Source organism: Rattus rattus, chromosome X (assembly GCF_011064425.1).
Source record: "Rattus rattus isolate New Zealand chromosome X, Rrattus_CSIRO_v1, whole genome shotgun sequence".
NCBI classification, from domain to species: domain Eukaryota; kingdom Metazoa; phylum Chordata; class Mammalia; order Rodentia; family Muridae; genus Rattus; species Rattus rattus.
In genome coordinates, this window is record NC_046172.1 from 388895 (window position 1) to 460983 (window position 72089).

The following is a 72089-nucleotide window of genomic DNA, read 5'->3' on the forward strand; positions in this document are numbered from 1 at the left end:
AAACATCACAGGCCACACCCAAGAGCAAAGAAACATCTTAGGCCACACCCAACATCAAACCACATCCACAAGGAACCACATCAAGTGGGGCTAAGATATTCAGAAGCCACGCCCACCAGAAAGCCACACATACAAGCCCAACAAAGAGAAAGGAGCACCAAAAGCCTCGCCCACCAAAAAGTCACATGCATGATGGGCCACATCCCCTGTATAGTCTGGAACTTTTGAAGCCACGCCCAGAGCAAAGATCACAACAGGCCCTCACCAAAGGACCACATACAGCGGGCCATGCCCACATGGCAACAACATCCATAGAAAAGGCTTGGCCAACAGGAAGCCCAGCAATCAAAGAAGCCACGTCAATTGGAAAACCACACCCACCACAAGCCATGCTCACAGTGATGCCTCTCCCAATTCATAGCCGAGCACAAGATAAACCACACCCACCATGAGCTCCACCCATCTCATGAAAGACAAGGCCAAACCCACAGAAACCACACCCACAATGCACCATACACAGCAGGAGCCAGGGTCCTTGAGAGCTCTGTCTACCTGAAAGCTAAGCCCTTGTTACACAATGACAATGAATTTATGCCCCCTGCAGGCCACAACAAAGAACCACATACACCTAAGCCCCACCCACAGGTGACTGGCAAGTAGAGGCCCGCCTCCATGAAGACCACGCCCCTGCTTGCAGGCCACTCCCACCCGCCACACACAAAATACCTACCCAACAGTAGGAAGCTCCACCCAGGACAGGAAGCCCCATTACCAGCAGAAAATCAACATCAGACCCACCTCAGACCCCGCCCACCTGCAGGAAGCGGCTTCACCTTATCTCCTGGCAAGAGATCCACCGGGACCAAGACCGGTTCACATCACCTGTGGACAGGGCCAGTGTCACAGCAGGGGCGGAGCCAAAGGTCATGGGTGGGGTTAGCGGGAGGGACGGCGTCACAGAGAACTTCAACCAGGGTCCAGCAGGGTTAACAGGGCATGAGTGGTCAGAATTGGGGAAGGCATGCCCACGGTGAATAGAAGGCACAGGTCGACAGGGCTGTGGCCCCACCCTGGTGATCCCAGCAGAGCAGCTCTGCCTCCTGCAGGAAGCTCAGGCCAGGGTGTAGGTCTGCAACATCCTGGAGGCAGGTGGGGATGGATGGTGCTGAGACAACCATGGGAGGGGCCTGAACCATGGCGGAACCTGGGTGTCAGGGCGTGGCCATAAACCTAAGACACTTCAGGGTTTGAATTAGGGGCGTGAGCCTCTCGTGAGTTACAGGGAATGGCTTAGGGACAAGAAGAGGCCTGGCCCAGTGGGTGTGGCCAACACAAAACCACACCAGTGGGAGAATGGGACAAAAACAGGAAACAGGAAATGCCTGTCCGACCACCCAATGGGCGTGTCTGATCCCCAGAAGTTGTTGTGTCCATCCCGGGCTCCTGCCTACCTGCAGGAGGGTCCTCTGCCTGAGGCGGTCCCTCCCCCACCCCACCCCAGTCAGCCCTGGAGGCACTGGAAGAGGGCGGCTTTGTCATGGCAGGTGAGCAGGATACTAGGGGCGGGGCTGGGATACCACCACCCTCTTTATGTCCCCTCCAGTCCCGACCACGCCCCTCAACCATTTGGCCCCTCCCCATGTAAACCATTTGGTTTTCAGTTGGTGGCATGTCTATGACATCACTGCCGCCCAGACCGTGCCCACTAAAAAGCCACGCCCCTATAGGTGACATCATCACTCATCCACATAACCTTTCAGCGATGTAATCAGGTCATTCTTAAACCCGCACTGGGGTTTGGCTATGACATCACCACTACACAGGTCTCACCCCACAGCCAGGGCCCCGCCCCCTCCTGTCTCAACCAGGCCACACACAATTGTGCCATCCTTCTCTGATGTAACCTAATTCTGTTAAGGGGCCTGGCTGTGACATTATCATCACCCTGGTCCCACCAACTGACCCACACTCCACAGGCCGAAGACATCACGTGTGCTCACAAAACCACTCTGCTGCCTACAGCTGCAGCAAGGAACAGTGGGGCCTTCGAGTAGAGCAGGCAGCGGCAGGCCTGGGATTGTGGCCACCGGAAGTATAAGCGGTCTAGGGAGAGTGTTGGCAGGTTAGAGAGTCCAATATAGGAGTGAACAATGTCAGTAATTAGGATCTGTGGGCGTGGCCAGGCCCACATGCCAAATCACACCCACATAAGAAAGCTTGACTCACTACAGTCTCCATCTCTGTCATTCTCAGTTCCACAGCCCCGCCCACCACAGTCCCAGCCACGCCCACATACCTTATGCCCCACCTCCATGCCCTAACCCCACCCACTTGGTCTATAACCACTTTACAAACCAACAAACATCACTGACCATAGTTCTCAGCGCTGGCCCCACCCATCACCCTCTCCAGCCCTGAGCACACAGCAAAGCCCCGCCCCATGCCCAAAATCCACGCCTAGGCCTCCATCTTCTCCCAACCCGGACTACAGGGCATTTCCTGACCACTCCGCCAGTCACGCCCACTCCCTTACCCCGCCTACCTTAAAATCCCCTCTTACAACTACAGCCCCTCCCACACCCACAAGCCCCGCCCACTGCCATCACAGTGCTAATGTTCACAACTTTGGCCCAACACCCAGAGCCCCTCCCGTACAGCCAACTCTGCCCTCCAGGGCCCTGCCCACCTTGATGACCACACCCATATCCTGAAGCCTAGCCCTCCTGCTCTGCCACCCTGCGAATGTGCGCTCCAGTCAGCCTTGGTCCCGCCCACATCACGCCTCTCACTATAACAAAGGCTCTGCCCACAGCATCGGTCATCGGCTCTCATACACTTCCTTCCAGCCTCAGTTGACCACACCCACCTTCAGGCCCCTAACTTAGCCACACCTCCAGGGTGGCCTGGAGCTCGCCCATTACTGAGGCCCCGCCCATCAGGCTCAGGTCCAGGGGGGCTTTCTGTCACTCATGCTAAGCCCCGCCTACCATTCAGACTCCACCCCTGTCCAGGTCATCCTAGCCCGGATCACCGCCCAATTCAATAACCTCAAGCCTTGCCTAAGGGTGGCGCGGGGCCGGGGTGAACGGGTCAAGACAGCGGTGGGGATGGGTACAAGAGCAGGTAGAATGGGTGGGGTTAGAGAATCTAAGATGGTATCAGGGGTGTGGCCTTGCAGAAACCAACATAACTAGGGGAAAAAATGGCGAGGTGAGCTGGGCTGAGGAGGCTGGTAAGATGGCGGCGGGGGCGGGCTCAGAACGTGAAAGGAGTCCACAAAGGTGGAAATCCAAGATGGCGACATGGTTAGGGCTTGGCAGGGCCCGGGTTAGATTGGTGTGGGTGGGGTTAGAAAGTCCAAGGGGCGGGACTGCAAGAGAGCAGGGGGGTAGAGCAAGAAATATGGTGATCAGAACAGACACACAGGACTACAAGATGTTGGCAGGGACGCGGCTTGGGGGTGGTAAGAGCAGGAAATACCGTGATGAGAATGGAGCAACAAGAATACAAGATGGTGACATCTGGGATCCAGAAGCAGGCAAGATGACAGGGGACAAAATGTTTTCTGGGTCGCCAGGGCCCTCAACAGTGCACCCCTCTGCTGTGTAACATTTGCATAGCCCCGCCTCTCAGCACATATTCTGGAAGACTGGAAGTTTTCACTCCAAACTATGCAAATTATCATCACTCCTGCTATGAATATGCAAATGAACGTTGACTCAGCAAGCTACTGGTATGTAAATGAGCCTGGTGGCATACTGCATATGTAAACCAGTTCTGGCTCCTGGGTCAACCCCATGCAAATGAGTGCTGGACCTCTCATGTTTATGTGAATGAGCTCTATTTCCAACCTTATGGATCTGCAAATGATCCTGGTCCACCTCATGAATATGCAAATTCTTTCTATGCATCATAGCTGTGCAAATGAGCGCTTCAACTGATATCACGCACATGCAAATAAACTTCCTCCCTAATTAATATGCAAATGAATAAGGATTTCAGTCGTCTGGCATGCAAATGAGCTTCTTACCCTTCATGAAATATGTTTTTTGGTCAGAAAGGGGGCATAGTTCAGTTATTTGAAGGTAGGTCAAGTTTGGCAGAATCTATGGTGTAGTGGTGGGTCCTAACCAAGTAGTGGGTGTTTCTGAATGAAGTAGGCGTGGATTTTGCAAATTGAACAATGTGGGCCGCTCTTGTGGCTGGTCAGGTGTGAATATGGATGGAGCTTAACCCGGAAGTGAGCATGTCAGGAAGTAGTCATGTCTTGACCTTTTAGAGGATGGGAGGGCCTTGCGGAACATGGGTGGAGCCTTAATGGGAAGTGATTATATTATATCAGGAAGTGAGGTCATGTGACAGGAAGTGGTTGTGTCCTCACCATTTGCACAGTGTGCATGGGTTGGGGCTTGGGCCTCAACCCTAGTCCTGGCCCCAGGAGTGACCCTGTGAACCAGAATCGACCTGGAAGTGGCTCTGTCTTTCCCTCACCCTCTGTTCTCACCCTGCCCTTCCTCAGTGAGGCCCTGTCTGCTCTGGAACTTAACCTTAAGCTGGGTCTGGAACACTGTTGCTGTCTCCTGCCCCGCCCACTGCTACCCTGGACTGGAATATAAGGAGCAGCACAGAGATGACTTCAACCCTGAGTGACAGGTGAACAGTGGGGACCAGGGCGTGAGGTCTGTGTTGAGGGCGGGGTCTGTGTCCAGGGCGTGGTCCTCCAATGACCTGCCATCTTGTTCTGCTTCCTGGTCACCCATGAAACTGACTGGGACCTTTTACCCGCCTGTATCCCCACAGACGGCCACTGCACGGTTCTGTAACCTGAAGGTGGGCAGGTTCGACCCCGGGCGCTGCTACGACTTCTGGGTGCAGGTGACGCCCCAGGATTTCTACTATGGCCCTGAAGCACCGAGTGGACAGATGTGGCCAGCCTGCCATGGGTGGGGCCCGTGGGTTCAGACTGGGTGATGTGGGGTCCCAGGGTTTGGTAGTTATGTCATGGTTTATACACTGATGGACAGCCTGGTGGGCAGGGCTCAGGCGTGAGTTCGTGGTGTTGATTGATGCTTCAGTCAACAGGGAGCAAGCAGGGCCTGGCAATGACATCATCGGTCTTGGGACTCCAGGGACAGACAGGAGTGACCAGGGCATGAAGGTGATGTCATTATCACAAAAGATTGACAGCCAGTGGGGAGGGCTTATGGATGATGTCACCAAGGTGCGGTTTCAGAGGTTATTGGTTGACAGGAGAACCAAGACCTACAAGCAAGGGGCGAAGCCTGGCGATTATATCACAGGCTCATAAATGAGGGACATACGGGTGGGGTTTAGCAATGACATCACTGTAGTCGCATAGAGATTACTGAAGGGCAGGTGTGGTGAGGGTCGGCATCTTCTCATGTGGCCCTGCCCCCTCCCCATCAGGCTCCTGCACTAGCCCCACCCTCCTGACCCTTCCCCCCAACCCTCCCCCACCCCAACCTACCCCCGACCCGGCCCCACCCTCACCCTGGCCTGTGGCCCTGCTTACACTGGTGCTGTTCCTGGCCATGCTGCGGATACACAAGTGAGAGGTCAGTGATCAGGGGTCGCAGGGATAGGACAGGGATCATGGGGTCACGGACCATGTCCAAGGGATCTGTGCAGCCTTCTGACTCACCTGTGACCCTTGACCCCGCCCTGACACCAGGGTGAAGGAGGCCCTGCTGCCTGGTGTCCCCGACCCCCACGGCTCCTTCCTTGAACTCTCTGAGAAGCATCATGGTAACTTCCAGGTACCAGGTTTGGGGATCAGGGGTCGCAAGGTCGATGGATGCCTCCAGGGATCAGGAGAGTCCTTACCCACCTCCACTCACAGCCAGTGGTTTTGGCCCCCCCACTTCCTGTTTAGGTCCTGCCCTATTTGCTACCCAGTGTTAGGCTTGGAGGCCCCAACCTTCCTCACCTAAGGCCCCTCCTAGACCTGACCACGCCCCTCCCTTCCCACTTCCTGTCTATGCTCCACGCATTTCCTGTATATGTACTGTTCACCTCAGGTTTAGGCCCCACCCCCTTCTATGGAGTCCAAGTTTCCTCCACCTATTTCCTGTAGAAACCCCGCCCATCGTGCACACTCCCTCTGCTAGCCCCACCCACTTTCTGTCCCAGACCAACAGGTCTGGATCTCGGATTCCCAGGCTGCTGTCCCAATGGCCCAAGAGCCGGACAAGGATGATGACACCAACCGGCCTCAGACCAAGGGTGTGGAACCTCAGGAGGACGATGATGTCACTGCCCCAAGGTCCCCAAGTCTAGGGGGCGGGGCCCTGATGTCAGTGGGAGAAGCCTCATTCCTGACGGGCAACAGCGCTGTACCACCTGTGACAATCCCGTGCTGACCCCAGGCCCCGCCCCTCGCTGCTGTAACTCATGCCCCTCTTCATTTGCATAAATGTGAATTTGTTAATCAGGCCTCGTTCTTCATTTGCATAATCTGTCTTGAGTGTTGTGGCCTGTGGAGGAGGGGTTGGGGGCGTGGCCCTATATGATTGGTTGGGTCCCGGGGATTCCACTAGGAATCAGGAAACCTGTCACAGCCACCATGTAGCAAACCCAGGATGCATGAGCCCCGGTATCAAAGTCCCCACAGTCAAATTGGTCATAGAAAAGGCAGATGTCCTAAGTTCACAGGCTTCTGCTTCTGAGATTCATGAAACTATAACCCCTGTGTTTTCAAAACAAAAGGTCACATCCTGTTCCCCAAACTCACAGGATGATCTGCCCCGCCCCAAGCGCCATTGTGAAGGAAAACTGCACCAAAACCAGACCCAACCCAGCAATCTCCAGACTCCGCACCTCCGCGTCCGCCCTCATCCCGTTTCCAGCCCCTCTCTGCTTTGGTCACCACAGTACAATTCTCTTTCTTTGGCGGGTTTTATTCCCAGAATTAGGTTTTCCCGAGAACGTGTGCCATGGCTCTGGCATCTCACAGTCTCAGGATCTTCAAGGCAACCTCAGTGTCATTCAACATTGCAGCTTCCTGTTAGTGTCTCAGCTCCGCACATGATCTTCTCCCGCTATTCAAAGGGCTGAGCCAGGTCGCTTCTCCCGGACTCCCTCTATAGCCCGCGGGTTTCCTGCTGAACCGGTTCTTTCTGCTCACCCCATGTGGTAAACTCGGATCTCCTGCTGCACCAAGGCTTCATTGCCTTCCTCTCATGCACTCACTTCATGGTACAAAGTCAGATGCCCTGCCTGACACCTTCAGGCCTTCAAAAACAACAGCACACCCGGATGATTCTCACACATAACCACATCCAGCTGCACAGCAAGGTCTAACCTTGGCTATCTCTGGGACACAGCTTTGTGACCTCTCAGAAATCACTTACCAGAAGATTTGATCTCAGTGATGCTGGTTTCTTCTTCATCACTAATTTTTAACTATAGCTAAACAGCATCAGTTGCCTCAGTCATCCCTTCTATGTTTGCTCCTGAAGCCAGATCCATGTGGACAAAGCTGGTGAGTTCTGCTGCTTGATAAGGGCTGGAACATGGCCCCTTCTTGACATTCTCACCAGATTTCTATTGTCTAAGCTTGGCTGTTGTGGAACTTGCTCTGTAGATTACATTGAACTCGAGATCTGCATGGCTCTGTCTCTTGAATGCTGGGATAAAAGTTGTGTAACACTTTGACAAAACCTAAGATTCACTTTACATAAAACTTGTTCTGTACTAGGATGAGGTGAATCAGAAATCTGCTTGGACTCATCTCCTTGGACTGAAGGAGATGTACCACATGCCTGGACCTAAGTATTTCCTTTTAGATCTAAAGTTGAAAATCAGAATAGTAATCACAATCCATCACTTGCAATTTGACATATAATTGTATCTCCTTATGTCTACATGAAAACAATAACCAGGTAATAATAGTGCCTAACACGATACACTTCTCCTGTATAACTGCAAATCCATTAGTTTAGCTGGACGGAATCATGCCCTAACATCACCATTCCTTTAATACCATTGAGTTCCATATTCCTACTAGGATGGCCCTTAATGCATGTGCAAATCTATATGTGTTCCCCTCCCCATCCATCCCCCATTACTGACTCCCCCCCAACAAACCCCTTCACTGTGGGTCCAGCCTTGGCAGAACCAAGGGCTGCCCCTTCCACTGGTGCCCCTACTATGCTACTCATTGCTACTTATGAATTTGGAGCCCAAGGTCAGTCCATGTATAGTCTTTAGGTAGTGGCTTAGTCCCTGGAAGCTCTGGTTGGTTGGCATTGTTGTTCATATGGGGTCTCAAGCACCTTCAACTCTTTCAGTCCTTTCTCTGATTCCTTCAAGAGGGGCCCCGTCCTCGGTTTGGTGGTTTGCTGCTGGCATTTGCCTATGTATTTGACATGTTCTGCCTGTGTCTCTCAGGAGAGGTCTACATCCAGTTCCTGTCAGCATGCACTTCTTGCTTCACCCATCTTACCTAGTTTGGTGGCTGTATATATATGGGCCACATATGGGGTAGGCTCTGAATGGCCACACCTTCAGTCTCTGCTTTAAAATTTGCCTCCCTATTCCCTCCTATGGATATTTTTGTTCTTTTTAAAGAAGGAGTGAAGCATCTCATTTTAGTCATCCTTCTTGAATTGCATGTGGTCGTTGCATCTTGGGTAATTTGAGAATTTGGGCTAATATCCACTTATCAATGAGTGCATACCATGTGTGTTTTTCTGTGATTGGGTTACCTCACTCAGAATGATATTTTCTAGTTCCATCCATTTGCCTATGAATTTCATGAAGTCATGGTTTTTGATAGCTGAGTAGTATTCCATTGTGTAAATGTACCATATTTTCTGTATCCATTCCTCTGTTGAAGGGCATCTGGGATAATTCCAGCTTCTGTCTGTTATAAATAAAACTGCTATGAACATAGTGGAGCATGTGTCTTTGTTGTATTTTGGAGCATCTTTTGGTTATATGCCCAAGAGAGGTATAGCTGGTCCTCAGGTAGTGGAATGTCCAATTTTTGAGGAACTGCAAGACTGATTTCCAGAGTGGTTGTCCAAGTTTGCAATCCCACCAACAATGGAGTAGTATTCCTCTTTCTCTACATCCTCACCAGCATCTGCTGTCACCTGAGTTTTTTATCTTAGCCATTCTGACTGGTGTGAGGTGAAATCTCAGGGTTAATTTGATTTGCATTTCCCTAATGACTAAGGATGTTGAACATTTCTTTAGGTGCTTTTTGGCCATTCGATAATCCTCAGATGAAAATGTTTTGTTTAGCTCTGTACCACATTTTCTAATAGGATGATTTGACTCTCTGGAGTCTAACTTCTTGAGGTTTTTTTATATTTTGGATATTACCCATGTGTCAGATGTAGGATTGGTAGAGATCTTTTCCCAATTTGTTGGTTGCTGTTTTGTCCTAATGAGAGTGTCTTTTGTTTACAAAAGCTTTGCAGTTTTATGAGGTCCCATTTGTCGATTCTTGATCTTAGAGCATAAGCCATTGGTGTTTTGTTCAGTAAATTTTCCCGAGTGCCCATGTGTTCAAGATGCTTCCCTACTTTTTTCTTCTATTAGCGTGCGTGTATCTGGTTTGATGTAGAGATCCTTGATCCACTTGGATTTAAGCTTTGTACATGGTGTTAAGAATGGATCAATTTGCATTCTTCTACATGGTGAACTCCAGTTGAACCAGCACCATTTGCTGAAAATGCTATCTTTCTTCCATTGGACGGTTTTAGACCCTTTGTCAAAGATCAATTGGCTATAGGTGTGTGGGTTCATTTCTGGGTCTTCAATTCTGTTCCACTGATCTACCTGCCTGTCTCTGTACCAATACCATACAGTTTTTATGATTATTGCTTTGTAATACTGCTTGAGGTCAGGAATGGTGATTTCCCCCAGAAGTTCTTTTATTGTTAAGTATAGTTTTCCCTATCCTGAACTTTTTGTTATTCCAGATGAATTTGCAAATTGCTCTTTCTATCTCTATAAAGAATTGAGTAGGAATTTTGATGGGGATTGAGTTCAATCTGTAGATTGCTTTTGACAAAATGGCCATCTTTAGTATATTAATCCTACAAATCCATGAAAATGGAAGAACTTTCCATCTTCTGAGATCTTCCTCAATTTATTTCTTCACAGATTTGAAGTTGTGTCATACATATCTTTCACTTGCTTGGTTAAAGTCACACCAAGATATATTATGTTATTTGGGACTATTGTGAAGGGTGGCATTTCTTAATTTCTTTCTCAGTCTGTTTATCCTTTGAGTAGAGGAAGGCTTCTGATTTGTTTGGGTTAATTTTATACCCTGACACATTGCTGAAGTTGTTTGTCAGGTTAAATAGTTCTCTGGTGGAACTGTTGGGGTCAGTTAAGTACACTATCATATCATCTGCAAATAGTGATATTTTGATTTCTTCCCTTCCAATTTATATCCCTTTCACCTCCTTTCTCTGTCTGATTGCTCTGCCTAGGACTTTGAGTTCTATGTTGAATAAGTAGGGAAAGAATGATCAGTGTTATCTAGTCTCTGCTTTTAGTGTGATTGCTTCAAGTTTCTCTCCATTTAGTATGATGTTAGCTACTGGTTGTCTATTGCTTTTACTAAGTTTAGATATGGACCTTGGATTCCTATTCTTTCCAGGACTTTTATCATGAAGGGGTGTTGAATTTTGTCAAGTGCTTTCTCAACATCTAATGAAATGACCATGTGGTTCTTATCTTTGACTTTGTTTATGTAGTGGATTACATTTATGGATTTCCATATATTGAACCATCCCTGAACCACTGGGATGAAGCCTACTTGATCATGATCAATGATCATTTTGATGCGTTCTTGAATTCAGTTTCAACTATTTTATTGAGTATTTTTGCGTCATTATTCATAAGGGAATATGGTCTGAAGTTCTCTTTCTTTGTTGGGTCTTTGTGTGGTTTAGGTATAAGAGTAATTGTGGCTTCATAGAAGGAATTCGGTAGTGCTCTGTCTGTTTCAATTTTGTGGAATAGTTTAGATAATATTAGTATGAGGTCTTCTATGAAGGTCTGATAGAATTCTGCACTGAACTCATCTGGACCTGGGTTCTTTTTTGGTTTTAATAACTGCTTCAATTTCTTTAGAAGTTATCGGGTTGTTTAGATGGTTTATTTGTTCCTGATTTAACTTTGGTACCTGGTTAGAAAATTGTCCGTTTCCTCCAGATTTTCCAGTTTTGTTGAATATAGGCTTTTGTAGTAGGATCTGATGATTTTTTAAATTTCTTCATATTCTGTTGTTATGTCTCCCTTTTCATTTCTGATTTTCTTAATTTGGATACATTCTCTGTGACCTCTGGTTAGTGTGGCTAAGGGTTTATATATCTTGTTGATTTTCTCAAAGAACCAGCTCCTGGTTTTGATGATTCTTTGTATAGTCCTTTTTGTTTCAACTTGGTTGATTTCAGCCCTGAGTTTGATTATTTCCTGCCTTCTACTCCTCTTGGGTTTATTTATTTCTTTTTGTTCTAGAGCTTTTAGGTGTGCTGTCAAGCTGCTGATGTATGCTCTCTCCTGTTTCTTTTTGCAGGCACTCAGAGTTATGAGTTTTCCTCTTAGTACCACTTTCATTGTGTCCCATAAGTTTGGGAATGTTGTATGTTCATTTTCATTAAATTGTATGAAGTCTTTAACTTCTTTTGTTATTTCTTCCTTGACCAAGTTTTCATTGAGTAGAGAGCATTGTTAAACTTCCATGTATATGTGGGCTTTCTGTCATTATTGTTGTTATTGAAGACCAGTCTTACTGCATGGTGATCTGATTGGATGCATCGGATTACTTCTATCTTCTTGTATCTGTTGAGGCCTGTTTTGTAAGTGATTATAAGGTCAATTTTGGAGAAGGTTCCATGAGGTGCTGAGAAGAAGGTATATCCTTTTGTTTTAGAATGGAATGTTCTATAAAGATCTGTTAAATCCGTTTGGTTCAAAACTTCTTTTAGTTTCTCTATGTGTATGTTTAATTTCTGTTTCCATGATCTGTCCAGTGATGAGAGTGGGGTGTTGAAATCTTCTACTATTATTGTGTGAGGTGCAATGTGTGCTTTGAGCTTTGGTATGGTTTCTTTTATGAATGTTGGTGCCCTTGCATTTGGAGCATAGATATTTAGGATTGAGATTTCATCTTGGTGGATTTTTCCTTTGATGAATATGAAGTGTCCTTCCTTATCTTTTTTGATGACTTTTGGTTGAAAGTCAATTTTATTTGATATTAGAATGGCAACTCCAGCTTGTTTCTTCGGGCCATTTCCTTGGAAAGTTGTTTTCTAGCCATTTACTCTAAGGTAGTGTCTGTCTTTGTCTCTGAGGTTTGTTTCCTGGATGCAGCAAAATGCTGGGTCCTCTTTAAGTATCCATTCTATTAGACTATGTCTTATTGAGGAATTGAGTCTGGTGATGTTGAGAGATTTAATAGTGATTGTGGCTTCCTGTTATTATCGTTGTTAGAGGTGGAATTATGTTTTTTGTCTCTCTTTTGATTTCATTACAAGAAAAATATATTCTTGCTTTCTGTACAGTGTAGTTTCTCTCCTCGTGTTGGAGTTTTCCATCTATCATCCTTTATAGACCTGGATTTGTAAAAAGATATTGTGTTAATTTGGTTTTGTCATGGAATATCTTGGTTTCTCCATCTATGTTAATTGAAAGTTTTGCTGGATACAGTTACTTGGGCTGGCATTTGTGTTCTCTTAGGGTCTGTATGACATCTGTCCAGGATCTTCTGACTTTCATAGTCTGATGAGAAGTCTGCCTTTGTATGTCACATGATCTTTTCCCCTTACTTCTTTCTTTATTCTTTCTTTGTTTTGTGCATTTGGTGTTTTGACTATTAAGTGAAGGAGGAATTTCTCTTCTGGTCCAATGTCAAATCTACTTGGCATTCTGTAGGCTTCTTGTATGTTTATGGGCATCTCTTTCTTTAGATTGGGGAAATTTTCTTCTATAATTTTGTCAAATATATTTACTGGCCCTTTAAACTGGGAGTCTTCACTATCTTCTATACCTATTATCCTTAGGTTTGATCTTCTCATGTCCTGGATTCCCTGTATGTTTTGTACTAGGAGCTTTTTGCATTTTACATTATCTTTGACAGTTGTGTAGATGTTTTATATGCTTTCTTCTGCCCCTGAGATTCTCTCTTCTATCTCTTATATTCTGTTGGTGATGCTAGTATCTATGGCTCCTTGTCTCTTCTTTTGGTTTTCTATATCCAGTGTTGCTTCCCTTTGTGCTTTCTTTATTTTTTTCTATTTCCACTTTCAATTCCTTCACCTTTTTCATTGTATTTTCCTATAATTCTTTCAGTGATTTTTCTGTTTCCTCTCTAAGGGCTTCTACTTGTTTACTGGTGTTATTCTGCATTTCTCTAAGGGAGTTCTTTATGTCTTTCTTAACGTCCTCCATCATTATCAAAAAAAAAGTGATTTTACGTCTAAATTTTGCTTTTCTGGTGTGTTTGGATATCCAGTATTTTCTTTGGTGGGAGTACTGGACTTTGATGATGCCAAGTAGTCTTTGTTTCTGTTACTTAGGTTCCTGCCCTTGTATTGGGTTGTCTCTGGTGTTTTTTTGTCCTGCTGTTTCTGAGAGTGACTTGACCCTGATGTAGGCCTCTGTGTCAGCACTCCTGTAGAACTGTTTTCCTCTTTTCTTTCAGCCTTTGCTGAGAACAGGTGCTCTGATTTCAGTTGTGTTGGCGCTCTTGGAGACTGTCTTCCAGCTCTAGGTAGGGACAGGAAAAAAATGTTCCTGCCCCTGAATGATCGTGTAGGTCCTTGCACCCAGCAGGTACAGTTGTCATTATGTGATTCTCTCTTGGGTCTGGACTGTGGGCAGAGTGTAGTCTTCTCTGACTTCTCAGGGGTATCAACACTTCTGTGGGTCCAGCTCTCTCACCCACGGGATTTGGGTGCAGGGAGCTGTCTGACCAGTTCAGTTCGGTCCTGGTAGCAGACCAGAACTGTGGGTACTGACAGCTGTCTCCCCCTATATCCCTGTGTCCAGAGGCACTCTGCAGTTTCCCCTTGTACCAGCGATGTGGGCCGACGTGTGCAGAGGTGGCAGTCTGCCCTGCAGCCTCAGGATGTCTGCGCTCATGGGTGGTCCGCGCTCTGATAGCTCTCTTTTTATAAAACACGATAAGATTTTTGTTCTGATCCCCAATAATGTTCTTCCATGATTTCTAGGCTCCTTCAGTGAGGGTTTTTCTTGTTTTATTTTCTCCTTTAAACTGTGGAAGATTTTCTTGTTTCATGTGTCTCTTTGGTTTTCATAATGAGGCTTTAACAAACAGGTGAGGATTAAACTCCTGAATGCATAGTCAGGAACTGTGTAATTGGTGGAGATTCCTTCAGTATGACTTGGTTGAACACCATGTGTTAGGGTTTACAAGTCTCTCTTGAATCTATACAATATGGATTTTCATGACAAATTTTAGAAATAGTTTAAAAGTTTCATTTTTAATTCACACAAGTATAATGAGAAATATGTAGGAAGTTTAGAAGGAAAATACTGGAAACATTAGTGATAATACATGTGATGACAATAGTCTTGATTATAAGAAAACAGGAGAGAAAAACTCAATTTCCCATGATGAAAAAAATGTTTAAAACTTAAGCAAACAACTTTTTCTAGCTAATAGAAACCCCTATGATAAAGGGTCAAGATTATGACTTATGACAACTATGGTATTTCAGAGCTTACACTACCTGGAAACTGTCTGCCATTAGAAGGCAAATATTTAAGAGGAGGTATAATTCTGCTTTAAGCAGTCAGAGCATGGTTAAACTCAGAAGTGCACCAGGAGACAGAAAGAGGACTTTGTCCTTTTGTTTCAGAATCATATTCACTGGAGTCTTGATACCTTGAGATATCAGAGTCCTCTACTTAGCCATCACTCACTTATGTGAGAAAAATATCACTACCCTAAATCTAAAATATTTATTCTAATTAAGCTTTAATTTCCAGTCAAATACACCTTTGTCTTGTAAAATATCAAACCTTTGATATTTTAACCACATATAAATTACATTATTTTTCTGTCTAAAATATTTTCACATACAAGTTATCTTTTGAAAAATTCACAGTCTTCCTCTTTATGTGGTAAGTAAAGAAAGGGATGGGGTGCTAGACATGACAACTTTCGATGCCAACTTTCTTGAGTGAAAAATAGGCAGGAGACTAGGGAGGAGCCACTGTTCAGAGTGCAGTCTTCACTTTACACTCTGCTTTCCAGAAAGTAACTCAATCCCATTTGTTTTGTTTTGTTTTGTTTTATATGTTGTGTTTGTTTTTCGTTGTTTTTTTTTACATTTTTTCTTTTATCAGATTATTTTTATGTTTTAAATGTTATTCCCTTTCTTGGTTTCCCCTCCAGAAGTGTGCAATCCCACCTCTCACCCCCTCTTCTTGCTTCTATGAAAGGGCTCCCTCACCTACCCACACACTCCCATCTACCTCCCTGCCCTGGCATTCTTCTACACTCGTGCATTGAGCCTCTAAAGGAACCCTGGGCCTCTTCTCCCATTGATGCCCAACAAGGCCATTCTCTCCTACTTATGTGGCTGTAGCCATAGATACATCCCTGTTTACTCTTGCAATGGTGGTTTTGTGCCTGTGAGCTTTAGGGTGTGGGGGTCTTTTTGGTTGATATTGTTGTTCTTATGAGGTTGAAAACCCCTTCAGTTCCTTCAGTATTTCCTCTAACTTCTCCATTGTGGACTCCATTCTCTGTTCACTGGTTGGCTGCAAGCATCCACATTTGTATTTACTGAGCTCTGGCAGAGCCTCTCATGAGACAGTTCTATCAGGCTCCTGTCAGCATGCTCTTCTTGGCATCTGCAATATTGTCTTGGTTTGGTGTCAGTATATGGGATGGATCCATGAAGTCAGGAAGTCTCAGGATGACCTTTTCATCAGTCTCTGCTCCGCATTTTATCTCTGTATTTCCTCCTGTGAGTATTTTTACTTCCCTTCTAAGGAGTTCTGTAGCATCCACACTTTGGTCTTTCTTCTTCTTGAGCTGAATTTAGTTTGGGAATTGCATCTTGGGTATTCCAAGCTTTTGGGACCTGTATACAAGAACTCCAAGTATCTGAAGCAAGAAATTGAAGAAGATCTCAGAAGATGAAAAGATCTCCCAGGCTCATGGATTGGCAGGATTAATATTGTAAAAATGACCATCTTGCTAATAGTAATCTACAGATTCAATGCAATCCCCATCAACATTCCAACTCAATTCTTCACAGAGTTAGAAAGAGCAATCTGCAAATTAATTTGGAATAACAAAAAACAAAACAAAACAAAACAAAAAAACCCAGGATAGTGTAAACTCTCATGAACAATAAAAGAACTTCTGGGGAAATCATCACAAGCTGCCTGACCACAGGCTCACAACACAAGAGTAAGCCATTTATCCACTGAAATTCCTAAAACTGTTGGTCAAACATCTGTCTTTCCTCCCTTTAAGTACGTTTCTTCAGATTCTTGTCCCAGTATGAAAATCTTGCACACCATTTACCTGAAAGACAAAAACTCCAAGTTCAACATGAGGATGGTTAAGAGGGTTAAGGTACTGTATTCAGGGTGGCAAATCCTGGTTTCTGTTGCAGCTACAAGAGGCCATTTGATTTCCATCAATGAAAATGCACAAACATGTTATATGCAACTTCTGGATGGTCTCCTTAGAATGAGAGCAGCTTGGTTTCTTTTTTCCCTCTGTCCTCCTTTTCTTACCATCAAGTGAAATTTTGGTTGACTAGCAGTCATCTTGGAGACAAAGGCCATAATTCCTGAGATTGCTATATCTGACAGCATTAAGGCTAAGTCACGGCACCTTCCTTAAAACATATATCATTGTGTTCCCTAACATATTTGGAGTCCCAGTTAAATAAAATTGTCCTATTTTCTCTCTTCTAAACTTCCAGGACAGGATTTGCATACCAGTGAACAAGGATGCCTCTTACTGAAATTGCCTTCTCAGTCCTAGGTTAGAGCTGGTTTCTTTTTACCCAGAATGGGTACAGATTCTGTCTCTTCTTAGGACCCGGTGCAACAGGCTGGGTTCTTAGCAGAGCTGCTTTCAGCTCTGCCTCACAGGACACTCACAGGGGCGGAGAGTCCTGCCCTTCTCAACGGTGTGACTAGGGAGCAGAGATGGGAGGGTTGACTGTGAACAACACCCAACCACCCGCGGAGTTTTCTCTGCTATACAACCTCTGTGCCCTAACTGCACCCTGAGCAACCTGGGGCTCCTTCAGAGCTGTCATGGCCACAGCCTTCCCTCCAGGCAGATGGGATAATTGGAGTGCTCTTTAGTCAGGGCCACCTGGGTGGGGGCAACCTCCTGGGTGGTGATGCAGGGTGCTGGGCAACCTCCTGGGCTGGTGCTGCTGGCGCGCCAGGGTCCTGCCGGCCAGGGCCACTGCCCCCACCTCCCTAGGTATTTTATGTACTAGTGTGTGGCTTGACGGCCACCAACTTGCTGGGCAAGTGTCTGATCAGCCCGATGGTCCTAGCTGCCCACACATAAAACCAGAACCTAAAGGAATTGCTGCATGCCCCAGGCAATCAGTTATGTGAAGACTTTGCCTTCCTGACATCCTTCTTTGGGTTAGCCTTGTCCTTACTTACGGCTACTGATGGAGTGCTGGCTGTCTCTGGGACACCCTTCTTCTACCAAAGGCACATCCTGCGCCGGGGAGTGCTGGTGGCGCCAGTCGCAGGCGCCTTCTGTTTGGCTTTCTGTGCGCCCCTTTGCTGGCTTTGGGAAGTTAGTGCAGTACTGTCCTGGTACTTGGTGCTTCATCAAAATGATCCACAAGAAGCGCTCATTTTCTCGGTAATAGGCTTCTCTGTGCTCTACTCCAGCCTCATGGCGCTGCTGGTCCTCGCAACTGTGGTGTGCAACCTGGGTGCCATGTCCAACCTCTATGCCATGCACAGGCACCAGAGGCACCCTCCCAGCTGTTCCTCCAGGGACCATGTTCATTCAGATTCAGACTACAGGCTCTGGTCCCTGCATCCTTTGGAGGAGCTGGACCACTTTGTTCTGCTGGCTCTCACAACATTGCTCTTCACCATGTGTTCCCTACTTTTAATTGTGAGTTGCTGGGCAATAAAGTTTGAGAAACTGGGGCACCTCAGGCAAGAGCCCTGTGAGAACATGTGGGAGAAAGGGGAGGGCTAGGAGTTGCATCCAGGGCCTGAAGGGTTTGAAGTTGAGCTTAACTTCCCAGGAGTGTGAATTCTATTCACAGTCATAAGGTATGACTCCATGTATAGAAGGAGAAGATGGAATGTCAGAAAAAGATTAGACATAGGTGGTGTCTCCTGACCTCAGCAAAACATTTCCAGTTAGCAGACACCCCTCCCCCTTTCTGCTCTGATTCTAGGAGGTCTCAAGTCGTCTGTGTGCCCAAGACTTTAGTCCTCTGTTTCCACCCCCATACTCCACTGTATATTCTATGTACTATTTTATCTCATTGGATCTGCCCTTTAATTTAGTGGCTTTGGAAAAAGACTAATCAGGGATTTCCTTTCAATGGTTTAGCTTAGAGAGAAAAGAAGGAAAGGAAAAGGTTTAGTTTATCCCAAGAGGATTATAGAGGTGAGTGATAAACACAGATTTAGTTCTGAAAACCTCTTATTTTTTGGAAGCTACCAACTGAATGGGGGTAGGTCGTTGGCAGCAGCAAAACAAAAGCAGCAGAGGAGGAGAGGTTTAAGGTGGCCAGTTGTTTCCTTATGTATCCTGACAGTTTCTTTCTTTCTTTTTTTTTTTTATGTCCTGGCCAATGAGATGGCAATGAATCCTACTCATATGGGTTCCAACTTACAAGGAGATGACGGTAGAGAGGGTTGGTGCAGAAACTGCTGCTTTAGGGATTACATTTGAACAACCCCACTAAATCAACAGCTCCCAAATCATATCCCACAGGCCAACTCTGCCCTCCTTGCTGTTCTTGATACAGTCTGAAATTCAGAATAGTTTTTTTTTACAAATGAATATCTATAATTATTTTGATGAAAGACACCAAAGACTTTGAGCCCAATTAAGCTAAGCTCTATTCAAATTATTCAAATTATTTAATTGTTTTAGCTATATTCTTTAAGAGGTATACCCGTTATTGTTATTGCATCTTTTCTGTCAAAATTAGAAACTGTAGGAGGAGCTGGAGACATGGCTCAGAAGCTGTCATTAGCTGCTTTTCCAGAGGGCAAGGTCCAATCCCCAGCACACACATGACAGCTCACCACTATCTGTAAACTCCAGTTCTGGGAGTTTACACCTGCTGCTGGATCCACAGGACTAGGCCCACATGTGGTATACAGCCATACATACAAACAAAACACCTATAGATATAAACAAAGAAATAAAAGTTGTGGGGACATATGTTATCTCTGGTTCTATTCATTTCAACAGAACACCCACTATTTAGCACCTTGGCCTATAAACCTGAAGCCTTTGTTCTCTGGATATTTACAAAATACCTTCAGAGTAGCTGGAGTACACCTATACTATGAGAAATGTGAATGGTACTGTCCAGTAGCGTTTGGCTGCTTCAGTGAGAATAACTCAATCAGTGTAAACAATGAAAAGAACACAGCCCTTGGACATATCTCTAAAGGGATCTGTATTGCCTTATGGTACTGTGAGAATTAACGGAACTAATAATATTTGAAAGCCATTTTGTGAAACAGTTTGTAAAGCTCTGAATAACTGTCACCCATGTAGCATTCATCTCAGGAGCCATCATTCCCTAGATAGAGGAACAGTACTGGCTGTTGGTCTGGATCAAGGTTCAGCCTCACCAGCTTTAGTAGTGGATTAGTTACTGGGTGACATGACCTGTTGAGGGATAGCCAACACACTTGTTCTGTAGGATTCACACACACACACACACACACACACACACACACACACACACACACACACTGAGATTTCTTTGCTCTGTGTATGAAGCATGTCCATGTATATGTGTGTGTGCACACCCATATAAGTACAGACATGTGCATTCCATGATGCACATGAGGAGGCCAGAAAGTCACCTCAGTTATTGATACTCATCAGCCATCTTGATTGACACACGATCTTTTGTTTGCTGGTGTGTAGACCAGCTGGACAGGAGCCTCCTCTCTTGCCGTATTTCTGTTGCTGGGATAAACACTGTGACCAAAAACAACTCAGGAAGGAAAGGATTCAGCTCACTGCTTCATATCACAATCTATTGAAGGAAGTCGGGGCAGGAAGTCAAGGCAGGAGCCTGCAGACACGCACTGAAGCAGAGATCATGGAGGATCACTGCTCACTGACTTGTACCCTGTAGCTTGTTTAACCTACTTTTTATATAGCTCTGGGCCACTTGCCCAGGGTGGTGCCACCCACAATGGACTGGGTCCTTCCCTATCCATCACTAACTAAGTAATGTTCCACAGATTCACCTACGGCATTTTGAAAAATTGAAGTTCTGTCTTCTCAGGTAACTCTACCTCAGTGATTCTCAAACTGTGGGTCCTGACCTCTTTAGAGGTCACACATTAGATAACCTGTATATCAGATAGTTAGATTACAATTCTTAACAGTAGCAAAGTAACAGTTATGAAGTTATAATGAAATAATTTTAAGATCGGGGGTCACTACAACATGAGGTACTTTATTAAAGGGTTGTAGCATTAGGAAGATTGAAAAACACATTCTAACTTTTTGAGTCTACCACAAATCCAAACGGACACTATAGGAAAGTGTGGATTATAGAAGTGCCTCACCATTAGGTATCTGTGAGCTCTGGAGAGTCAAACTCAGATCCCCAAGCTTTCATAGGAGTTTTGCACATGGAGCCATTTCCCCTGCCCACATTGAGTGATTTTTTTGAACAAAAAATCCAAAATACTGCACAATCTAAAATATTTTGAGCATTATATTCATGCTTAAAATTGCAAATTCCCACAACTGGAAACCAAAATAGTGTGTTTGTTTCAAAATGTATAAAATAAAACCTTCAGACCACGGATGTATGAAACATACATCTCATGAAAATTGTGGCTGTTATATTTGAGGTTTTTTTTGTTTTATATCTCATGGGTGTGCACATATTCCACATTCTGGGGAAAAACAAAAGGTTTTCTTTCCAAACAATTTGGAGTAAGTGTGTATTCATGCACCTGTGAGGTGTGTGTGTGCATGTGTGCATGTGTGTGGACGTGTGTATGTGTATACCACAGAACCCAGTGCTTAGCCTCACAAATGAACATCAGTACTTTTACTAACAGTGGCTCTCGTTTATTGTTAGTGCCTAGTGACCATAGCAAATTACCAGGAAGTCTGATCTCCTCAGGAGACTTTCTGCTAGTCTAAGGCAGCAGTCTTCAAACCTGTGTTCTAAGGACATCTTTTTTTTTTTTTCTTTTTTTCCTGTTTTTTCTTTTTTCTTTCTTTTTTCTTTTTCTTTCTTTCTTTCTTTTTCTTTCTTTCTTTTTTTTTTTTCTTTCTTCCTTCCTTCTTTCCTTTTTGTTTTTTTTGATTTTTGTTTTTTTGAAGACAAGGTCATAGACCAGGCTGGCCTTAAACTCAGACACCTGCCTTTGCCTACCAAGTGCTGGGATTAAAGAAATGAGCCAACAGTGCCAGGCATCTAAGGACCTATTAATATTCTCAAAAATTACTAAGGACCCAAACAACTTGTATTGAAATGGATAGTATCTGAATCTATATCTATCATATCATATAGTAAACCTAAAAAGTTTATAAAATGTAGTTTGTAGGGTGTTGGGAGATGGATTAGTTAGCAAAAGTGCTTGCCATGCAAATATGAGGCCAGAGTTTGAATCCCCAACATCCTTGTAAAAATCAACAAGGTGACAACAAAACATTTTCTCAGTGACTGCTGAACCAACTTGGGACACTCTCTCAAATGAATGCTCTTTTTATATTCAGAATATTTTTTAATTAAATGCATATGTATGAATGTGCACACACATACACACACATATACACAGAGAGACAGAGTACACACATGATTCGAAATGCACATGAAGGAGGTAGAAAATAAGCTCCTATGAGTTAACTGCTGACTTCTACATGTGTGCTGATGATGCCTCTAACCTAAACATATAAATAAATAAATATAATTTTTTAATTTAAAAGTATAATGTTTTTTTTAATTATAAAGGAACCATTCCTTTATAAAGCATTCTTGCATGGTTGGAATTTTGGTTGAAATTGCATTTTACCACACTTCTCTCTGAGGACAAAACCAAGAAATATGTACCACATCTGTGAAATGTTTGGTTCTAAATTAATTTAAGGTTGTGATCTGAATCATATCCATTCAGTAGATACTGGACTTCATCCTACCTACCTCATCCAGCACACTCTGTAGCTGAGTGAAATACACAATGAGAAAACATCCTATGCATCTGCACTGACTATAAGGGAGAAGGATGATTAAGGCTAAAGGAGAGCTTGGCAGTTTAAATGGGCATCTCCTGGTTGAGCAAATGATACACAAGTTAATTATCAAGTGTTTATAATATCCCAGAACCTGTTCTTGAAGCTCCATCTCATTCCAACTTGAGAATCCTGGAAAGCAGGCACAGTGATGTTCCCATAAAACTAGAAAAATTACATTTTCCCTAAAAGCCACGTATCTGAAGAGAAGATTCTAACCTGGATGCTGAGACCTTTAGGCACCATCTCAAAGGGACTCCTAAAAGGGGTAATATTTAAGCTGATTTGAAAGACAGTGCTGTTTGGCTGTTTAATCCATTTCTAGGTTTGTAAAATGAAGACAATGACTGTTCACCCACAAGTCTTTTGTAAGAAGAACATGAAAACGTTAAAAGCCATAGGACTGTGCCAGGGAAGTGAAGGGTCTAAGTGGTCACGGTCACCACTGTTACTGTTGGCATTATGGAAGCAGGAATGAGAGAGAGTTGGTGTCCATACAGCAGTGACAGGTGAGATGAGTCTAATGGAAGTTCTTAATTCCTCATGCTCTGGATTGAAATAACCAAGACATTGGACTGCTGTAGAGATTGGAGGCAAAGGCTAAGGAAATTCCTTCTAGGAATGTCGTCTTTTCTGAGAGATGTTCCTGGGTGGCCTTCAGTGCTCTTAACCACAGTTACTCCTACTGATAATGATTTCTGAAGTTTGTGTCCCATTAGGGTCAATTTGTTTCATTGTGGATTTAGAATCTAGTAGGTGTGGGAGGTTAATGCTGTAAGAAAAAAGTATTGAACCTCAGAATGGTAGTCTGGGACTGATCTAGGCAGCAATGTGACCTGAAGGGCAGCAGGGAGAGTTATTATTTGAGGCACTTTACAGAGCTCTGAGGAATCTATAAGGGCCCAGGTGACATTAAGGCATAGAGGGAGGCTGGACACAGGTAAGTAGGGGTCTGTCTTTAGGGTACCTCCTACTCCCCACCTTTTATAGTCTACCATTAAAAGACTAATTCACTTGAGATGGCCAGGACTTTTATCTGACCACCTCTTAAATTTTAATGATCATATTTCCTGTCTTTTTACTTCAACTAAAACCCCATTTTACTGGTGTGTCCATGTGTCTGCTAATTACTTTTAAGCAAACTAATAATGGTGGACAGAAGCTAGACAGGACTGAATAAAGTATGTATATAAGGACACTAGCTAAAATTTTTGTGTGGGTTTGAGGCGCCAAGGGAGGAAAATGCTAGAGGGTGAGACAGAAGTGGGTGGGTGGAGGAGCATCCTCATCAAAGAAGGGGGCATGGGGCAGGGGGGATAGGGTAGGGGAAGGGAGGGGAAACTAGGAAGGGAGAAACATTTTAAACATAAATAAAGTAATCAATACAAAAGTGAAAAAAAATAAAAAAGAATTTGTGTGGGGGAAACCTGGGGTCTTTGATCTGAGAATGTAGGCCTTGAGGGCGTCACTAAGCTAGGTCTCCCTGATGTCCCTCGGGCTATTCTTTTCAGATCCAGCCATATTTATCCGCCATAGAGTGAGAATTCCAGGCTAAGATAAACAAAAAGAATTCCTTCCTTCTGAAAGCCTTTATCTTTATCTGTGGGATGATTTTTCCTCCCCAAAAGTATTGCACTTACTATGGAGCCTTTAAACAAAGCTGAAGGAGACTCGGAAGATGTCCAAGCTTTGCATTTTCTGTCTGTGATTTCCATCGTGGACCCCTGGATCTTCATCATTTTCAGGACTTCAGTATTCTGGATGTTATTTCACAAGGTTTTCACAAGACCTCTGATCTACTGAACCTGGTGCAGCCATTCCTTGTGAACAAACATGGTATCCACTTTGTGGGGGCTTTGCATGTTCTGTTAAGCTGAGAATACAGCACACATTCAAAGAACCATGGCTGCAAAAGCCTTACAATTTAAATCCTTAAAACATACTTCCGATGGAGAGCTAGAGAGATGCATCAACCCTGAAGAGCATTTACTTTTCTTCCAGAGGACTGGAGTTTGATTCCCAACACCCACATCAGGTGCCTCACAACCACTGTTACTCCAGCTCCAGTGGATCTGACACCATTAGCTTCCATAAACACCTGCACTCATGTGCATATAACCATATGTGAGCACACACACACACACACACACACACACACACACACAGAAAGAGAGAGACAGAGACAGAGACAGAGACAGAGAGGGACAGGAGAGACAGAGAGACTTAAAAGTAATTAAAAGTAAATTTAAAGTATCACCCAGATTTAAGACATCTACTTTTAAAAAGTAACTAGTTTAACAATATTGTCACTCTGTTCCATAAACCCTTTGGTCCATTTACAAAAAAAATGTACTATCAACAGCCACTAACATTTGATGTTGTAACAATTTTATAAGTTTTTATAGCAATGATTTTAGCAATGATTTTGTCTCAACATTTGTACCTGATATGCTAAATGTTTAGAGCAGTCTTAAGACCTATGGGCTTTTATTGAAATACAGTAGAAACAATACTGTTTCACTGTGTGTTTGTGATTTTGTGGAGGATATTCTTGAACAAGCCTAGCAATGGCTCACATGTTTTTACAGTAAAGCCTAACTTATTTTGTATCATCATTGCTCCTTTTTGTTGTTGGTTTGGCTTGGATTTTTTGTTTGTTTTTGACAAATGACCTAAGAATAATCATAATTATAGACACGTTTCAGAGGAATGAGTTGGAAAACTAGACTGGGTCAGGCATTTGGAGATATCATTTCAGAGGCTCACTGCCACAGGTGAAGACCTGCAACTCCCATGTCATTAAATGAGGCACAAAGTGAGTAGGACCAACAACTCGAAGTGGAAAAAAGGAAACTGATCTTTTGAAGTCTGGTCTGGAGGCAGGGATGGCGGGTGGGGGTGAGAGATCAACAATTTGCATGATGAGTCTAAGATTTTCAATTCAGGAAATCTTCATTTTCACATTGATGGATTTTTTGAAGAACAGGATTTATGTTTCTTGGGAAAACACTGGTGTGTGACTTACCAAAGAGCTGTATTATTTACCACTTTCAGCTGTGTGAACTCATAGGGCACTTAGCACAGTAAGAGGCCCACTCAGGATGAAACTTCTGTCGGGGGTGATGGCAATGGTCTTCACAGCTGCATATTACAGCTTCAGTCTGCTGTTAATAGAGGGAATGAGGTGTTACTTGGGGTTCCTATGAACTCTGCTAGCTGAACCAGAGCAAAGTACGGCTCAGAAGGACACTGGGAGCACTTTAATTGCTCACTTATGAGATCGCAAGGGCCAGTAACACTGTGTATGGCCCAAAGAGAAAGTGGAGGATGGGGTGCCCCTGCATTGGGAGAAAAGGTTCTAGCTAGAGATCACAGCAAGAGTTTTCAGCATTTGTTAATCAAGAGATGGGGATATGATAGAGTTTTTGAGTTCCTGTGTATCCTGACACTCAGATGCTGAAATGGTCTCAAGGTCTGCCACAGGCAATCTCTTCCAAAGAAAAGAGGAGCTCCCTTCTTCCCAATTCAGCAGAAAAACCAATTTTCCCAACTCTGGTTTGTCTGAAACCTCGAGATAGTATTAACAAACTATGTATGTAATGTATGTATGTATGTATGTATATATGTATATATAGCAAAACTGAAAAAGCCAAATTAGGAATAAAGGAAAAATAAATTGAGAGTATGACACAATTGAAAAATGTTCTTGGTTTTGGTTTACCTTGTGTTTCTATGTTTAATGTGAATGATGAATCTTTTTCTTTTGGTCTGAGTATGTGTCTCTTTTTGTGTCCTACTTTTAGAAGGTATGCTACGGTAATTGTATAGAGAAATTGATACAGTGCCAGATGAATCCATAAATGTAATTTTATAAGATTTTTCAAAGAAAGTTGCTTTTTGATATAAAAGAAAAGCATCTGGTTTTGTTTCTATGAGCAACTAATTGCCAACAATATTTCAATCTCTAGTCACGCAAGTGTGGATTTTCCAAAGTAGGTCTTAATATTATCTTAAACAAAATTTCTGAGGCTTACCCAAGAGCTTAGTGCACTTTTTTACATGAAATACTGATAACTGGAGGCTTTGAGATGAGGAAAATCTGATGGATGAAGTTGGGGGCTCACACTTGGATGTGGACTGTGACTGGGGCGGGCAAGGGCACCAGAGAGCATGAGAGCATGTGTCACACCACATACAGTGCTACAGTCTTTGTACTGGACAATGTAAGGAAGTAATGAATCTGTAAAGACCCTGGCCCTGGAGGAGTTTTGTGGAGTAGGACGGATATGATGAATGTCTCAGGCACTGTAACCCTGGAAGAGTCTAGTGGCCTATCTATCCAAAAGACTTGGTCTTGTTTGGCCCGCTTTTTTTGTGAGCAGTTGCTGCTACAACTATGCTAATAAATAAATTGACTTCTTTCCAGGAACTGTTATTAACTTACATCTCCATCATTGTAATGGACCTCCTGAGGGGAACTGCAGTAAGTGGATGCATAACATTGAAATAACCCATTATGAGGCACATCTTCTGGGCCAGAACCATATCTGACTTAATAAAATGATAGCCATCAGCCCAGCCAGCCCACTACCAGATGATAACCCAAAAGAGCCATACCAAGACAGCAGCCAAGTTAGGATCATCAGACTCCACTGAACAGAGGAGGGACATAGCAGTGGATATGGATAGGCTCCATACCATCCGTCATGAGGGGAAATGTACTCCAGGACCTGCCCTGACTCTGGCTCCTCCATCCAGCTCTGATCAACAGGAGCTCAAAGCTTAGCTTCTGCAGGCAGGGTCTGGCAATGCAGAAACACTCATAGCTGTGGTAGAAGGTGGATGTGATCAGTTTCATCTCTCATCTTAAGCAGGGGCCTAGCCCTAATTGCTATTACCTCTGCAGTTGTGACTGCTGTATCCTGCTCTGCTCTGGGGCTGGCTGTAGCCTCTGGCTTCCACTCTGAGCTCCACAGCAGCTGCACTCTGCACTTCCTAAAGGTGATTGATACAATCCAACTATCAGACATGAAGAGGTTTTATATGAAGCAGGTTTGTTCAACATGGAATCAGGTACACAAGGCTCCAGTTGTCACCTCTCCAAGGTGGTATAGTTCCAGTCCTTCAACCAATGGACTTCAGCACAAAGGGCTGATCTTCTGACTTTATCCCATTCATTTTGCTGGGAGAAGGGCAAAGACATGCATACCATGAACAGTTGATATGCATTTGCCAATGCCACTGTCCATGGGCCTTCTTTAGAGAGAGGGAACTCTTCACCTTGACAGAGAGAACACAGGGAGAAACCAAGCTAAGAAAAAAAAAAACAAAAAAACAGGAGGCAAATGGATGGTGGTTCTTGTTGAACAAGAGACCCATATTCTTTTCTATTATCTGAAAACAAAATGTTGTATTTATGGGTTTCCCCTACTCCTGAGGTTTGACAATGGTCCCACCTTCATGAACAAAGTTTCCCCTAAATCTGGAAAAGTTCCTAAATGTTCATTGAAAATTACATTGTGCCTAGAGGCTGAAAACTCAGAAAGGGTAAAATAAATGTTTCCATAAGACCAATGAAAATTGGGCTTACCTCCTACATTTTGCCCTCTTATGGGCTAACTGCCCCCCATATTGAGATGCTCACTAGGTAAAAGTTACTAGCCATCCCCCTGTCATATTCTTGTAGACCCTGCAACAGACCCAGAGGACTATTCACAAGGCTGAGCCCTTGCTCATATCTGAGTTTGACCAAAAGTTCCAGACTGAAAACCTTATGTAGACAGAGAAGATCCTGACCCAGAACTTGGAACCAATGGTGAAAGCCCATATATTGTGGTCCTCAGAACCCAGTGTCACCACACCCAGCTAAAGGGGACTACAGAAGATAAGTCATCACCAGATTCTCTAACCCACTAAAGATAAAACAGGCACAGTTCTTATAATGATAGTTTTCTTATTTTCTTTAGATTTATATGCTCTGTTTAATTAATTGATTAATTAATCCATACATGTTTGAACACATAAAACATTTTAAAATAATATTTGTATGATTTTAACAACTTCCTAAGCTTAAAACTTTAAAATCGTATGTACTTACATTAGCAAATATTTTCTATTACTTCATCTCTCTTGTCTTGATCACTCAGCAAACTTGTTTTGGCACAAATTAATGCTAGAGCCCAGTTTTACATGCAACTCACAGAATGGTGCCGTGGTAATGATGCCAGCCACAGTGGGATTCCAACATCAATAAATTACAGTTTTCTTATGTTGTCTTTTTTTGTAGAAAAGACATTAAACCCTGATAATCCAAAAGATCAGAAGCAGGGAGCTCATAGTCAATCTAAGCTCTACTTCCAATTCTATCAGCTGGAAATGGGACCAATCTAAGCTCACCCCGGGGAATATCCAGGGAAGGGGTACATGTTTAATGTCACCAAGACACCGGCTAGTAGTTCCTGGGTGCAGATTCTTGCAACCATGCACAGCAGTTTAATTCAAGAATGACAGTCAAATGTTTTCCCAGGCCCCAGAGACTACATAGCCTGCTTGCATTAACAACTTAACCAAGTGTTAAGGAGCCAAATCTAGACAATTAGCATCCAGTGCCCTGAAGAATTGGAGGACTGTGGGGGATCCACAGCACTTAGGGCTGCAGACTCACCCTGTGCCCAGTGTGACTGTGCTTCCTGTATCTTAAAATGCAGGTTTTGGAACTGAGAATGCAGATCCTCTAATGCAGTGTACACATGCACATGACTTCAGGATCACAGGGTATGTGTGTACCCAGTTTTATTGGCATAAAAATGTTTTCAACTTATACCATATCCCGGGATTTTGGGTGCCCCGTATCATTCTGCGTTCTCAGTAACACTTCTATTGTTGGACTTTTCTGTTTATCTATTATGGACTTGTTATGTTATCTCACTGGAAAAAAATTTATTTTTAGACAAACTCTAAGGTGGCTTTGAACTGACTATGTACTCCTGGCTAACCCAAACTCACAGAGATCCTCCTGCTTCATCTTCCCATGTGCCGGAATTACACACATGTGCCACCAAGCCTAGAAGGTCTCTCCTTGAAACTTGGATGTGTTTTACTTGTTAATGTTGGTGTTGTACATACAGTGTACATAAAGACTGCTATTTGGAAATTCTCTTGTTTATGAAGCTTCCTCTGAAGCCTTTCCCTATTTTAAACATGCCTGCCTTTTCACACTGATTTGTAGATGTCCTACCACATCAGTTCCTTCCCCATTGCTACAACACATGCTGGAGAATCGACTTAATGAAGGGGTGTAGGTTGGCCACAAATTAGAGGCTACAGTCCACCATGGCAGGGAAAGTGTCATGGTGGCAGGTTGAGGCAGCTGTCTACATGGTGTCCACAGTGAGAATTCAGAGAGAATTGAATGCTTATGCTCTGCCCTCAGTGCTATGCAGTTAGGGTTTATCATCCCATCTCAACTAGCCTGACCCCAATAATCCCTCAAAACATATCCAGAAGGTTATTATCAAGGTGTGGTACATTTCTTCAGGCTCTTGTTTGTTTTTTTGAGAAGGATCTCACTAGGGACTGAAGTTGGTCTTCACCATGACTGATTCTCTGTCTCCAGGGTGTTAGAAACACAGGGCCTCACCAACACATTTGCCTGAAACAAAAAATTCCCACAGACCTAAATAGATTTGTTTCTTGGTGATCAAAAAGAGAATTTGATAATGATGGATTCTTGACAACACTGGGGATCTCTTTCTGCTAATTCTTGTTTATGGTGCCTTAACTCCTTGGGTGCCTAATCTGATGAGAATTCATAACGCTGAAATAATCTAGCAGAGCTTTGCTCCCATAGACATTTGCATTTCTGTTTGTGGTAGTTTGAAAAGGAATAGTCTCCCATAGATATGAATGTTTAGGCACAAGAAGGTATTTAAGGATGTGGCATTGTTGGAGGAAGTATGTGATGGGGTGTTGACTTTGAGGATTTAAATTGTCAAGCTAGGCCCAATGTCTTTGCTCCCTTCCTGCTGTGTGCTGATCTGGATGTAGAAGTGTCAGCTATCTCTCTAACACCATGGCTTCCGACATGCCCACCATGCTTCTCCCCATGATAATAATGGACTAGACCCCTGAAAATGTAAGCCAGTCCAAATTCAAAGTTTTACTTTGTAAGAGTTGTCATGGTCATGGTGTCTCTTCATAGCAATAGAGCATTTACTACAACACTGGTACAACTGTAAACTCAACCAGGCATGATGTTATTAGAACATCCAGGTGAGATGATGTTGGGGCTAGAAGCTCACAGATAACTCCAACTAACTGGCTCCTATAGGGTCTCATGGGCAGGGCTCTTTTTTCTTTAGTATCCTCTTTCTGTCTATCTGACTGATTTTTATTCTCCCCATGAACAGAGAGTAAAAACACTCTGCCTTTATTTCTAATTCATCCTTAACCTTCCCTTTAAGGTCTGAGTTTTTGGGATAAGGTTTCTTACTAGAATCTTCACCTTTGGTATATGTCTAATCTCTGGACTTGTGAGCCCTGAAAAACAAAATGAGAACCAGGTTCTCACAGACTCTCAAAGAGAAGAAATAAAGTCCATGAACTCAGCAAAAATTTTACCCACCCAAAGCCATACAGATTAAATTCAACACTGTCCTACTAAAGTATCAAAGCATCTTCAAGAGAGAATGCTCCCAGTGCTAGGGAGATATGTTGAAATTTGAGCTTTTAATCTCATTTCAGATGAAAGCGATATAGACTATAGACTAGGAGGCAGAGGCAGGAGGGTCTCTGGGGTTGTGTTAAGCCTGGGCTGTTCATTGAGAGCCCTTCTCAAAAGAACAGCCACAATAAAGTGACATGGAAACTTGCTGTCATCACAGAGGATGTCACGTTATATGATTTAGTAATTTCACAGGTCAGATTTAATCCTATGAAAAGAAACCCAAACGTGGAGTGTCAGCCTAATGGCAGAAACTTGTCTAGCACAGACAAATGGAAGGAAAGGAAGGAGAGAGGAAGAAGGAAGTGCCAAAGATGAGCAATGCTACAGGCATTCAAATGTTAAGAATGCTATACTAAGAATTGGAGAAAATCTAGCTGTCCCATACTGGGAGAGAGCAATGCTTACATTTGACTGCAGTTCAAAAGCTGGAGATGATTGTCTCTGTGTTTCTAAACAGAAAGGACTTGAACAGCAGCAAAGACAGTGGCTGCACCCATCTCATGGGTGCTTTAGAGCAAGAAACCATCAGGAGATGTTTTCAACTAAAAATGTTCAAGCGCTACTTCTGAGCTTCAATATTTTATAGCTTAGGTAAAATCAGATCTTTCTTTTTATTTCCAAATGAAGTTTTGAAAGTTTTCAAGTTGTTCCTCTAGGGGGAGCCAAGGTGCTTGAATATTCTGAATGTGAACCTCCCCAGGCATCTCCCCAGGGGTCATTTCAGAGCTGGAGAGAACAAACCTTGAAAAATGCTACTGACTTGGAGGCTCCAGGCTCAGCCTCAGCCCAAGAAGAAGCTAACAGAACTTAGATATCTTCATGTTCCTGCTAGCACTGTGGCAGCACACGCCTGCCCCCCTGATACTTGGGGAACTGAGACAGGAGAGCCTGGAGTTTGAGGCTACAAAGGGAGGAGGTACTGTGCTTTCTCATTATCAAGCCCAGTGCAACACAAAACAGCACAACTCAGAAATCGGTCTTTCCTGCTCTTGCAGTTGCAAAGGCAAATAGGATGTATCTTTGGACAGTTCTCAAGTTCCATCTGAGTCTCCACTCTCCAACTCCGAGCCCAGTCTCACCAATTTGTTGGATGTGAATTTTATGATACCAAATTCATGTGTAAAATCTTTTTTCTATAATTCAGTTTTACATCAAAACTACTAAGAACCAGAAGCTAAACTGAAAGATAGAGTTTTAAATTAGCTCAAAACTCAGCAACAGGATCTGACTCAGGAAGACAGATTGTTAAAAATGCAGGAGAACTGGTTCAGAGACACTGACCCTCTCGCTTATCACCGGACTGAGTAAATGAGTAATGGGTTTTGTTCTGCCCCTGTGATGTTTGTTCAAGTCCCCTTTGTGCACTCCAGCCATTGTGACCTGCAGAGAGTATTCCAGGAAACCAGACTGCCAAGACTAACCAGATGTGTTTCAGATGCAGATGCCTCATCAACTCTGACAAACTTTTACCCTAAAGGACAATCAGGATCTGTTCTCAGGAGAATGCTTGACCTTTCCCCTCATTCAAACCCTAGAGTCTTAAGAACAATTCTGTGACTTCGAGAGTTTCCCTTGTGACATTTTTGGTATTTCCTTTTGACATCCCCCCATCTCCTGGAGCTTGTGACTTTTTCCTTTAAAAAGCCCTTCTTCCAGCCACTTGGGCTCGACACCTCTGTCTCCTGCGTGGGATACGTATCGGCCCGGAGATCTCCATAATAGATCTCCATAGTAAACTCTCGCCTTTGCTTATTACATCCAAATGGTCTGTCTGTGTCTGGGGTCATGACTTCCGAGAGACTTGAGTGTTCTTTCTTCGGGGATCTTTCCACATCTTCTCAAAAACTTTTTACTTCTTTCATTTTCAAGGGCTCAGGCCATCATCAAGGTGACTAAAGCTGGGGTTGGCAGAGCATGAGAGATTCTCAGAGACACTGGGTCTATACTGGGAAGATCTTTTCAGATACCCCTGGAACGCTCTGAATTCACAGGCAGGGATTTACAAGTGGGATACTTTGTCCAAGTATCTAGATGTGAAAATGCCACTTCCAACTCCTATTTGGGGATGGCTTACCCATGGAGATTGGCACAATGGTTGAGATCATTGGCTGTTCTAACAGAGGACCCAAGTTCAATTCTAGCAACTACCTGTCAATGCACAACTGACAAGATCTGCCACCCTCTTTGGCTTTCTAGAGGATCAGGCATTCATGTGGACAACACATACATGCAGACAAAATACCCACCCACACACATTACATAGATAATAACACATAGTCAAATAAATAAATATCATGTGGGCATCCTGAAAAAAAATCATGGTTGTTTAAAATAAAGAGAAATCCAATAATACAGTATCTCCCTACCATTGAGAACTTACTGCTATGGACATTTTAGCTTAGTTCCTTCTCAGTACTGCAGAGTGAGGTGTCACTGAAGTATCACAATGTTTTGTTATCTGCTTGCTTCACTCAAGCTTCTCTAACTTTCCACACAGCAGAGTTTCACCTGTTAGAATTGAGGTGTTTTATAAAAATTGTAGAAAGACTTTTGGGGCTACTTGCTTCTAGACAGTTGGCAGGAATCTGGCATTATCAGGACAAAAGAAATAAACCTGGGGCAGAAATCTTGCTTTGGGCTTGGGCTCAGAAAATAGGTCCAGATTAAGAACATTTACATTTGAGTTAATGCAAAGCTCAGAGCAGGTTCTGGTGAAGCATGTGTGGCAGTCCTTTTGTCTTGGTCATCCAGATTCGTCCCCAGAAAGGGGGTTACAAGATTTTGATTATCTCCTTGACTCAGAACTGATCTTATTGTTCTGCATGTAATTAAAGTGATATAAAAGCAGACTGAGGAAAAATAAAGCTGCTTCATTCTCAGAACTGGCTGGAGTTGTGTTAAATGTTGCCTGTTTGTCTTTTTCTTTTTAATCCTCACTCCTGCCCTGGAGAACCTGTTGAATGACTGAATTGGCTTGGTCAAAAAGCCAAGGATATGTTTTATAGAGTGTGGGGGGAGGGGAGACCTCAGTCGGCCTGTGCTGATGCATATTCCCCTGCACACCCAGATACCAGTCATACAATGGGGACTAGTATAGAATAAAGTTTATTTAGAAGCATGGGAAGCAGAGTTGAGAAGGGAGTACAGGCAGAGAAAAGGAGGAGACAGAGAGAGAGGGAGAGGGGAAGAAGCTGGCTGGGAACTTGGGAACATGTGAAGAGAGACAGGGGAGGGGAATGGGAGAAAAGGGAAAGGGGTCAAAGAGAGCAAGGGGGTTAGAGAGTCAGAGAAAGTAAGAGAGTTCCTTTTATAGCAAGCCAGGCCTACCTGGTTGTTGCAAGGTAACTGTTGGGTGGAGTGTAGAATTAATGCCAACATTAACAGTAATTCTGGTCTAAATGCCAATGTCTGCATCAAGTTCTCAAAAAATCCTTTTATGGTCCATCTGTTGGACACACCCTGGTTCCAAACCTTGTTTTGCCTCAGGACCCACATTCTTAGAAACTTGCTAGCTTGCTGAAGACTTGGCCTGCTGCTCTTGCTGAATGGCCTGCTTCTGTCTTCTGTTCTGCAACAGTCACTGGATGGAAAGATTCATTCTTGGGCAGTGTGATGTTTGAACCTTTACAAAATATATTATGTTTATTCACCTCTCTCTCTCTCTCTCTCTCTCTCTCTGTCTCTGTCTCTCTGTCTCTCTGTCTCTCTCTCTCTGTCTCTCTGTCTCTCTGTCTCTCTGTCTCTCTCTCTCTCTCTCTCTCTCTCTCTCTCTCTCTGTGTGTGTGTGTGTGTGTGTGTGTGTGTATACACTTGTCCACATGAATGCCACTGTGCACTGTGTGCAGCAGTGGATAACTTTTGGGAGAAGTTTCTCTCCTTTGCAGGATCACCTCAAGTCACCAGGTTTGGTGGCAAGCTCCTTTACCTGATGAGCTTGTTGGTCCAGTTTGAGCTTTCACAGAACCCCTACCTCCTCTTTCACCACTGGCCATAAGAAAGAAATCTCTGCAGTGTTACTTTTGGTCCTGTGTGATTTTCTAGGTCCCAACAAACAAACATTTTAATTATAATTCAACATAGTAACTAAATTGCTAAATGTAATAGAAATTACATGGGGTTGGGGATTTGGCTCAGTGGTGAGCGCTTGCCTGGGAGGCATAAGGTCCCAAAGGTTCAATCCCCAGCCCTTTTAAAAAAAAAAAAAAAAAAAAAATTACACAATGTGGGCTTTTCTGATTTTATCTTGCTTTCCATATTCTTAGTTAACAGTCTTCTATACAGTAGAACAGTCATCATTTGGACCTATTTGGTTTTCTTAAGATACATTTTTAGGAAGATTTTAGGAAGTTTGGATGTTTAATTTGCTCCTCAAATATCAATTTTCAAAGTAGGAAGTGAGTATACTATGAACTTCAAATGAGAACTCAATAGATTTTTTAAAAATGCCTTTGAGTAATTCAAAAGCTATTTCTACCTCCTTGGCAGGCCTCAGAATTCCTGGGAGGCCTTTTGTTTTCCTAATGAGAAAGCAGACTATGGTGGAGCAGTGGATGTACTGACACTGTCTCTTCTTTTACTGTGCCTTCGATGCAGATGCCTGAAGCTTGGCAGAGCTGAATGGTAGTTTCATGTGTCTTCCAGAGGAGAAGAAAATACCATCTAGAATCCTTGCTCAATCACAGGCAAGTGCTTGTCACAAGTGTCATATTGCCTGTCATCTGAAAGGCAGCAGAGAAGCATCATCATGGTGTCCCCAATCTAAAGACAAAATGCAAATCTCTGGGCATGCTGGTGGCATCCCACACTCCCCCTGATATACTGGCTTATCCTGCTGCATAGGACATCATCTGTACTTGGAAATCCTTGGTCTCCTCCAACAGTTCTTCAAGTCTCACGTCATGTACATTTTCAGATCATCGAGGTCCTTTGCAGTATACTGGTGCTACTAAGGCTGGAGACAGTAAGACATGTGCACATCCAGTGTATCCTCAAAGGCTGCAGTCTTTCATGAGTCCTAGATTACTTTCATGGTTCGGATCTGGTCTTGCTATCTTCTATGACCGGAGTTCTACTCTGAGTGCCATTCTAGCAGGTGCTCAATGAGGTTCAGGTTCAAAACAAGAACCAAGGATAGTGACTGATGGTGCTGGAGGATAGCAAATATCCAATAGCCAGCAACATCGAAACATAGGTCTCTGTGGACTGTGTTGATGACAGTGAACATCCTTTAAATTTAATCTCCAGGTTTCAGCAACTTCTGCTTGCTACTGTAAATGGTGTGAGCTTTGTCTGGTTGATTAACAGGCACAGATGGAGTTCTTAGAACTTTCTTTGAAAACATTTAGACATGTGTAGAAATCAAGAAGTAAAGATTGAGTGTTTTGGAAGACACAAGTCCTGCAATGGAACCATGCAAGCCCAGTGTTAGCTTCTTCCATGATGTTCTTCTTTCCTTCACGTTTATCTTTGCCTTCTTTAGAAGAATGACCTACAGCAAGTAACTTGCCTTCCAAAGCCTCTGAGTTACAGATCCATAAAGGAAAACTATGAATTTTAGATTTCAAGTAATAAGTATTAGGCAGAGTTCTTCAAAGAAATAGAACCAATTATGTCTCTCTCAGTATGTGTGTTCTGTGTACAGAGTCATATGATGCACAATGTTTTTGTCAATAGTGTATTTCACACTCAAGCTACAAAACTGCCTAGGAACAGCTTTCTCAGTCTGTATTTGTGCCCTTGATTTACATGTGCCTCTCTATGTGTACCTACTTGTAAAGCTAGTGTTATGTTTGAAAGAAGTCTCAAAACTGAAGAGCTCACAGTTGAGATTCTTGTCAGCCTCACAGCCTGAGAATCAAAAATGTCACTGAGAGATCAATCCCCCAAATCAAGCTAGGAATCAACCTTCATCTATATTCCTCGTTCTATTCAGCTAGCAACTGGCCAGCGGTCTCTCTCTCTCTCTCTCTCTCTCTCTCTCTCTCTCTCTCTCTCTCTCTCACACACACACACACACACACACACACACACACACACACACACACACACACACACACACACACATCAGTTATATGCTTTAGTCAGTCTACCAGTGTGGATGCTAAGCTCTTTAGAACACTCTTTCATATATAGTCAGACATACTGTTTAGTCAGCTCCTGGGAATCCCATGCCTGACCAAGTTGACATACAGTTACTAATCACATATATTCCCCAAACACAATGGCCTCAAGAACAGGACATGAAAATTAGCAAAACTTTATGTCTCAATTCTAAAACTGATGGTATCAATATATTTTTTGTTAAGAAATCCTACACTATGTATAAACTAAACTTGTACTGAGATGCTGATGCTACAATTAGAAGAGGGAAGAAGTCACTTTTGAGCTACAAAATGAGGATTTCAATTTACTAAGTCAGCCAAATTGTCTAACTGTGGAAGTAGAAACAGAAAATAACCATCCAGTCATACGTCTGAAACAAAGAACACAATTGAACTGCTACCTCCCTCTGTCCAATACTGGAAACAAACAAATAAACAAACAAAAATGGTAACTTGAATATGTGGCAACTGAAAGCACGCAGTCCAGAAGTGTAAGTGGTAAGATATGATGAAGTCCTAAGAATTTTAAGACTCAGCTCTGGTCTCTTTCTTGTGACAAGTCCACCTTTAATAGGGATTACTCACAGAGACCCAAAGCCACCTGCCCCATAGACAAACTTCCCTGCACCTGAGATGAGGGGACTCCCTGCTTAAATGTTTGCCCTAAACAAAGGTCTGTGGCTTCATACTGGCTGTCTCACATTACTAGGATGCATATCCTAGGGTTTGAGGGGTTGTCATTGAGGAAGTGATATGGACAGAGCTTGTTCACCAGAAACTAAACTGTCCACACACCTCTGTGACAAACCTCTCACAATGCACTATTGAGTTGGGGTAGAGACTAACAAGATAAAGGCAGAGGGGGTTGGAATGTGGATCTCAAATTTTCTCTGGTATCTATTAAAGTCATCAGAGTCTGGCCACCATGTACTCATGTAGTGAAGAGCTAGAGACAATTACATAGAAATAGTGTCACAGAGGCTTTTGCTATAAGGGGAACATGAAAATAGAAAGGGTATAAAATCATTTGGAAAGTAAACACAATGGAAACAGCATCAAAGCCTGCATGTCCTTCTCATTCCACCAACCACGTGGGATGAGATGGCACAAGATGGAGATGCCACTTTGGGTGGCAGCATTGAGGGTGCTACTGGCTTTCAGTTTATGGCTTGAAAGAAAACTAAAACAGTTTCACACACACTCCATCCATGCTCTACAGAGTTTAGCAGTGGAGTGGATAGCTACTGCTGTGGGAAATGAGCCTGTAGGCTTCACAAATAAGCTCTAGTTGCCTTATTTTACTAGAAAACCCTCGGTCCTCCAGTCCCCAAGCCAGAAGGATGGTGAGCTAAGTTATCAGAAGCAAGATGTATTCCATAAATAATCTTTTCATTGCTTTTTCCTTTTATCAGACTCCTGTGCAAATCTTTCCGGAACAGTCTTTTTGTCCTGCATGAAATATGCTTTTTCTAGTAGCATATTATTGCATACATTGTCTATCATGCTGGACATTTAGGAAATTTAGGAACATTGGTACAGTTTTAATACTCTGTAACTATGACAACAGATGATAAGCAACTATTTCTGTCAGCTCCATTGTGAAACTGGTCAGTTACCAACACACTCTCAGAATAAATCCTTCCGGTGGGCACTCGCGGTTGACTGACTGTGGAGAGATGAATGTGAACAAGCTATCAACAGTTTCTTCTAGACTGAGCTTCAGGAGAGAACACTTGAATGCAGTTGTTTTCCATCTGGGGCTACAAACATGACTGTAGAGGATTACAAGAATTATTCCTATATTTTTTTCTTAAGATTGCTTAAGCAAGTTGTTATTTGTTATAGTATTGACATAGAAAGACAAAATATTGATAACAAAATCAAAGCAACTATACAACAGTCCACTCAGTGATGTTCATGATTGCATTCCTTGGATGGAGAGGTTTGTTTTTCACTTCCTTCCCGTTTTTGTCCCTCCTTCATTGGGTATCTTCCTGGAAAAGAAATATTCTTAAAGGAAAACAGCAACCTCCCTCATATTCTTACTTCAAGTTGTTTGATGTCTTTGTCCCTCTGTCCTTAACTTCTTGCAGGGATGGACTTGTAGGACTCGATCAGCCCTACATCCTGGAGGTCCCACTCATGAAAACACGGAGATGGAAATAGATGCCATAAGCAAGAGGTTTAATAAATCCAGTACACTGGGGTGACCCTGTACCTGGGACACAGGTAACCCCGAAGAACAAAGGCCCACACCCTTTACACCGTTTCAAGGTATAGGCTTTAGGTTACAGCATGAGTTGGTTATTTCTCATTGGTGGGGCCTATTGCGTTTTTAATTCTTTGCTGTTTATTGTCCTTTCAATTCCCTGGAGGCCCAGGATGGAGAAATATCTTTGGCATGCAGAGGGGGTGGTGAAGGACCCCTGCTAAAGGTGGCTATCTCATTTACTGGAACAGGGTGTTATCCTAAATTCTACCTGGTGTTTGCCTAAGGCAGCCTTTGTCCTTAACTTTGAATCTTACACACTCTTAACTTCAGTTTGGTGAGTTAGTTTGCTTTCCTGTTACTCCAGATTTATTATTCTGTGCTGATTCCCAACCTTCTGCTAGGGCTAAAGACTTTAGAGCTGAAGCAGAGGGCACTGAATCTTCCATCCCAGGTTCCACTCTGCCCTGCCTGGGCCCCTGCAACAGCTCATAGGCAATCTAAATTGCTTGTCCTGATGATACTACTGAACCTGACTTGGGAAGGCTATAGGAGGAATAGCTGCTCCTCCATGCTCTAGCAAACAGCCTTGGCTATGGCAGGTGAGGCACAAGAAAATAGAGGGTAATAGGATGTTGTAGAAAAGGGGTCACCATGCACACCAGCAGAAAACCTAAGCAAGATTGCACTTGGTGAGAATTGGGGGCTGGAAGGGAGCTCTGGATTTCAGTCACTCTCATTTCCATACTGTGCCTTGGAGCACTGGGGCCCCAAGACCCTTCTACTTTCTGGTACCTGCTTGGAGGAGAGATCATCTCTCCTCCACACCCTAGACCATGGGCAATTCTTTCAATGACTCTAGTCAAGTATAAGATTACAACAGTCCTCAGTGGTTCTACTCAGACAAGAGAGCCCCATCAGCTCAGTGTTGTTCTCTGCAGAGGGCTCTGGAAAACCTCATTCGCACTTGTTCCACATGCTGGTAACAGAACTGGTGCTTGCCAACCTGCTGGGGACCTGCTTTATCAGCATGGTGGTGGTGGCTTCTTATTTGAGGAACAAGATCCTGGTGGCCCTGGAGCCTGAGAGTCTCACTCATGCCTATTTCCCCTTTACTACAACCTTCTTTAGTTTGGCCATAATGCTCATGCTCTTTGCCATGGCCCTGGAACACTACCTCTCCATCAGGCACCGTTTTGCAAGCTATGCTTCTCACACTGCAGGGGCTTGGCAATGCTGCCTGTCATCTATGGGGTCTCCTTGCTTTTTTGTTCCCTGACAATGTTCAAATACAAGGGTATGTCCAGTATTGTCCAGGATAAATCCAGACCCCCTAGCAAGCAGAGTAGAGTCAAAAATGCAGATTAACCAGTTCAGTGACTCTGTTCCAGGAACTTGACTGAGCACAGAACTGATGATAACTCCAGCCAGTTCAGTGACTTTGTTCCAGGAACTGGCTGACCACAAAAGTTGGATTAAAATCTTGAGAACAGTGTTGAGAAACAAGGAGTTTCCCCTTGTGATTTTTCACTGGTATTCTCGACATTTTCCAATGACGCCCTCCGTATCCCCTTGGGTTGCGGTTTCTTTCTTTAAACACCCCTTCTCCCAGGTACTCGGGGTTGAACTCCTCTACCCCTGCGTGGGATATGAGTCTCAGCCCCAGCATGCTGATTCCTATCAATAAACCTCATGTGACTATAGCAAGGACGGTCTCTCATGAGTTCTTGGGGAGTCGCAACATCCTGAGCCTTGAGTGAGGGTCCCCCTGCTTTGGGGGTCTTTCATTTGGGGGCTTGTCCGGAATCGGCGACCACCCTCATCTCCAAAGACCCACTTGGAGGTGAGATATTGTCTGTGTCTTTTATTTCTCTGCTGGCTGAATTCTGGTTCTGTACTTTCGGTTTTTCAGTCACTTGCATCTCAGGAAGAAATGGTGGATGTGAGTCTTGGGAGGAAATTCAGAGTGTGATCGGTAGAAGTGCCAGAAGGTCACTGACTGCTGCCCTGGGAGATGTCCCAGGTGGTCAGGAGGGACCCCAGGGACACCTGGGAGATTCCTGTCTGGGTGCTGGTGAGGATACGGTAGTTCTCCTGGATTGGAGAAACTATACACCCTCCCAGCTGTCTGTATTTCTGGAGTGGTTTTTGTCTGTCTAGGTGGAGATGGACATCCATTAGCCTGTGTCTGTGTGTGCCAGGTTAGGAGGTATGCTCAAGCAAAGTTTGTGTTTTGTGTTTTGTGTTCTGTGTTACTTTCTGTCTTGAGCTTTACCGGTTTGTTTCTGGGGCCTGGAGAGAGGTTGGAGGCCCCTCATTGGTCACTGTGCGTCCTGTGAGGGGCTTACAGCTGTGATGAGCAGACGTGCTGGACGTCACAGGCCACAGCCCTGGAAGACACTCCAGGAGGAGAAGGTTCATAGGGGTCGCCCTAGAATGCTGTTGGAAGGAGGAATGATGTGGAATCCACTCCCCTTCATCTGTCTCTGGCTGGGAAGGAGGAGTGAAGTGGAATCTGCTCCCCTTTATTTGTATCTGGTTGGGACGGAGGAGTGAAGTGGAATCCGTTCCCCTTCATCTGTCTTTGGTGAGCTCACAGAAGCTCCCATCTGAATCAGTTCAGTTTTATGGTGATCTCGCAGCATCCACTTGTGTTTTGTTTTTGTGCACACTTCTGTTTTTGTCTGTTAATCTTTTGATTGTCTTTCTGTGTGACAAACGGATGATGGGAACAGTTACTGTTGGACTGAAGTTAGAACAAGGGCCCACAATCTATCTGTGGAGGTAGAAAGATCTAAGTGGCAGACCTTAGAGCAGGTGAGACGAGTTGAGAGTAAGGTTTTTCAACAGGGACCTTCTGGCCAACCCAACCAGATTGCCTACATCCTGGTTTGGGAAGATCTGATTCTCTCTCCCCCTCCGTGAGTTCGGCACTTTGTTTCACTCTCAGGGATCCAGAAGATTGAGGTCTTGGCCCTTTGCAGAACATCTGGAGATGAAATGCGCAACAAGATGGATAAGCCTGATAAAAAGAAGATCTACTCGCACCTCCAGTCTGACCTGCTTCTCTTGGGTCCCCCACCTCCTTACCCTCCCACACTTGCTCCCCAGCCAGCTGTGATGCCCCAGGCAGGGCCTGCTAATGCCCCACCTTCCTCCTCGGCCCCAGTTGAGACCGTTATGGAAGTGGAAGTAGAAGGGGTGGCCTTGGAGGTATGCCATGGGGCAGGGAAACTTCCAGACATGCTACCTTGTTTAGCTGTGTGACTGAATGCTATTTGTCCTCTTTGAAGTACTTCTATTTTCTGGACTCACTTCTTTTATTCTCACCAGCCCAGTTGAGATGCTTGTTAGTAGCTATTACAGGTCCTCTTTACTACTGAGGAAATACAGAATCCTACTAGAGGCCAGAAAGAATGTTCCAGACTCAGATGGAAGGCCCTCACTCCTGCCTGTGGACTTCAATATGCCTGATGGTAGGGAGCGCCAGGTCTATTGCCAGGCTCTAATGGTGGGTCTCCCAGGGGCTGGAAAACGCCCCACCAATTTGGCTAAGGTAAGGGAAATGGTCTAGGGGCAGACAGATTCCCCCTCAGAGTTCTTGGAACGTTTGATGGGGGCTTTCCGTCAGTTCATGCCCTACAATCCTACAGCAAAAAAACACAAGGCCCCATTACTGTGGCCTTCATAGACCAGTCAGCTAAATATATAAAGAGAAAGATAAACTTGAGGGGTAAAGCTAAGTTGCTGAGAGAGTTAGTCTAAGTTGCAGAGAAAGTAAGGTTGAAGTGTAGTTCAGGGTGAAAAAGAAAGAAGGCAAAAAGGGCAAGAAGCTAGGAAAGAAAAGACACAGAAAGAAGAAGAAGCTAGAGAGCTAAAAGACAGGAGAGGAACTTATACTGGCCACAGTAGTTAGAGAGACTAGGAAAACAGTACCTGGCAACAGAAGAGAATTCCTGGCTAAAGATCAGTGTGCCTATTGTAAGGAAAAAGGGCACTGGGTCAAAGACTGCCCCAGGATAGAGGAGAAGCCCACCCAGTGTTTTGTGGATACAGGGGCCCAATACTCCGTGCTCCTATGCCCAAGTGGTCCATTGTCCATCAAAAAACTTTGGGTACAGGAAGCTACCGGCCACAAACAATACTCATGGACTACTCGAAGAACAGTGGACCTTGGTGTAGGCCAGGTAACCCACTATTTCATGGTCATTCCTGACTGCCCCTATCCCTTGCTCATGAGAAATTTGCTCTCCAAAATGGCTTGCGTGGGCTGAAATGGCTAGATGAGGTCATATGTATGCATATCTGCAGACTGTGTATGTGGAGCTTAAGACCCAGGCTGACCCTGTCTCAGTACACTAGTACCTGATGCTGAGAGATGTGTGGCTTAGTGCCATTCTGCCTGGAACATACTGCTCCTGCCAGTTGGGCACTAACAATTATCACCCAATCCAGGACTTAAACTGTGGTAGAGTGGCTGATTTCTGCTACTGTGCTTAAATCTTACACTTTGAGCTCTTTGCCACCTTCTAGATTTTGGCACACCATTTTTAGATTTAAAGTGCTTTCTTCTGCCTGGGTTGGGTACCCCCAAAAGTCAAAATGCTTTTGCCTTTGAATGGAATGTCCCAGAGGATGGGACCACCGGTCAGCTGACATGGACTAGATTCTCCATTGGTTGGGGGCAATCTGGTCACCTTGCTGCCCAATCCTGATCTGGAGCCACCACAGCATGAGTGTCAAGTACTGGCAGAAGCCCATGGGTGAGGAAAGACCTCTGCCACTGACTGATCAACTCCTGCTGAAAGAGGAGGCTACCTTTTCTACAGACAGGAACAGTTCTCTTCATGAATGTCAGAGATGAGTGGGTGCTGCCATGGTGGACAACACAAATGTCATCTGGGATGGACAAACTTCTACCCCCCAGCACATCAATGCAGATGCCTTTGCCATCTCTTAGATGCCCTGATGAAGCCAGCAACTGTGAATATTATTCATTGCCCAGGACATCAGGAGGGAAGAGATTCTGTGGCATGGGGCAATAACAAAGCAGATCAAGTGGCTCGAGAAATGGCTATGCAGGAGCCTATCCTGGTTGGAGGCCTGCAAGAGACAGCCACTGGGAACTGGAATTGGACTAAGGGATGCCCTCACTTAGAATGTACAACAGAAGAAAAGGCCCAAATTGCTTAGAAGAGGAAGGACAATGGCACACTTGAGGGGGAAAACTATCTCCCCAGAGAACAAACAAAAGACTCACGTTGCCAAATACACAAATGGACTCATTTAGGGGATAAGAAGATTATCCAAGTAGTTAAGGTATATGTAATAGAGACAGTAGAAAAGTGTCAAGTATGTCAGCAAGTGAATGCTTAGCAAACAAACAGGGCAAAGAGACCTAAAGAGTTTAGTGGGAAGTTGAAGTGAACTTCACTGAGATAAAACCAGGAAAATATGGTTACAAGTATCTCCTAGTACTTATAGATACCTTTTCAGGAATAGATAGAAGCTTTCCCTACCAAACAAAAGATGGCCTTGGTAGTCATCAAGAAGATACTAGAAGAAATCTTACCCCGCTTTGGAGTGCCCAAGGAAATTGGATCAGACAACGGCCCTGCTTTCATTGCCAAGGTAAGCCATGGTATTGCCAGGAATTTAGAGGTTGATTGGAAATTACATTGCACCTACAGACCTCAAAGCTCAGTACAGGGAGAAAGAATGAATAGAACTCTAAGAGACCCTGACCAAATTGACCATGGAGACTGGTGCAGATTGGGTGGCACTCCTTCTCTCTTGCTTTCTTCAGAGCAAAATGATATCCCTTCCAGATTCAGTTTTACCCACTCTGAGATCTTATATGGGGCTTCGGCTCCTCTTACTGTATTAGATGATGTTATTGAACCAATATGTCATGGTAATAATGATTTGCATGCCAAAAGACCTATAGGTGATAAAGAAAGAAGTCTGGTTACAGCTGCCAGCAGTCTATGCCCCATTGACCTCTGAGACATCTCACCAGTTCCAGGTCGGAGACTTGGTCTATATACGATGACACCGAGCCCAGACACTGGAGCCTCGCTGGAAAGGACCAAACCTGGTGCTGCTGACTATCCCGACATCCGTTAAGTCTCAGCCCTCACCAGCCAAGTACTAGCTGTTAGGACTGGGAGTTCAGACCTAGTGGGACACTCAGATCTTCAAAAAGCTCCCTGGATCTGCACGTCAGATAAGTGGGTACATCAGAGACGTGACTGGGGGTTTGCTGTAATGCTCACTTGAGGAGTGTGCTTTGGAAACAAGCATTTTATTCTTGCTCTGGGTTCCATGGAGATAGGTCCCCCAATTGTAAGTGTGGGGTAGGCTTGATTTCTATTGCACATGATGTACCATACCCTTACTATGAAGGCATTGCATATGTTAGTACTCCTAACACTTCTTGGGCCTGTGCCACAAGGATCACAATCTGTATAAGTTTAGAAGTTCTAAAAGGTAGTCATGACTTTTGTGTGTTGGTTCAGATAGTGCCCAGATTGGAATCCTGATGCTAAAAACATAGTAAGACACAAAAGAGAGTTGGGAATTACTCTGGCAATTATCTTAGGGCTGAGTTTAGGTGCTACAGGGGCAGCTACTGGACATCTGCTATTGCCCTGCAACACAAGCCTTATGGGAAATAGAGAGCTGCCATTAACTTAGATATAGAAAGAGTAAAAAAGACTTTTTAGCTGAATTCCAAGAATCCCTAACCTCCCTCTCAGAGGTAGTCCTTCAGAATAGGAGAAGATTAGACCTGATATTCCTTAAGAAGGAGGTCTGTGTGCTACTAAAAGAAGAATGTTGCTTTTATGTAGACCATTCAGGAGTAATTAAAGACTCCATAAGTAAATTTAGAGAAAGGTTAGACAAAAGACAGAGAGACAGAGAAGTGCATCAGGGATGGTTGGATGGTTTGAGAGCTGGTTTAGTAGATCTCCTTGAATGACTACTCTGATATCTTCCTCTATGGGACCCTTCTTGATTTGGCTTCTGCTTCTGATTATAGGTCCGTGTGTATTAAATAATCTAGTTACCTTTATTAGAGAAAGAGTGAGTGCTGTTCAGATTTTGATGTTACACCAGCAATATCATGCTTTACAAGGTCAAAAGAATCAATACTATGAAGATACTGAAATCTAGTTCTATGATTGGAACTAGGTACTAGAAGAAGTGGGGAGATGAAAGACCAGGATAAATCCAGACCCCCTAGCAAACAGTGTAGAGCCCAAAATGTAGGTTAGCAAGTTTAGTGACTCTGTTCCAGGAACCTGACTGACCACAGAACTGATGATTATAGCAACTGGTTCAGTGACTCTGTTCCAGGAACTGGCTGACCACAAAAGTTAGATTAAAATCTTGAGAATCATCTTGAGAAACAGGGAGTTTCCCCTTGTGATTTTTCACTGGTATTCTCGACATTTTCCAATGACGCCCTCCCAACCCCCTTTGGGTTGCAGTTTCTTCCTTTAAATACCCCTTCTCCCAGCTACTCGGGGTTGAACTCCTCTACCCCTGCGTGGGATATGAGTCTCAGCCCCAGCATGCTGTTTCCTCTCAATAAATCTTGTGTGATTACAGCAAGGACGGTCTCTAATGAGTTCTTGGGGGGTCACGTGATCCTGAGACTTGTGTGAGGGTCTCCCCACTTCGGGAGTTTTTCACTGGGACGTGGTTCTTTATCTAGCACGAGAGGACTGCATACCTTCAGCAGTACACAAAGGTGCTCCTGCTGCTCATCGTGGCTGTGCTTGCCTGCAACATCAGCATCATCCTCAACCTTATTCGCATGCACCATTGGAACAGAAGAAGCCACTGCAGATTGTCTGGCAGTAGCCTGAGAGGTCCTAGGTCTCGTTGGAGAAGAGAAAGGACTTCGGTGGCAGAGGAGATGGACCACCTTATTCTTCTGGCCATTTTGACCATCACCTTTGCCATATGTTCCCTGCCTTTCATAGTAAGTCACATTTGTTTCCACGCCCAGCGTCCTGCAGCCTGTTAAAACTCTTCTCACACCAACCTTTCCTCCTCCAGGCACACACTGACAGCCTGGCTGGTAAATGCCCTCAGGGACAAAGGGTTATTGCCTTCCCCTTTCCTTTTCACCTTACCCACTTCCTTCCTTTTTGTCTTTCCACACGAATGTTTCTACCTTAGCACTTTTTAAAATACTTTTGTTTTTCTTGGATATTTTATATATTTACATTTCAAATGTTATCACCTTTTCCTTCTCTCCAATACCTCCACCCTGTTATCCCTGCTTCTATAAGGATGCTCCCACTCCAACCCACCCACTCCAACCTAAACGCCCTGGAATTACCCTACATTGGGGAAACAAGCCTTCACAGGACCAACGGTTTTCCTCTTATTGATGCTGGACAATGCTATCCTCTGTCACATATGTGGTTAGAGTCATGGGTCCTTCCATGTGTACTCATTGGTTGGTGGTTTAGTCCCTGGAAACTCTGCAAGGGTTTGGTTGGTTGATACTGCTGTTTTGCTATGGTGTTGCAAACCCCTCAGTTCCCTCTTTTCTCTAACTCCTCTATTGGAATCCCCTTGTTCAGTCCACTGTTTAGCTACAACCATCTTCGTCTGTATCAGTAGGGATCTGGCAGAACCTCTCAGTAGACACCCATACCTGGCTCCTGTCAGCAAGCACTACTTGGCACTTTTAAGGACATTCTACATGGCCCCTTCTTTGCGTTGGCAACTGAACGAGGAGTCCCTTACAAGATAGGACTCTTGTCATTGTTATAAACTGACCCCTGAGGTCCACTTTGCTATCCTTGAAGTCCAGTCCCTTAGTGCATTCTTTTGTCCCTAGTAAAATGTAGTTTTCAACCCACAGCATTCAGAGGGTACTTGGTGCAGAAGTTTACAGCTTCTTTCACTTGACTTTAGGAACAACAAGTTACAAAATACTCTCTTGACATCACTGTCAGGAGCACACATAGATGCTCCTCCTTCTGTAGCTGTGTGCTTTAGGAGCAAAAAGATCAATGCAGTAACTGCTGGAACATCTCAGGGATGAGGGAAAAGCTGCTTGGGGAACTGAGGCAGGGCCAGGATAGAAACATGGGTGTTGTCAATGCAGCATTGACAGTGAATTCTGAAATAACTCTTGAGCTGCTGAGTTAATGAAAAAGTTGTAAACTTCTGGTCTCTCATGAAGAGCCATGGAAGGGGGACATGGGAAAGGATGACATGAACACCTGCTAGTCAAAGATCTGACTTGTAGAAGCTGTAGATGTAGAATGCAGGAACCAAGCAGACAAAAGCTATCTTAGAAAACATCAAGTGACTAGGATTCCCTCCCCACTCACTGGGGAGCTCCACAAGAATTTGCTGAGTAAGTGTTGCAACCACAGTAGGGGCAGGACTCTCTATCACCCTTTCTGCAGTGCCAAAGATATTTCCCTACCAGGAGCCACCTCCCTGATGGAGCTTGAATGTATGTCATGTACTTACTTGCCCACAGATTTAAAGGTCAATATGCTTAGCCAATAAGTTTAAACTGTAACTTTGCTGATGTAATTTGTACCCCTAAAAGGTATAAAGAGGAGGAGGGCAGCAATGGAGGGGGGGAGGATGAGGAGGGGAACACCCTTAAAGAAGGGTTAGGGGGATGTTAGCCTGGAAACTGGGAAAGGGAATAACACTCGAAATGTAAATAAGAAATACTCAAGTTAATAAAAAAAAATTAAAAAAAGGTATAAAAAGGGTATGCCTTTGTTCTTGGGCATTGCCTCTGCCCTGATTGCAGAATGACATCAGTGCACTGGATCAGTAAACCTCTTGTTTATTATATTGATCTCCTTCTCTGTGTCTCTGTGAATGGGACATCCCAAACGTAGGACTTGGAGGGCTTTTCTTGAGTCTAACAGTGAGGAACCTATCTTAGTTTACTGATAGAAGACTAAGTGCAAGCTGCCCTTGGTGTTCTGGCATTGTATCTTTGATATGTCTTGCCCTCTGCAACTTCTAGCCCCATGTCTCCACATTTTCCTTTTAAATCAAGCTTTAACTCTATTACCTCAGCCTGTTGGGCAAATTGCCCAATAGAATTGTTTCTAAACTCAAATTTGGCTCTCTAAAGTCTAAGGCTTTGTTTGAGCAATTCACTTCTTGTGAAATTCTTTCTGAAAGATATTTATTCTTCTTGTCAGTTAAATCAGTTGATTACTTCAGAAATACCATCCTCCCTTTTCCCACCATGGGTGCATGATGTGCATATATACGTATATATGTATGTGTATATACATATGTATATATGCATGTATATATATATGCATATGAAAGCTTGCATGTGTGCACTTGAATGTGCATAGGCAGGCCTGAAACCGGTGGTACGAATTATCCTGATGGCTCCCCTACTTTATTCATTGAGGCAGGTTCTTTCAATCCAAAGCAGAACAGGCTCATACAGCTTGTCCTGTGTCAGCTTTTCTGTCTTTTAAAGCTAGAATTACAGGCAGGTTACCAGGTTACCAGGACCAGTCAGCATTAAATGAGAAATAAGCCTAGATACCATCTTCCAGAAGCCCCTGATGGCACATGCTGAAACTAGACTTACTCTAGATGCAAGAATTTACAAGTAGGACATATCCAGTGTGCTCATTTGGTATTAAGTTCCTGGCTTGATATGGAGTCATTAGCATTTAAGAAGGTTGTTTTCCAGAACACCTGGCTGGGAGTTAAGAAAGAGGGCTGGGGTGTGTGTGTGTGTGTGTGTGTGTGTGTGTGTGTGTGTGTGTGTGTGTGTGTGCCCTCTCCAAGAACTGCAGAAACCATTCTTCTTCCTGTGCCTCTCTGTTCATGAAGTTCCCTTGGGTGCCTCAGCCATCCCTCAAGTCCTGCCTCTATGCATATTCTGGAAGTAGAGCATAGTAGCTCAAGCCTGTGTGTGTAAAGGGTGCCCTCGGATGTGTGTAAAAGTTCTGTATTCCACGACAAAAGTAAGGAAGTAAGACCAGTTTTAAAAAAGCAGTATGGCCCGAACACCAAACATTTTGTGTGTCTCTGTGTGTGTGAGCATGTGTGATGCATATACATCCAAATCTTTGCACACATGAATGGAAGAAGAAAGTTGATATTGAGTGTCTCCCTCCCTCCATCTCCACTTTCCTCATGAACCTTCAGCTCACCAATTCAATCTAGTTAGCCAGTTTGTTCCCGAATTCTATTATCTACAAATGCTGAGGTTATTGATGGGCTGCTGTACCCCCCCTACTTTTTGTGTGGGTTACAGGCTCCCAAACACCATTCTTCTCTCTTGTGAGGTAAGCAGCATATCTGTTGAGCCAACTCTCTGGGTTTGATATATTTTTGGTCATTTCTTTGTTGTTGTTGTTGTTGTTGTTGTTGTTGTTGTTGTTGTTGTTTGTTGTTTTTAAATGTTGTCTTGTGTGTGTGTATGGTGTGCACGCATGTTTAAGTGTGTGTGTGAATATGTGTATGTGTTAGTGTAAATATTTGTGTTAGCATGGAGAAGCCTGAGCTTCATGTCAGGAATCATTTTCATTTGGTCTTCCAGTGTATTCTCTGAGCCAAAGTCTCTAATTCAAACCTGGAGATCACAAACAGGGCCAGTCTACCAAGCCAACTTGCCCTGGGGATCCCATTTCTAACCTTCCAAGACTAGAATTACAAGTGAAATTCACCCCAAGTCCACTCGTTATTTATATAGGTTCTAGCGACTTGAACTCCGGTACTCTTGTTTGTTTGGTAAGCATTTTAATAGCAGAGTCATCTTTCCTGAGACTGGAGGTACCGATAATTCTGAGCCATTATGTGTGTCCTGGGAATTTAAACCGAGTCCTCTGGAAGAGCAGCCAATGTTCTTTGCTACTGATCTATCTCTCCAGCACTCCACAGACATATTTGAAAAAAATCTGTGGCAGATTCTAAATATAGAAACAAGAGTACTTATGGTCAAGATGATGGAGTTTCAATACAAGTTAGTGGGAACACAATGCCAGAACATGCTTTGAACTCAGGTATGCATGAAGGAAAGAGGGCTCCATTTAACATATCAGAGAAACGGAGGTGAGTCCAGAGATTCAGAATGCTTCATTGAAACAGACTCCAGAGCATTGAGTACATCTGTAGGAGTCAGACTAACAGAAGGTTAGCCCATGGGAAACAATGCAACAATGAAACAACAATGTAACAATAACAACCGGAGGATCTCAAAACAGGCTGGCATTGAAGAACTGTAAGAGTCTATCCTGGCTGAAGGGATAGCAATGACAGAGGCCCAGCAGAGGCATGCTAGTGCTGGCTCATTGCTAGTTCTGGGAGCCAGTTATGAAATAGCCAGTAATTGTTTAAGCTGGTAGTTATACCATTAGCAGCTCGAATGTACAAGGAAGACAATATTTACATCATGACAATTGGTAGATTCTACATTCAGTGCAGTCTCCTCTCCTCCCTAAATGGGAGGCTGGCATGCATGGTCACAGCAGTATGCAATCCTTTCTCAGGGCCCTTCCCAGTAGGGGATGGCTAGTCAGCACAGAATGCCTGATAAGCAACATGGACAGGTTTCCAAATAAGGTAGTCACCACTGTTCTGGGTCCTGCTCTTCAGAAAACAATCCAGGGAGGGAGATCTGCTAGCAGGAGGTATAGCCAAGAGCATTTCTGAGACTAGAGTTTGAAGGGCTGCTGAGGAAGCAGTTTGGGGAGAGACAAAGGGTTGAATCATGATGCAGGTGTGTCAAATTCCTCCAGAAAGCTGCATGGCCAATCAGAGCCCAGTACAGCACACAGGCTGCCCTTGGTGGTGGTGGTGGGGCACACAGGCTGCCCTTGGTGGGGGGAGGGTTAGTGGAATGATAGTGAAGTCTTTCCCACCATGGTCCATCCCAGCCCAGTACTGCACAGAGGCTGTCCTGGAGTAGGGGTTGGGGTAGTGGAATGATAGTGAAGTCTCTCCACCAGGGTTTCTGAAGGAAGCTCAGTGCCCAAAGGAGAGAATGGTCAGGTTAAAGGACATCCTTGGGGGTGGTGGGAGAGTTATTCCCAGATCTGGTATGAGTGAAGAGATGAGAGACCCTTGGGTATAAGAAACTGTGATGAAGGAACAGGCCTGAGCCCTAAGACCATGATGAGGATTCAGAAGGGGTTTCCATATTGCAATGGCAGTCAACTGAGTACAGGGTTTCCCCCTGGCTATATTAGGCAATGTCTGGAGACTTGACAGGAAGATTTGTTCCTACTAGTTAACAGTTACTGGGGGAAAGGGAAGTCATTTTTGTTTAGTGGGTGAGCCATTGGGAAGTTGCCCCTTTCCCATAAATAAAGCTCTATCCACTCTCAGGCCAACAACCTTAATTAAACTCAGTGGGTTGCAATCAAAACCAGGGGAAAAAGGATATGAGAATAGATGGGGCAGTGTTAAGGAAAAGAAGACAGGAGGAGGAAGAGGAGGAGGAGGACGAGGAGGAAGAGGAGGAGGAGGTTGTTTAAATGGGAGAGAGAGAGGTGACTGGGATGAAACTTACTCAGGACATGTACTGCCAAACAGCTTTTAAATGGGGCTGGAGAGATGGCTCAATATTTAAAAGCACTGACTATTCTTCTAGAGGTCCTGAGTTCCATTCCCAGCAACCACATGGTGGTTTACAACCATCTGTAATGGGGATCTGATGCCCTCTTTTGGTGTGTCTGAAAGCAACAAGAGTATACCCACATACATGAAATAAACACTTTTTTTAAAAAAAAGTTTAAATGTCTTCACTGAGTGCAATAAAGAAACTTTGTGTGTGTGTGTGTGTGTGTGTGTGTGAGAGAGAGAGAGAGAGAGAGAGAGAGAAATTAAGAGATGATGTTTTGGAAGTAGACAAGTAGTATTGTAGTAGCTCTGAACTCCCTCCCCATTTATAGGTCAGGGTTTACCAAGAAATAGAAGTAAAAGGATAAATTATAAAAGACACCACTGGGGCTGAAGCCTTGGTCAGAGTTTGATGAGTGCTTAGCATACAGAAAGCCCTGTAGCCCCAAATGAGTAGACAAAGAAACTATTGAAAAAGCTTCAGCAGGACAGGGGAAGCAAAGAAGACAGGGCAATGAGGTTTGGTAATCCCAAAAGGTGAATGGGGAGTTGGAATTTAAGTCCCAGGGAAGCACCATGCACAAAGCATGCACTGTCTTCTTTTTAACTGTTTGACCTGAAATGACATGCTTCAGGCTAGAAGTGACTTGACAACCTTTTCTCTACAGGACTCCATAGGAAATGCTGCTGGTTTTGGAGGCCAGAGGGTCTGGGCTGCACTTCCTACACAGTAATGTGAAAACAGGTTGATGACCGGCAAATGAATTTGACAGCATTATTCTGATATGTTTTTACTTTGCAAAAGAAGTGGGATGGATTTGTGTCTTAGTGGTACTTGGCTAAGCTTGGGCCAAAATCATGAGGAAAAGAGTATGAGAAATGAGTACTAGGATTAAAGGCTTAAGACACCATAGCCAACTCTATCATCTGGAACAAAGGTAGGTGCTAGAGGCTGTGGATGAGTGATGTGAACATCAGTGGCTGGGTGAGTGTGAGCGCTGAGATGATGGACTGTGGGCGTGTGCTACAGTGAGCTCTCTCATTCCAGCCAGAGATGAGTCTCAGCCTTTGTGGAATGTAAGCTTGCTTTGTTGGACGAAACTTAAATGAAAACTTTTGAGTTGTTTTGTCCTGCTTGCTCGCTTGCTTCCATGGTTTGCCTTCCTCTCTGTGAAGGGTACCCAGAGTGCCCTGGAGAATCAGAATAGTTCGAAAATCAAAGAACTTTTTGATAAAGTGCCAGGACTACAAGCCAGCCCATGTGGACCGACTGCCTTCCTTCCCAAGAAATGGATAATCACAGCAGAGTTAGTTGACCCTCCCTCCTGACCAAAGATGTTACCCTAAGTAATGCCCAGTAATGCCATTTTCCTCTTCCATTGCACACTCAATAAAATCCAATAAATGAATGAAGTTTCTGGTTATATATTTGTCAGTGCAAGGTGAATTCTCCCTCAACATCTCTACCTGCCACCCTACCCCAACATACCTTTCCCTATAGTTATGTCGGGGTCTGCAGGTCTATGTCTGTCTATGAATTATTTTAGCATGCCTGGTGCCCACAGAGGCAATGAGAATTGTGTCAGTTGTCCTGGGACTAAAAGAGCAGCCAGTATTCTTAAGTCTCTTCAGTGGCTATTTTTCTTCCTGAAAACAGACATGATATTAGTGTGAATGTTTTACAATTCACTGTCCTTTCAGGTCATTTTATAATGACCCACACATTGCTCTCATCTCAGGATAGCCCTACCTTATGGCAACTAACTAAAGAAAACAATACACTCATATCTAGGCCTTTGGAAATGGTGGAATTGTTAACACAACCTAACTGAATGAGGAATCCACTCATTCACTCTTATCCAGTCTCCTGCCAGCACAGCAATTTCCAGGCTGATCTGACACTATTTACATGATTTGGTGTTTTTAATTTATGTTGAATGTTTAAGTAAGTAAAACTGCCACAGAAATGATGTATCTTAAAATCCTAGGCAGTTCTGTTCATATATATATATATATATATATATATATATATATATATATATATCCTAGCATTGATGATAGCTTCACATAACCATATATGTTGCTCAACTTTTTCCTTAACCTTGACAGTCCAATTAGGACAGAGCTGCACCTCCATAGCTAGCTGGGAGTGGTTGGCTGTGGAGGTAAATTATAAAAAGCTCACATGGCCTGGTCCTGCAAGTTACCACTCCACTCACCAGTGGAAGGGAAGCCCTTGGTCCTGCCAAGACTGATCACCTAGTGAACATGATTGTTGGGGAGGGTGGTAATGGGGGAGAGCATGGGGAGGAAGCCAATATAGAAGGGAGGGGAGGGTTAGGGGGATGTTGGCCTGGAAACTGGGAAGGGGAATAACAATCGAAATGTAAATAAGAAATACTCAAGTTAATAAAGATGAAAAAAATCAGTATGGTGGTTTCTCAGAAAATTGGGAATTCCACTATCTTAGGGTCCAGGAGGCATATACCCACAAATGCTCTATCATACCACAAGGACACTTACTCAACTCAAAGCCATCAACTATGTACACTGTGGCTTTATTCATAATAGTCAGAAACTGGAACCAACCTAGATGTCTCTCAGTCAAAGAATGCATAAATAAAATGTACATTTACACAAAGGAATATTAGTCTGTTATTAAATAACATCTTACAATTTGCAGGCAAATTAGGGAACTAGAAAATAAATCATTCTGAATGAGATAACTCATACCCAGAAAGACACACATAGTATGCATTCGCTTGTAATTGGATATTAGCTGTAAAGTAACAGATAATTATGCAACTTGATATGCCTCGTATGCTTGATATTCCTAGGCTGTCCCATTTCTAAAGGGGAATGGAAGAGGAATGGATAAGGGTAAGAAGGGGCATGGACTGGGAAGAAAGGAGGGAGAGGAATCAGTTCCTCATAGGTATATTATTGAATAAATTACTAAATAAAAACAATAATAATGACAGCTGTAACTCTTACAAAATGTTTTAAGCTGCTAAAACTTTGAACAGTGTGGATTATTAATAAAATATGTTCCATTAAAAAATAAATCCACCAAATTGGAACTGTTAGGGGCGGATGTATCTCAACAAAAGATAAACAACTTTAAATGTCATAGTTTGTGGATTTCTGATGTTTTTGAAAACCATCTATCTATATAAGGTAATCTGGACTGTTGTCCATTAACTATCCTAATATATTATCTTGAAATAAATAAAATATATTATCTATCAATAAACTTAGAGCCAGGAATTTGCTATTTGACCCTTAACTCATATGTTTAATCAACTCAGAAGTTTATAATGGCATCAATAGAAGGACTGGGTCCAAACCTTGTACATTTAAAATTTTGTAACCAATAAATTCTATGCCAAAGTAAAGATATGATTTTAGCTTAGTTATCAAATGAAATTATGACTTTACAAATCAATCTAGCTAAATCCTCCCTGTTAAATTATGGCCATTTCTAAATTCCTCATAAAAACAACCTTAGAATAACCACTTTCAGTCCCCCACTCCAATCTACAGAATCAGAGCACTGACTCTTCAATAGCTTCTTTAAGTTGTACATGGGCTTTGAGACATCCTTGGGCTGAAGGGGTGGTAGGGAAAATGGAGCAAATGTTGTAGCCTGATGTGTCTCTCTTGATTGAACCTAGCTGAAAGTCCTAGAGATCAGGAATCCAAGCAGGTATGTTCTCCAAAATGTAATTCTCAAAACAAATGTTTAGAATTGAGATATCTTTTTGTTTGATTCTCTTGAATTTAGTTCTTCAACAGTCTCTATCAAATCTAATCCATATGACTGTGGAAGGTGTCCAGAGCCTAATCACCCTTTTTAAAAACACAAAGACAAAACCTTTCCCCAAAATATTGTGTTCCTTAGTCTTTAACCAGAAAAGTTTGCATCTTGCAGTTTCTTCCAGATCAATAATATAACCAAAAAAAAAAAATCAAAGTTATGCCCATTACGAAGATTAAACAGTTTTTAAAAAAAGAAGTAAGCTAAACAATACTGTATGAGCCTGTTTAGGACTTTCTAGTCTGTCATATCAGGAAATTAACACAAAATTCCCATGGAGCCAACTTTAAGAGAACCTGCACTTCTGTTGTGGTAAATATCAAAAAGAATCACGAACCCTCGCTAGCTGGCATCATCCAGCCATATAGCCTTTAGCAGGATAATTTATAAAAAAAAATTAAACACCTTCTATCAATTCCAGTACCAATAACAAATAAGCAACTTATCAAACTAGAACTTTAGCCCAAAATACATTAATCTGTCAACCCCTCTACCTGGAGCCTCAGATTTTTATTTTTATTTATTTTTATTTATTAACAATTTCCATAATATATGTCTGTATTTACTGTGCCTGGGGTACAGCCTTCTATTTTTTAATAACCATATTAACTTATAAATATCACAAGTCTCTACTTGGATTCAGTGACTAATTTTCCCTAAGTTTCGAACTATGTGTGAAAATCCCCAGGTGATTCAATTAACCTCTACTCTCTTCTTCTAATAACAAACTTAATCTGCTTTCAATGACACCTGTCATTAAGAAGTAGGCAGCTTGTCTAACTAGGATTTTAACCCAAATTTCCTGTGGATCCCATATTAGAAAGAAAATGAGTATCTTGTAAGACTTATCAGTGTCCCTAACCAACACCTGCTGAGGAAGCAGGCGGCTTACATTTTGTAGTGCTTATAGGAGCAGCCCAGGTGACCTAGAGTCTGTGAGCAGACCCCATTCTATTCCTTTGTTTAAGGTTCCTTTGTTTAAGGTTTCTGTGTTTGGGCCACCCTGTGACTCAACATAGCACTGGCACCCTCTTACTTAGAAAATAAAACTTTCTTTCAACCCTTAGGGTGATAGCCTTAACTTACAAGTGGATTCTTGACCCACACGTTGTTTTACCACCTGTTGCAGTATAAATAATACAGGCATTTCTTTTATCCTGCACTAGTGCTGGCACCACAGGGCCACGTGGCATCTGTGGGATATTTTCATCTCTATGAACAAAGCTTCTCACCTGCTAGGCTCCATCCCATATCACACTGTCAATTAAAGGTGAATAAAATGTATAGATGTAACCCTTCACTGTGCATGCCGATATCAGAGTTCTGGTCACATGCAAATAAAGAAAAGGACATTAAAGGAAACAGTACAAAACTCTCATTTGTGTCCAAGAAAAGGTGTATAGGCCTCCTACTTACCTTGGACCTATTTTACTCCATACATGGAGGGAAACATCCATATAATTTTATGTTTGAAATACCTCCTTCATTGTTTCTCAGGCTCAGAAATCAGCAGTTGGCTAAAATCTCTAAACAATTCTTTTCCATTATCCAGGCCCTCTAGTTCTCCATAAAAGCTATTCATTGAACTATCTCAGAGTTCCATTGGCCTTCTGACTTCTCCAACATCCCCTCAGTTCCCATTTTGAGTCCTGTCATTGTGACACTACCTGCTCAAAGGGATAGCCAAAGGTAATGAAATCAATTTGGAAAGGATTTACATGATTTTCCCACTCTTACACCTGTCTAGTTAGGCAGCATTTTACTATGGATTCTGCAGATGCTTATCCAGAGGCAGAAGCCCCAGAAGATAGTGTCTAAGGGATTCACTCAGGCAATTAAGAACACATGAAAATTGAGGTTTCACTAGATCTAAGGCTTTTTCATTCCCTATCTATCCTTGATATTCTTAGCAATATTGTGAATACAGGATCAGGGTCCAATTACCAACTAACTCGGGCCTGGAACTGGGAATTCAGGAAGGTAGATATTGGAAAAGTGATAGTTGATGAGACCACAGAGAAGCAAACGACAGTGCCTGTTGAACTTTGCTTGCTGATGTCTAGTTTAATTTTCTGTTTGTATGGGAGATTGTGAGGATGTAGGAAATTAACTTTTTTTGACTTATACAAAGATAAGTTTATTAAGAGAAAAAAAGAAAATGAAACAGAAAAACATCCAGGACAGTAAGTAACATGGCATCTGTTAGGTGTGGCTGCTCATTTATTTTTTTCTCTCCATCTTTATAAACTTGGGTATTTTTTATTTACAATTCAATTGTTATTCTCTTTCCCGGTTTCCAGGCCAACATCCCCCTAACACCTCCCCACCTCCTATATGGGTGTTCACCTCCCCATCCTCCCCCATTACCGCCCTCCCCGCAACAATCACATTCACTGGGGGTTCAGTCTTGGCAGGACCAAGGGCTTCCCCTTCCACTGGTGATCTTACTAGGCTATTCATTGCTTCCTATGCAGTTGGAGTCCAGGGTCAGTCCATGTGTAGTCTTTGGGTAGTGGCTTAGTCTCTAGAAGCTCTGATTGGTTGGCGTTGTTCATATGAGGTCTCAAGCCCCTTCAAGCTTTTTCAGTCCTTTCTACAATTCCTTCAACGGGGATCCTGTTCTAAGTTCAGTGGTTTGCTGCTGGCATTCGCCTATGTATTTGCTCTATTCTGGCTGTGTCTCTCAGGAGAGATCTATATCCGGTTCCTGTCGCCCTGCTCTTCTTTGTTTCATCCATCTTATCTAGTTGGGTGGCTGTATATGTATGGGCCACATGTGGGGCAGGCTCTGAATGGGTGTTCCTTCTGTCTGTTTCAATCTTTGCCTCCCTAGTCCCTGCCAAGGGTATTCTTGTTCCCCTTTTAAAGAAGGAGTGAAGCATTCACATTTTGGTCATCCTTCCTGAGTTTCATGTGTTCTGTGCATCTAGGATAATTCGAGCATTTGGGCTAATAGGCACTTATCAATGAGTGCATACCATGTGTGTTTTTCTGTGAATGGGTTACCTAACTCAGGATGATATTTTCCAGTTCCATCCATTTGCCTATGAATTTCATAGAGTCATTGTTTTTGATAGCTGAGTAACATTCCGTTGTGTAAATGTACCACATACTCTGTATCCATTCTTCTGTTGAAGGGCATCCATTAAAGGAGTCATGTAAAGGAGTTGAGGGTTGGCACTATGAAGACAGCCTATGAGAGGCTATTATTGAATCTTAATTGCAGTGGAAGATTTCAGCTATTTAGAGATGGTAGTACCATTTCATGATCACCAAGAACTGCAACAGGAATGTAGTGTAGTCAATGAGAGACTAGAGTACTATAGACAGCAAAGCTGGAGAAATGGCCTGGGCCATTTGGAGGAGCCCAAAATAACATGTGTAGATCCCAGGCACTGGGGCAAGAGGCTGTAATGTTGAAACTGCCTTAAATACCCAAAGATGTTAAATATCAGAGCTATGGGATACCTACACAGGAAAACTGCTAACAGGTGGTGCATCAGCCGAGGAGAAAGAAGTTTCCTGCTGTCATCCAAGATGAAAGGAGTTGTATATCTGAAGAACAGTTCAACATTAGACATGGAGATTCAGAGTTTCGAGTCTGCCCAGCTGGTTTTTGGTTTTGTTTGGTTCAGTTTTTCCTCCCTGTGACATTTTGGAATAGTAATGTATATTTGGTGATGTTTAATGTGTGTGATCTGTTTTGTGATTTTTTTAATCTATAGTAGTATCCAGTTAAGTCATTAAATGAACCCCCCAAAATACTTTCGACTTTGGACTTTTAACATTGTTGAGAATGCTATAGACTATGAAACTTTTGAAATTGGAGTAAATGCATTTCATATTATGCTAGCCTAGGTATGGCCCCCAATAGATTTATATGTTTGAACCACCTGATAGGAGAAGAGGAAATTGAATGTGGTGGTATGAATATGCTTGGCCCAGGGAGTGGCACTATTTGGAGATGTGTTCTTGTAGTTGATGTGTCTTTGTTGCAAGATGTGTGTCACTGTGATCACTTTGAGATGTCTTATTCCTTGGTGTCTGAAAGTCAGTCTTCTCCTGTCTGCCTTTGGATCAAGATGTAGAGCTCTCAGGTAAATCAGCAAAATTTCTGCCTCCATCCTTCAATGCGTCCTGTCAAGGTAAAAATTGACTGAAACTCTGAAAGTATAAGTAAAACTTAATTAAATGTTTTCCTTTATAGGAGTCGCCTTGGTTATGAGGTCTCTTCACAGCCATGGAAATTCTAAGATAGAACACAATGTAACTATATAAGTAAGTGTAAATTCATACTCGGAAGGACACAAGGTCATTAATGTAAATATAACACATCATAATTTGAAGGGTATAAACTAACAAGTGCCTTGCACAACTTCATTATAGGAAGTAGCAGGATATGAGATCATCAATGTGAATATAGAACACCACAATAATCTGAAGAGTATTTGATTATTAATATCGATGTATGACACCATAATTGAAAGTAAAATGTCATCATGTAAATATATGAAGTCATGAAAATATATGTATATAATCATGAATACATGATTGAAATCAAAATACCTTTTTTGTTATATTGTAATTGTATTGAAAGAAAGACATATACTTTCTTCTGTGATATCATAATGATTTTGATGTTAGTTTGATAATTATGATGGCATTGAATTCTATTTATACTGTCATGATCTTCTTTATGTACTGTGATATATTTATCTTGTAGATATCCTATCATTTTAATTATAAATCATGTCCTACCAAATGTGAAATTATAGTCAATCTATTATGAGAAACATGACATTGTTTCTCTCATAGCTATTGAAGTATGATTTCAGATATTTATATTGATGTCCCATTGGTTCTGCTTAAGATGTCATACTGAGCCAATTAGTATATCAAAGCTTATTCATATGTATATCACTTCAACCTATGTTGTCATATATTTAAATTGATGATATCATATCCTCCAAATTATGATGTCATATTCTGCCACATGTGATGAGGATATTTTAACTAATGATACCATGTCATTATATTGATTGTGTCATATCCCTCTACTGGGAGACTGCCTATCTTGGAATAGGCTTGAACTCAGACACACCATCAGATGTGGCTTTAAAGAAGGATGGTCTCCAGATGTAATTTTAAAGATGGATGGTCTCTGACATTCTAGCTTGGTAAAATGTCATCATGTAACTATACTGAAAGCTTGCTGATAATTACTAAGCAGTTCTAAAAACATTCTTGCTTTTTCTATGGTTAAAACATTGGCTTCTTTTCTCTTTAACTCTGTGCCTTATTAAATTTTATAACTCTCTGTGTTTTATTTAACTCTCTTTGCTTAAACTCTAGAGAAACTCAACTCTTTTTATGAAAATGTGCTTCATTAAGCTCTAAAATGTAACTCTTAACTCTTTATTAACTGTGCTTTAATAAGCAGTAATATCTGGCAATTAACACATACTGTTTAGCAGTAGCAAGTTAAGTGAATCAGTCAGAAGCCTCCATGACTAAGCTGGCTAATTCTTTGTGAACAGAGAGGAACTAATGAAAAGAATTAAGATTCTTTATACAGGTAAATATGTAGACACATATACATTCAAGCATTCATACATGGTCCCTGCCCAACTATCTGTCACAGTCAACTGCACAAGTATTCATTCATGCGTACATACATACACATATACTTACACACATCCATATAAACAGACATACACATTTGGATGGATGGATGGACGATGGATCGATAGGTGGATAGATGGATGGGTGTATGGAAAGATAGATGGATTGGTAGGTGGGGCAAAGCTCCCCAAGCCAAACCATTCAACCAACAATTTTTCCTCATCTGGTCTTGTTATATCTTCTTAGACAAAAATATCTTTCAAAATTTCTAAAAAATTACCTCAGAGGAAAAACATGTTACATAGAATGAGAGTTACAGAAGGATGTTGATATTAAGTTCAAAGCAGTGTTTCATTTTAATATACTCATTATAAGGTCAAAGAAACAGTTTTTACATTGACTTGCCTTATAGTGTACACTGGTGACTTTATCCCTGGACCTAATGTTTGTCCTTTAACATAAAATTGCCCCAAATCTATTTTTCCTTTTATTGTAATTATGGAAGCTGGGTTTCCTCTTATTATGCAGCCTTTACTAACTATTTCTTATGTTTTGTATGTGCTCAGCACAGGGATTGGCACTATTAGAAGGGATGGCCTGATAGAATAGGTGTGGCCTTTTGGAGTAGGTGTATTACTTTGGGTGTGGGCTTTAAGACCCTCACTCTAGCTGCCTGGAATCCAGTATTCTGCTAGCAGCCTTCAGATGAAGATGTAGAACTCTCATCTCTGATTACACCAGGCCTGTCTGGACGCTGCCATGCTCCCTTCTTGATAATGGACTGAATCTCTGAAGCTGTAAATCAGCCCCAATTAAATGCACTTGATAAGACTTGCCGAAATCATACTGTCCACAGTGGTAAAACTGTCACTAATATTCTATTATAAGGACTGTACATATATTTTCTTCTAACTTTATTACAAATTAACTTTATTTCTATTTCTAACTAAGACAATTTCTAAAACTGTCTTCCTAAAATTTTTTGAATCAATTCAGGAATTCTATAGAATCATTATCTATTTGTCAACATAGCATCACTCCGAGTTAGTGCATCATCATAGGTTTGCAGAAATTTGCTTAAAAGGGTGAGTCAATACATAGTGAGTGTTGCATACATAATAACAGGAAAAGCATATTAATAGCAGGAATCTTTGATCAAATGTAATCTCCTCGGCCTTTTTTTTTTAAGTAAGCAAAGCCATCACATTTTAGTCCATGGCAAAATCATCTCAAGATTACCTGCTATATGGCTCTTGGCCTCTGTCCATTATGTATTATATAATTTATTTAACATATCATCCTCTTCCAATTACAATGCCATATTTTGCACGTGTAAAGTCAATGTCTTTCTATTAGAATGACAAATATCATTGTATATAATATATCATATTCTTTAAAATGTAATGTCCTGTGATTGCACTGAGGATGTAATACCCTCTCTTTTCTGATATTTTACTTTTGTAATCTGGACTTCATATTCTTCCAATTATGATTTTACATGTTTACATTGATGGTGTTATATCAACTCAGTATGATGCTATAGGCTTGAAATTATGATGTCATGCAATTCTGTGTATGATTTGATGACATTCTAACTGTGTTATAGATTTATATTGATAACTTTGTAGCATATCAGTTATGATATCACATTATTACATCATGATACTGTATTCATTGTGTCATGTCCTTCCAATTATGATATTAATGATGTGATACATTTCCAATTAGTCTCATATTTTTAAAATTATGCCACATCAATTCATTCATGTCATATATTTATGACATGTATTATGATGATGTAATTTAACTCCAATTTTGATGCCATATATTTCCATTTATATCTATTGAAGGGTGCGTGTTTTGTAGGTCATTCAAACAGGCATAGAAACTGAGACACACGGAACTTTGTCTAATTCACTAGTTTTAAGCAAGATTCTATAACTGCCTGGAAGGCTTTGTTTCTTATCTTTGTCACATCACTTTCTTTACAATTGTTACACATCTATTACCAGTCTTAGAACACCAATCTGCATACTAAGTACAATGTTCTCAACACATTTTATTCATAAAGAAGATATGCTTAAATTCAGACCCATTGTCTGAAATGCTACTTGACCATGAACACAATCTGGTGTTTCCTTAAAGTGTGAATTTTTATTTAACATATCATTCCCTGCAAATTACAATGTCATATTTTGCCACTTATAAAGTCATACTCTTTCTATTAGAATGGCAAATCTCATTCTACTTAATATATCATATTCATTAACACATAATGTTACAGTGTTACAGTACATTATATAGGGTGAACAAAAAAGAAAGACAGAAATAAAAAAGGTAGAAATCATCAAGATAGAAATGAAAGAGAAAGAAAAAGGTAGTAGGATTCTATTTCTGCCTGAAGAAATTTCTTCTGATCCTCTTACAAGACAAAAGATACAGACTTCTGTTTATGAATTCTACACATAAATTAGTTATACAAAAGTCCTAATCTGTATGGTATGCTTTTGCTCACGATGCCTCGATGTAGTAAAGAGAATGTGCTTCACTCGCAGAAATGTCATCTGACATGTTATTTCCATGAACTCAGTCTACTCTTCTCTTAAAGTCATACATTTAAAAGTAAGCCAAAAAAGAAAAAGCAAGAAAAAACTGCAATCACAAAAGAAAATCAAAAAGAAAACAGATGCAGAACAGAAAAAGAGTAAGGGATAATAAAAAGGGATAAAAAATGAGAAGTGGGAAAGGAAGCAATGAGTTAAGAGAACAGAAGTGAGGAAAAAAGAATGAAATAAAAGATAGATACCCCAGATGTATAAATTCAATTTCATTTAAAAGTACTGGAAAACCTTTTGTGTGTGTGTGTGTGTGTGTGTGTGTGTGTGTGTGTGTCTGTGTGTGTGATGATATTTAGGAAAAAATATCCTGTCAATCTGAAAGATATATTGTTGGTTTTGTAGGTACAAAAGGTAAGGAGAGAATTTTAACCACTGTATGATCTCAAAAATATCTTGGATAACCAATTGTTACCTTTCATTGGAAAGATTCTCTAATTTTCTCCAAGTCTAAGAGTTTTTCTAGATTTTTGTGTAGGGTTAAGGTCTCCTTATGATTTCTCATACAGTTTGTCATATCTAATGTTGGATATTTCAGCTTAGATTTATGCTTCATTCTGTTAAAATTTAATCGGGGTGGAGAAGGGGAAGTTTTGGAATGACCAAAGTAGGGGAGGTGAAAAGAATCATACCATAATATAAAAATAAAATTAAAAAATGCACTTTGATTTGAAGAACTATGTGGTCTCAATTTCATGGTAAAAGAATAACCATAATTTCTTTAGTCAACTTCATATAGGAAAAAGAACAGCTACTGAAATTAAACAATGCACCGCGCAATTGGTATTTGTCTGTTTCTGCTAGGATGGTAGACAGTGCACCCAGAATGTTCCCCAAGCACCCAAACCACAAGTGCAGACACTTAGCCAAAACTGCTTTGTATACTGACTGATCATGGTTAACTTTAGAACTAGGATACTGTTTTCTATCTAAGAGATCCACTGATTTTAAATCTTCTTGGATTTCCAAGATAAAAGAAGCCTTTACCACTGAGTGGAAAAAGCATGTTCCTCTCAATTCAAGGCATGACAAGAAAAGAAAAAAAAACACTGTCTGTATCACTAAGAAAATTCTGCTCCTGGGTAATATTTCACATAGTAAGCCAAGTTGCTTTTAATGTAGGTCCACTCACAGGTTCTTATGCTGAACTAAACCCCTCAGTAAACTTTATACCACAAGACATCCAGATTTCAATTCATTATCAGAGGAAATACTGGTCAAAGTCATGTCTCTCAGCTAAGAAGACAGCTGAATTGGGTTGAAGTTTGTGTAATACTCAAGATAAACTAAGACACAACTCTACTGAAAACGACACCACCATACATGTAAAAAAGATAGAATCCTTTTTGTAAGCTGGAATGAAAAACAGATGCATCAGAAGTAAAAATATTATTGACACTAGGTCATGAACAGTGCCATACCCACACAATATACAACAGCAATATTCTTTGGAAACTGCTGAAATACTCTCAGCAATGGTATTGTCATCAGATTCTAGGTTGACCCACTCTGCAATCAATCTTCTGTAGTGATACTGACAAAATATATCATGAATTATTGGGACCAGAAGATAAATGAAATTGGACAGATGCCAGAGTACAGAAAAACACCTGCTTCTTCAGCCAGGATGAGTCAAAGCAATAGTTTGTGAATCTGCTGAGAGCATGTACCCAGTGTAAAATTCAACTTCTTGATGATACCTCTGAGAAATTAAGTTTTGCAGTATACATTTAAGTTTCACTATATATATATATATATATATATATGATATACATGTATCACATGTATATACATATACACACATATATATACATATACACACACATATATATTCTATTTTTTACACGTATGGTGGTGTCATTTTCATATAAACTATATGCATATAGTTTCTTTTACTGTTATAATAATCCATCCACCACCAAGACTCTGAGTACCTTGACCAAAGAGTGCAGACTTTGCCATCAAGTACTTTGAATTCTAGTAGCAATTCTAAACCAGCTTTTGAGCTTCATTATCATGGTTGATTGGGAGCATCACAACAACATATTTTGACATGGAAGGCTGTAGAGTATATTTATATTTGCATAATAAAATACACAAAGATACCCTGCCTTCCCACCTTCCCACCTTGTTATTAGCCCTGAAATTTTTCACTGCTGTTGCTAGGCAACCATTATTATCTCATGGTCTCTAACAGTCCATGACAATTCCCTTTGCCCCACCTGACCCAAAAACACATCACTCCTCAATATATGCTTATTTAATTTCTCAAAAATACACTTATATGTCTGTGAGTTGTCAATTTTTTACTTCTGAAATAGAGGTACCTAGTCTAGCTACAGTAAAGCACACATACAGGATACTAAAAAGGTAAAGAGACAATATCTAATTTAATAAAATCACAAATGTAAATGGGGACAACACAGATTTTTAGGAAATACAAAGAATCTTTAGGTTTTACTTCATAAATCTATACTCCACAAAGTCGGAAAATCTAAATGAATGAACAATTTTATTAATAGATTCTACTTACTAAAGTTAAATTAAGACCCTGTTGTGGGTCTGCTTCTGTCCCACTGAGGGGCATGGCTTCTTGGAGGGGTTGGAACACAGGGCATTTGACTGTGTTTATCCCACACGAAGAAGTAAGTTTAGAGGACTAAGAACCTTCATTATAAAAAAAAGTTAACGAACTCTCATACTAGCAATTTAAAAGTACACCGGAAAGCGGGGGTGGGGTTAACAAATCCAAGAGGATAAGGTGGGCCCAAGGGAGGAAGTGGGAGTCTCATTTAGAAGGAGAAACAAAGGTCATTAGATGTTTATTAAGAAAGGGAATTGGGTAAGAAGCCAAACTTGAAACAGAGCTCTTTTTACAGCTGCGGTGGCCCACAGCCTGCCTAAAAGAGAACGGGAGGGGCGAAAGAATATGACTTCTGAAAGCCCCGCGGACTAAACTTGAAACAGGGTTAGTTTCCGAAACCTGTCGGCGCAGTGCCTGCCCGGAGGGAAGTAGATGGGTCACCGGATGATGATGTCTTAAATCTACGTTGCGCAACACTTAGTTTGAAATGTTTGAAACAGCGCTCATTTCAGGACCGAGGCACCTGCATGCTGACCTCCGGGAACGGAAGGAGAGGGCCGCCGGATTATGACCTCATAAGCCACGCGCTTTGACAGAACACCGGAACGGTGATCTATCTGTGAAGCCGAGGTGTTTTGTCTGCCCGGAAGGGGCCAGGAGGGGCGCGCGACGATGACGTCGTAAAGCCGCGCGGCTTTATAATCGTACACTTAAAACCGTGCTCATTTTCGATCCGCACGTCAGCGCTGCTCCTAAAGCCCTGAAACAGGAAGGCGCAGAACGATGACATCAGAAGATGTTACTTGCAGGTAACAAGTACTGCGTCCAACCATTGCGGGCGGTGACGTTTCAGAACGGTGACTTCAGTGGGGGAGATGAACAGGGTGGGCGGCAGTGATGCCGACGCGGAGCGATGATGTCATAAGGACTAAATGGACAGTGCGGTCGGTGCTTGTTCAGAATCCCAGAATCTACCCTGGGCTTCCCTAGTGAAGGAGTCGCTCTGCGCTACCACATTGGGTGAAGTCGCAACCACAGGCACCGCCTAGGCTGGACCCCGCCGCATCGCGATTGGCTCAGCCGCCCAGAGTGACATCTGCCTGTGACGCCGTCTTCTAGGGATTGGCTGGAAGTGCTGTCCCCACAAAAGTACTGTGGCCAGACTGCAGCAGGGCGGGGGCGGGAGCGGGGCGGGGGGCGGGGCCTGGAATGGAGGGCTGGACGTCCCTAGGCCGAGGGGCGGGGCTAACGGATGGACCTGTGGGGGAGACAGCTATCAATCACAACTCCCAGTCATTCAGTCACTAGCTATCAGTCACAGAACATGGATGTACCAAGTATGAACACATATGAACGCATGTACTAAATACACTACACGTATGTATTTCTATCCTAGCCACTACCATGAAGCAAGTCCACCTCTCTTTCTCATCCTGCGGATTTCTGGGTATTTACCACCTGGGGGCAGCGACTGTACTGAGCAAACGCGGGCGGGGCTTGCTATGCAATGTCACAGGCTTTGCAGGGGCCTCAGCAGGGGCACTGGTGGCCACAGTGCTGCTGACAGCACCAGAGAGGATAGAGGTGAGGGGGGCGGGGTTGTTGTGTTGTGGGACGTGCACACAGTGTTACTTGTGCATGTGTGATGTGTGTGGGACACACATGTGATACGTGAAATATGTAGCATGGTGTACATACAACATACGTGTAACATATGTAGTACAGTATGTGCAGTTTGATGCATACTCTGAATATGTTACATTTCATGTGATGCATAAAGTATGATACATGCAGGTACATCATGTCTCTGTACTCTCATCTGATTATGATGTCTGACATTACATGATTACATGTTGTGCTGCACTGCTATGTACACCTCATATGAAATGATCAGTTTTGTCTGCAGAACATGAGATGGCATGTAATAACATGTACGTTATGACACGTGGTATATTGCACTGTATACATACATGTAGTGAAATGTATATCATCACACATAGTAGGTTATAATATACATGTTTACATGTACTGAGATGGCATATAGTAATGTATGTTATGACATGTGGTTAATATGTACTTAAACGTGTAGTGCATGTAATAGAGGGTATCATATATGACACCCAACATAGATACTTTATAGAACAAGCACATAGTACATACCATCGTATGACATCTGTAACATACATGGTACATGGCAGTGTGACTCTCCCCCACAGGCATGTACCAGGTTCACGTTTGCCTTTGCGGAGGAGGTCAGAATGCGGGCACTGGGGCCCTTGACACCTGGATATGATTTCATGGCCCGGCTGAGGTGGGTGTGACCTCACGCATGTCCTGGCCAGAGCTCAACATAAGAGTGCGAGGTGCTTGACCCTGTGTCCTCCCATGTTTATGTCCTCAAGTACCCATGGGCTCATGTGTCCTCGTGTGTCCATGTGCTTGTGAATCCATTTTCTCACATGGATGTGTCATGTGTCCATATGTTCGTGTGTCCTCACATGTCCTCACGTGTACAGGGGTGGCATTGACGAGATTCTTCCCCAGCACGCCCATGAGCTGGCACAGGAACGGCTTCATGTGTCAGTAACCAGCGCAGTGGATGGACAGAACTACCTGGTGTCCAACTTCACATGCAGGGACAACCTTATCACGGTAAGGGCACGTTCACATAGCTCAGGGCATCACAGGTGGGGTCAGCTGGCTTGGTGACTCAGGGGTATGTTCACGTGTTAAGTGTGTGGTCACACTACTTGGCATTTTCATGGTCCGTACACAGCTCAATCATGTTCACAGGACTCTGAACACAGATCATCTCCCCCTACTTTCTAAGGCCCCCTGTGTCATCAGGCATGACAGTGGTTATCTGTCACTTTCGTGTGTAATGTGAAACCACAAGATGACACATGGGTCATCCGTGTGTACACATAACAGATGCATGATATGTGGTTGACATGTAAATAACCTGTTCATAACATGGGAATGGTATGTGGATGATGGCCATAGAACATGTGCATGATATGTGGTTGGTGTGTCAATGACATGTATATGATATGATTGGGTACCTTTGACCCTGTGCCCCTGAGCTCTCCCGTGTTCTCATACACAAAGGTTCTCCTGGCCAGCTGCTTCATACCCTTCTACGCAGGACTCAAGCCCATGGATTGCGCAGGGCAGGTAATGTGGGCAATGTGTAGGAGCCATGCAGATGGCACAGGCATGAACATGGGACGCAACACATGTGTGACATGAATGCTTGCATTTGCCATTCTGGACAGCTCTGTGTGGATGGTGGCCTGACCAACAGCCTGCCTGTGCTGCCCACGGGACGCACTGTGACCTTTTCACCCTTCAGCGGACGGGCAGATGTGTCGCCACGGGACTTGGGGTGGCCTGGCATATATGTGAGAGTCGCCAAGCAGGATGTCATGGTGAGTCATGGTGTGCTTGTTGGGTGCAGTGTACATGGGTCTGGCACAGTCAGTGTGACCCACATATGCATGCCATATAGGATGTCATACAAGCATTATGTGTGTTTTATTATATATGTATTGTGTGTTTGACATGGCCGATTACATTTGGGTATGTAATTTGCATCATATGTAGATACGTACTATATAACAACACTGTGTGTGTACTGTATGTGTAATGTTTACAGTGACATGTATGTACACATTATAGTTGTGTGTAGTTCTTGCTACCCATCCTTCAAGCTCCAGGTGGACTATGCTACCAGATTTCCTTGGATCCACAAATAAAAATACCATACACACATACACGTGGACTCATGTGAGCACACATATATCATATATGAAGAGTTACATGTGTATGTGATATGTATGTCTTATATGTTATCAAATATGTGTGTAATATACATGTCACGTGAACACACACAGTACATACATGAAGCATAAATGTACATAACATACATGACACGTTTGTGCAGGCCTTTAGTTCCAGCACTTGGGTGGCTGAGGCAGGGGTATTGAGCCTTGGTGTCTGCCCAAGTCCTTTGCTCTGTCTTCATATGATTCCCAGCTAGCATGTCCTATTTCCACCTGCAGGTATCCATGGCTAACCTGGTACGTGTGCAGCAGGCGCTGTTCCCACCAAGCAGGGGGATGATGGAGGCGATCTATGGCATGGGGATGACCGACACAGTGCGCTTTCTGCGCAGGGAACGCTGGTCTCAATAAATGCAGATGTGTGCAGCCAAGGCTGGCCCAGACTAAGTGTACACATGCATGCATGTATGTGTGTGAGAGCATGTGTGGGTGCATGAGTGCTAGCCTCAGACTCAGTGTGTGCATGCATGCATTTGTGTGTTTGTGTGTGTCTGTGATGGTCTAGGC

At 42.8% G+C, this 72089-nt stretch overlaps 1 protein-coding gene and 3 pseudogenes across 3 annotated transcripts in view; all 4 read left to right on the forward strand.

The window, feature by feature from the left end:
* The first annotated feature begins 3435 nt into the window (after positions 1-3435).
* On the forward strand, positions 3436-6380 carry LOC116888932 (annotated as a pseudogene).
* Positions 6381-16525: 10145 nt separating this feature from the next.
* On the forward strand, positions 16526-24349 carry LOC116888933 (annotated as a pseudogene).
* A 15758-nt stretch (positions 24350-40107) lies between these two features.
* LOC116888934 lies at positions 40108-49338 on the forward strand (annotated as a pseudogene).
* An 18736-nt stretch (positions 49339-68074) lies between these two features.
* Positions 68075-72089, forward strand: part of Pnpla4 (patatin like phospholipase domain containing 4) — a 4035-nt gene continuing 20 nt past the window's right edge. Inside the window, exons 1-7 of one of the 3 annotated variants that reach the window (XM_032890329.1) lie at positions 68076-68549; positions 68701-68889; positions 69137-69324; positions 69957-70051; positions 70257-70392; positions 70849-70914; positions 71016-72089. The exon at positions 71016-72089 is cut by the window's right edge and continues 20 nt beyond it. In XM_032890329.1, the coding sequence (XP_032746220.1) occupies positions 69145-69324; positions 69957-70051; positions 70257-70392; positions 70849-70914; positions 71016-71300 (762 nt within the window). In that variant the 5' untranslated portion in view covers positions 68076-68549; positions 68701-68889; positions 69137-69144 and the 3' untranslated portion in view covers positions 71301-72089. Of the gene's footprint in view, positions 68550-68700; positions 68890-69136; positions 69325-69956; positions 70052-70256; positions 70393-70848; positions 70915-71015 lie in introns of all 3 variants that reach the window. The other 2 variants (XM_032890328.1, XM_032890327.1) reach the window with 2 other exon arrangements.